This window comes from Abrus precatorius, unplaced genomic scaffold (assembly GCF_003935025.1).
Source record: "Abrus precatorius isolate BTA unplaced genomic scaffold, Abrus_2018 Scaffold2, whole genome shotgun sequence".
Lineage (NCBI taxonomy): Eukaryota > Viridiplantae > Streptophyta > Magnoliopsida > Fabales > Fabaceae > Abrus > Abrus precatorius.
The window spans coordinates 20114980-20170791 of record NW_020874362.1 but is presented as its reverse complement, the minus strand read 5'-3'; the positions used below and the strand labels follow the sequence as shown (position 1 = coordinate 20170791).

The 55812-nt window shown below is 30.8% G+C and overlaps 2 protein-coding genes across 2 annotated transcripts; one reads left to right on the top strand and one right to left on the bottom strand.

Moving 5' to 3' along the window:
• Nucleotides 1–20995: 20995 nt before the first annotated feature.
• LOC113860239 (alpha-glucan water dikinase, chloroplastic) lies at nt 20996–38010 on the top strand. Its single transcript, XM_027492941.1, has 34 exons — nt 20996–21153; nt 21307–21565; nt 22387–22428; nt 22531–22640; nt 22775–22853; nt 22990–23081; nt 23182–23335; nt 24428–24649; nt 24773–25111; nt 25220–25330; nt 25438–25536; nt 25630–25767; nt 25861–25949; nt 27077–27211; nt 27394–27556; nt 27652–27741; nt 27823–28008; nt 28630–28692; nt 28792–28854; nt 28945–29004; nt 29200–29352; nt 29501–29584; nt 30150–30326; nt 30405–30511; nt 30643–30856; nt 31548–31651; nt 31800–31938; nt 32102–32227; nt 34173–34283; nt 34596–34694; nt 35400–35573; nt 35693–35785; nt 36008–36123; nt 37528–38010. The coding sequence occupies exons 2-34, from the start codon at nt 21329–21331 to the stop codon at nt 37730–37732; spliced, it is 4374 nt and encodes a 1457-aa protein (XP_027348742.1). The 5' UTR covers nt 20996–21153; nt 21307–21328; the 3' UTR covers nt 37733–38010.
• A 1742-nt stretch (nt 38011–39752) lies between these two features.
• On the bottom strand, nt 39753–40971 carry LOC113860198 (heme-binding protein 2-like). Its single transcript, XM_027492877.1, has 2 exons — nt 40751–40971; nt 39753–40170 (listed from the first exon to the last, which is right to left on the bottom strand). Exons 1-2 carry the CDS (start codon nt 40969–40971, stop codon nt 39753–39755), a joined length of 639 nt encoding a protein of 212 aa, XP_027348678.1.
• Nucleotides 40972–55812: the final 14841 nt, after the last annotated feature.

The window sequence follows — 55812 nt, the reverse complement described above, 5'->3', positions numbered from 1 at the left end:
AAGGGTGAGCTTATATAAATAAAAATCATAATTGCAGAATATGAGTACATCAAAATCATCAGTACAATTCATATAATTCACAACAATCAACATAACAACTTCAATCACTTTATACAGCATGTTTAGTCCATTCCCAGCCTATCTAATGCAAATGCAGCGATTCAATTTTTATTTGGTTTCACAGCCTAATTAATCTAGAAGAACTATTTCGGTTAAGGAGTGACTCATCCCGGTATCTGGATCCAGATAAGCACAGCTCAGTGATTTATGCAGCTATGAAATGATGAAAATGAATGTGGTGCAACACAGCTAAATCAATATGATACAGCAGAATCAAATCTAATTTCAGTTTCAACAATACAACAATGTATTCATTTTCATCCAGCATTGACAGCACACCCATACATATATTATCACAGCAAAACTAAACATTTCGAGATACAGCACACAATAAAATTAAGCATTTTGCAGTATTATTTAAGCATTCCAACACTTATTGCATAATAAAATTAAGTCACTAAAAATATTATTTAAGTATCTTTGCGTATTTAACATCCTCGGCATGGACAACACAACATTACAACAAATCATGTTCTATCACAACTTTCTAAATCATTATCATACAACAGAGAAATATACTTAACCATACATATTTTGGGTTTTATCCTTAAACTTGTTTATGAAATTATCTATCTCAAGAACCAAAATAGTTTAGATAAGCAACTGAGAAATCTACTCAGTTATACTACTCTGGATTTTAATGTAGAATCTGACCATTCAGCAACTTATTCTTGGCAATAACAAGACTAACTTATCAATTAACTCCGTAATTATTAAATGAATAAATCAGCTTAGATAAGCTCCCCTTACCTGGAGCAAGTTCCAAGATATTGTTTCTCGTGAGTTTCCAAAGAGATAGATCACGAGTTTGAGTACGAGATACAGCTCGAACGATTCAGATCTACTCAGAATGACATGTATAAGTTTCTTGAGAAAGAGAAAGCAAGAAACAAGAGTAAAGACAGAGAACTAAGCTCTATAAACTCACCTAAATCTTGCTGAGATAAAAGATCTCACTTCACTCAGGAAGAAATTCGGCTTCGAGAAGATTTTCTCTAAGAAGTGAAAGTGAGAGAACAAAGAAAAATGGAAGAGAGAAGTTATCTGGTGAGAAAAATGAACGTTTCTAGTGCTGAGGCCCTTTAAATACCCCTACAGATTCGCGCGCACTCGCATGAGCGAGATAATTCTTGCTTGAGCGTGTTTCTCTCTTGCCTAGGCGAGAAAATCAGACAGTGGAACCTCTCAGATTTTTGCAATTCTCACTTGAGCGAGCTCCATCTCTCTTGAGCGACCAACACTCTCGCTTGAGCGAGATCGGGTCCAAAGAGCCACGCAGTTTCCTGCTACTCATCGCCTGAGCCAGATCCCTTCTCGCTTTAGCGAGGGGATGGTTGGAGTGATCCTATCTTGTCTCGCTTGAGCGAGAAAACTCTAGAATATTCCATTCTGCACAACTCAATCTCGCTTGAGCAAGACACTCAGCATCCCAAACTCTCAATTCTTTCTAAAATGAAACAACACAAGTACTTAGCTATAATTCTTAATTTATCACACATACAATATGCTTAAAACTCAATTCCTAACCCGCACTACCAACCACTTTCAACAACACCATCATACATCATTGCAAATACATTGTTACCCATCCAGCAATTATACAGCTTTCTCATAATCTATGCATATACAGCACCATTTAACAATAATGCTTGTGTAAAATGTTTAATATCTAATCAAAACTTAGTCTTACTTAACGATTTACCATACAGCTCTACAACTCACAACTTCCCTCTAGTAACTAAACAACTTATCCATCTACAATTCAGCATATGGAATTACATATTGTCCAAATACATGTATCATGAATTAATAGGAATAATTCATTTATAAATATGCTAGCCTGACATTCATGATCCGAGAAGACCTTTCTATTCCCTGGTATAGATAAAAGCAGAGAGTTTGATGAATTTGACCATCAGTTGAGAAATTAAAAGGAATTGCATAATTATAAACTACTTCTAAGGTATACTCTTGATTTTCTTCAAAATATACCCTAAAATATACATATATTACACGTCTATATTCACTAAATATATAATTTAATCTACTACTAGCAAAAACATCTACGACATCAATCTGCACGGGATGGGTTGTCATCTTTACTACCTGCAGGTTGGTGTAAGGGTGAGCATCTATCCAATTTACGATACAATGCAAAGATATCATCACATTATCACACAACATATATACATATCTCATTCATCATACACATTTATGTAACCTCATTCCAAATTTGCACTTTTGGGTGTATTATAATCATTGTCGTTCAATATCTTCAGCAGTTCTTGAGGTCTTGCTCAATCATATAAATAATTACCGGTTAGCTCCCACGATACAACATATCGTATGTGATCACGAGCCTCTTAGCAAAGGCATAGTCAGGAGTCTAGTCGGAAAACAAGTGTGAGACCACGTAACTCAATTGCATTCAACAATAATATGTGCATAATTGCAACTATCGCTCACAACCCTACATTTCTCCGAGATTTCTTTATCGTCTCCAAACTCTATACTCCTAGTGTATCTCTGTAACTATTTACACTATACAATTCAACTTTATTAATCAATTCTCAATTCCACCATCAAATTATGCTTAATAACACTTCCAAATCTCCTCCTCATTGCTCATTACTTATTCAGGATCTCAACAATCACAATTCTCAACAAATTATCGATATTATATTCATCAATAGGCTCATATCACATTAAGTATATTCATCAAATATCATTAAAACTAGTCTATTCATCACCTCATGATTTCTAATCTTATACTTCAAATTTACACCATGAAATCAATCAACCAAACCATCAAACATATGCATATTGACTCATTCAAACTCATTACTCATAACTCATCAAAATTTATACTCAAACATGCTTTCATGAACTACATATATAACTCACATCATACAATGATAGAATAGAGCTCCATTTACCTTATAATAAAGATCTAAACAAACTTTGATGGTGAAAAACGTCCCTAAATAGCTCTTTTACCTATATAACATGAATTTTATGTCTTAAGGACGAGATTCAAAGAAAATAGACGGTAAAAAACACTATTAAACTCAGAGAAACTTATTTAGAATCGTGTAGAATGAACGTGGAGAAATATAATCAGTATTTAGAGAGGTTTTATCTAGAAAAATGTCGAATAAAGTTCAGAGAAATGAAAGAGGGACGTGAGAGAAAGTGAGAAATGAACTTCCCATGCATGAAAGTCCTTATATACCCTCAGAATCGCGATATTCTTGCTACAGTGACCCATTCTCGCTATAGCAAGAGATTACTCGTAACTCTTCTTGCTATAGCGAGTCGCTCCTCATTACAACGAGATATTGTCTCTACAGGGAGACTATCTCTCGCTACAGCAAAAATATCAGACAAAATTGCATCATACTTTCTGCACTTTTTGCTACAACGAGACTACTCTCACTACAGTAAGACATCCTCGCTATAGCAAGAATGCTCTAGAATATTCCATTTTCATCGCCTCTCTCTCGCTACAACGAGAACCTTACAGTTCAATCACTTCAAAAACTCTCCCTAATACACCTTTACATGCATAATTATCAAATAATGAAACTTTTAATTAATACAAAAATAGGAATGTTACATCATAATTCCTACATTTTATGTTTTAATCCCATCAAACATCACTTGTAATAGGTTAATCATAAAGTTGAAGGTTATGTATACAACAAATCATGTGAAAGGATGTGAGAGATCTAAATGAAATTTGTCCCTTATATATAACATGAGTAATATCTATAAGGTCTCTTAATTGAGTCAGACTATGAAATACATGATCATGCTTAGTAACATAAATATAAGATATTTATTTAGAAATGTCTACTCAAGTATAAAGAAAATAAAATTGTACTTTATAAGGTGACACATCTTATGCCTTGTATCAATTAAATATGATGATAAATGGACTAATCGTATAATTTATATATTATAACATAAATAGGCTATCTCAATTTAGTGACATTCTTAGCATTCAAAAATAATGATGTATTGCTTGATATTTCTCATTATTCACAATATTAAATATAGGTAATTTATATTTAAATATGATAAACCAAATATTAAAAGAACCTATAAGGTAACACACAAAAATTAGCTCTCTAAAGAAGTAAAATTCTAGTTAGACTAAATTATTTTCTAATTGAGTCAAACACATAATCAATGAACCTAGGAATTGAATCACGCTAATTAGAGATTTTCTTCTATAAGAAAGCATTGGATACATAACCCTAATATGCATGGCTATACTTGTATACGTAAGCAACATAGAACTTTAATAGTTTTATTCGTGAAAATACTTAAGGCTTTGTTTGAAAGTTTGGAAGGAGAGAGAGGGAAAATGTTTGAAGGGGAAGGGAAAGGAGGGGAAAAGAGGGGAAACCCCTCTCTTGTGTAGATGTTTAGTATTGAGAGGGGGGTGATAGAGGGTTTAATTATATAAATGATATTATATTGTATTTTTTATTTTTATTTTTATTTTTATTTTTACAAAGAAAATAAATATTTTCCTTTTCTAAAAATGAATAATTTTAAAATTAATATTTTTTTTTATAAAATTTGTAAACAAATCATCACTTAAAAATAATATTTTTTTAAAAAAAATATTAGAATTCTATTTATGAAAGAGTATGAGAAAGTGGGAGAGAGAAAACTCTCACAATGGAGGAATTGAAAAATCCACTGTGAGGAAGGTTTTTGAGGGTTTAAAAAAACTCCCAAAACCTTTTCCTCCTAATTAAACAATTCCCAAACAAAGGTTAACCCCTCTTAATCCTTCCCTTCCTCTCCCCTTTCCTCCCCTCCTCAACATAACTACCAAACATAGCCTAAAGAGAAAGAGATCCATGTTATGGCATTTTTATACTATTTAATATTTTCAACCAATGGAAAAGTATACCTATAAATTCAAATAAAAAAAGTATTTTAAACTCTTCATGTATCTTTCCCACAGAGATTATATCCACAATCACCTATTACTAATACTCACTAAATATTAAGTGATTCAAACATTGAAAGATTTTAGTTTCAAAGTATTAAAAATTTAAATATATGATAAGGATACAAGAAGTAGAAAAATCATGAAGTAAAATTTATATGAATAAATGCATGGGTCTTTGGTTTCCTCTGATGGCACCATCATGTAACCTAACTTAAATTCAATCTATTACATTAGTATATCATTCATCCAATCAACTATTATCACTACCTAATAATCATAGAAAAAAGTGATAGTCATCTTATCTAATTGTTGAGATTTATTAGATCTGATAAATCTAAATAATGGATTGAGATTAGGTAATAGATTGATCTTCTTGGTCCCTAATCTCAAATTATTCCATAAATTTTTTAACTTATTAAAGGTTTACATGTTAATTGATTAATTAAGATTCTAACCCGTGAGTAGTCATTCCAAGAATTATAGAAGAAACAAAGGAATAATTTTTGTAAACATCCAATACTAATATCATAAACTTAAATTGAGGTTCAAAAAGGTTACACCTCAAGTATTCACCTTAGTCCCATTGTGAGGGATGTTTACCTACAAATGATCAAAACATAGAGAGTAAAGTAAATTAAACCAAAATAAAATTCATAATCCTAATCAAAGGAAAATTAAACCAAAATAAAATTCATAATCCTAATCAAAGGAAAAGAAGAACTCTCGTGATTGATATGCTTTGAAAGGAAAACTACTCTATGACAAAAAAATACTATGTCTTAGAGATCCCACTCAAGTGGAGAAGAGGGATGACGTTGATGTTGTAACAAAAAGAATTTTCAAACTAGTGATTTGATAGTTCAATGCAAATTTTCCAAAAAATGTACCTTCTGTAAATCCTAAAGCTCTCTTTTATATGGCATCGAGCACTTATGTGCTCTTAAGCACACCCTGAATGGAGGGTCTTTTTAATTTAAGCATGGGATGTGTTTCACTAAGCACAGACATGCCTAACTTCATAATGTTGATTTTGGCTAGAGGTCCAATAATTTTTTTTTTGTTACAATGTTTTCGAGTGATTTTAATATAATTGCTAGTGAGCACAACATAGATCAAGTAAATATTTCTCTAAAATTATTAATGAATTTCTTATGATTTATTACTAGTGTATCACTTTCTTTACTTACTCGAAGCTAGTGAGATAAAAGTTTTGTTTATATAAATTTAGCTGAAAATTTACATCTTATAACTTATAGAATAGTTATAAGTTAATTAAAAGCTTATGATGAATTGATTTAAATTAGAACTATTTAGTAAGACTAATTAAATGTATTAAATGACTAAAAAACATATTAAAGTTATTTTGTGTGAATATTAATTGATTAAAAATTTAAAAACAAAATAAAAGTTATATATATGCAAGCTAACTTTTAATCAATTAAATATTATTTAAGTATTTTTTAAAGTTAACTTTTAATAGATGATTTTTTTTATTTAACAAGTCTATTACTTCATTAATAAAAATAAATAAATTTTAAACTGTTAAATAAGTTATAAACTTGTATTATGAAACAGGCTAGGGCTGTGCAGAATCGAAGTATTCGTTTCGCTCCGAATAAATCTGACTAATCCACCTAACTAAAATCGGATAATAATGAATAGTGGATAAATATTATATTTTTTTGGATAAAAATGGATAAATTAGGTCGGTAACGGGTAAAAAATTAAAAAATTGTCAGTACCCGAAACCGACCGAATATACATCTATACGTGAATCTGTTATTGAATTTATTAAATATACATTAATTTGAGCCAGCCCAATTTCATTATTGGGTCAAATTAATACTACAATATCTTTCCCCGTTTTTTTTATCTGCACTGTCTTCCTTTCTTGGCTATTTTGGAGGCGTGAATCCGTTGTTTTAATTTACTAAATATACATTAATTTGGGCCCAGCCCAGTTTTGTTATTAGGTCAAATTGTTACAGCAACATCTTTCCCTCATTTCTTTCATCTGTGTGGCGTTGTGTTCGGTGTTCCTTTCTTGGCTATTTTGAAGCTCTGCTAGGGTTTTTGTTACCACGGATTACGCTTTCTTTCTTCTATTTTATTTGTCTTACTCTTAAGTTTCAACCAGTCAACTCCACTTTCCTCTTTACTAAGGTAAGTATTTTTTTGGTTTTTTTATTTCTTTGGGGTTAGGGTTATGGTTTTTATTCTTTATTTTTTGTTAATATTGTTATGTGTTGTTGTTATTTGGTTTAATGGACTTTTGATTTTGTGTTGTTGTGGGTGAGGGGTTCACTGATTCTTTTTCTTTTTTTTCTCTGTGTACGTTATGTTTTATTATAATGTCGTTTCTTAATCTATTGTTGTTATTTGGTTACCACGGATTACGCTGTGTTCGATGTTCCTTTCTTGGCTATTTTGAAGCTCTGTTAGGGTTTTTGTTACTACAGATTATGCTTTCTTTCTTCTATTTTATTTGTCTTACTCTTAAGTTTCAACCAGTCAACTCCACTTTCCTCTTTACTAAGGTAAGTATTTTTTTGGTTTTTTATTTCTTTGGGTTTAGGGTTATGGTTTTTATTCTTTATTTTTTTGTTAATATTATTATGTGTTGTTGTTATTTGGTTTAATGGACTTCTGATTTTGTGTTGTTGTGGGTGAGGGGTTCACTAATTCTTTTTTTTTTTTTTCTGTGTACGTTATGTTTTATTATAATGTCGTTTCTTAATCTATTGTTGTTATTTGGTTACCACGGATTACGCTATGTTTGGTGTTCCTTTCTTGGCTATTTTGAAGCTCTGCTAGGGTTTTTGTTACTACAGATTATGCTTTCTTTCTTCTATTTTATTTGTCTTACTCTTAAGTTTCAACCAGTCAACTCCACTTTCCTCTTTACTAAGGTAAGTATTGTTTTGGTTTTTTATTTCTTTGGGGTTAAGGTTATGGTTTTTATTCTTTATTTTTTGTTAATATTGTTATGTGTTGTTGTTATTTGGTTTAATGGACTTCTGATTTTGTGTTGTTGTGGGTGAGGGGTTCACTAATTCCTTTTTTTTTTTTCCTGTGTACGTTATGTTTTATTATAATGTCGTTTCTTAATCTATTGTTGTTATTTGGTTACCACGGATTACGCTGTGTTTGGTGTTCCTTTCTTGGCTATTTTGAAGCTCTGCTAAGGTTTTTGTTACTACAGATTATGCTTTCTTTCTTCTATTTTATTTGTCTTACTCTTAAGTTTCAACCAGTCAACTCCACTTTCCTCTTTACTAAGGTAAGTATTTTTTTTTGGTTTTTTATTTCTTTGGGGTTAGGGTTATGGTTTTTATTCTTTATTTTTTGTTAATATTGTTATGTGTTGTTGTTATTTGGTTTAATGGACTTCTGATTTTGTGTTGTTGTGGGTGAGGGGTTCACTGATTCTTTTTTTTTTTTTTTTGTACGTTATGTTTTATTATAATGTCGTTTCTTAATCTATTGTTGCCTTTTTCTCTATTTTAGGTTTTCCTTTTTTTCCATTCACTAATATATCATCGAAAAAATATCAAGATGCACTTTCAGAGAAAATCTCAGAAAACCAAATTCATCAACGATTGAAATGTGGCCGGGGCATTGGTAAGCCCTTAGGAGTGTCAAGGACCTGCCGATAACAGTTAGGATGGCACGTAAATCAGAGGGTGTAGACTCTGGAAGAGAAGACAGAGGGTCGGATTCCAAGTCAAGTGCAAAATATGTCAATGTATAAGCTTCAGCAATCGCACCTGTGTCCTGGAACTGTTGGATGTTATGTTGTCATTGCTTCTCCTTGCAAAGGTAAACGCTTTAGAAGTTCTGTTTTTGTTAATATTATTTTGTGTTTTTATTATTTGTTTTAATGGATAACTAAGTTTGTGTTGTTGTGGGTAAAGAGGGGTTTACTCATTTGTGTTTTTTTTTTGTCTGTGTACGTTATTTTGTTAATGTGCCATCATCACGATACATAGATTACTCAAAACTGGTTAAAATCAGGGTTGAATCCATCTTTAGAGTTGAATGTCAGTGAAAAGCTTGAGATTACTAGCAAAATTGTGGAAGGTATTCTTACTTTCTTTCTTAAATTGTACAAATTTACTTGTTTATTGTATATTGTTATTTGCTTAACCTTTCTATTATTTATTTGATTGTTGTTGAGATATGAAAGAGGGAAATAAGGGTAAGAATAAGCATCCTGGATCAGCATCTGTTGCTGTTGTTGCAGCAACATCTGGACAGCCATAGGCTGTACTAGCTAATATCTTATTCCAACACATTTAGGATCTAATTTTGTTGATATTAATTGTTTGTATTTATTGTCTTCTGTGCAGTGTTGTGTGTCAAATGCAATTTTTTGGCAATGTCACTTTGATGACATGTAATAGGTGCATTGTGCATTGTTGTTTTGGCTTTGGAAAAATGACTGTATATTGCTGCTACTCCTAATAGGCTAAGAATATTTTGTATAGATAATTATTGTTTATATAAATAAATTACCTTTGCTACCACTTGTTCTTTAATTATTTTTTCTTTTTATGTTTTAGAATTTGTAAATTTAACTAGAAGTGTTTGCTGACTACTGCTGTCATGCTTTTTTTATGGGCAAAGAACATTTTGTGCAAGTAATTAGTTATTTACATAAATAATTTGCTTTTTTTACTATTTTATTTTTTAATTATTTTTTATTTTTTTATGTTTTAGAATTTGCAAATTAAATTGGTAGTATTTGCTGCAATGTGTCTAATACCAAATGTAAATTTCAGGTGACTTCTACTTTATTTATTTTTCTGTTATTTAAATTTAACAGTATTGATTATGAATCTTAATTTAAATTATATATCATGATTCTGATGTTACTGATTATGAATCTAATAGTAGTGCACTAGCATTGCATAGTATGCACTCATTTGGAATTTTGGTAATATACTCACTCTGTTTTTGTTTTGTTTTATAATTCCTATCAAATATTGTTATGCTTTGGTTATATTAAAACTAACTATATTTTCTTATGATAAGAAAACAGGTTGCATATATGGATACTATCAAAATATAATTTGTGAATGTTATTTTGGATAATGCAGTCAATATAGTGGATATGTGGATACTACCAAAATATAATTTGTGGATATTATTTCAAGATAATTTGATCAATATAATAGATATGGCTATTGCTTTATATTTCATTAATAAGTGTATTTTAATTTAAGTTTTGTGGCATATGTGAGTGATGCTATCAGAATTTTTTGTGAATGTTATTGTTGTATAATTTGATTATATACAATGGATAAGTAAGACTGTTCTATATTTTGTTAATTAAATTTTTTTTGATAACTTGCTATTAGTCTATTGATTTCAAAAAAAAATTAACAGTTTAATTTTATTGTACTAAGATATGTTAATGATACATATTTTGAACTATTTTTATCTTAATTTAGATATTGACATGTATCTAATTTTTTCTACTACAACGTTTATTTTCAGTTTTATTTTATTTATTAGGTAAAAAATCATATAAAATGATAATTTAAAATCAACCTACGATTAGTTATATATTTTTTATCTTAAAAAAGTTATTATAAATATTTTTTTAACAAAATAATTTTCTGTTTTTAAATTTTTAATAAAATCCAATATAGAACGTAAGGAAAGAAATAGTATTTTAATAATAATTTTTATTAAAATTTTTTAAAGCTCGGCATAAGGTTTAACCGACCAATTTAGTGAGTTATCTAATATACTGAATCTGAATTAACTAATAAAAATTTAGATAAAATTAAATATTTTTTTAAACAATTCAGTTAAATATAATTAACTACTTTTAGATCCGAACCCACCCAAGATCGACCCATGATGAACGGGGATCCACAGTCTGACACCTTTTGGAAACATTGTCCTAACAGAATTTTAAAACTAGTGTGAGCCGTTCAAACACACCTTATTAGAATTCTTTTACTGTGCATTCTCATTCTATATTCCCGTGTGTCTGGCTCCATTTAAAGTGGCAGACCCATTTACTTACCACCAACTATAATATAGGCACGTTTGAGGAACACATTATGCATTAGGTAGTTACTAAGTGAGAACAACCAAACATTTGAAAAATACAAGAGAAACCCTCCAAATAAATATTTTCTTCAAATTTAACGAAATATATCATATTTAACAAAATAAATAAATCGTTAACATATTAAAGTTATACTAATATATCATTTTATGACTTCTATTTAAAAATATATATATATATATATATATATATAATTACAGAATATTAATTAAAAAAATTAATCTTTCCCTCCCTTTCTTTTTAAAACTTATCTTCCAAACGTATCCTAAGTCAAATTTTACTCTATAACCATGCTGCTCTTAACAAAGTTTGTTTCGTCGATGATTACAATTTTACATATAGTATTATTTTCTTTCTATATATTTTTTTTTCACCGTATGTAATCATATAACAACCATTGTGTGGTCAGAGACATTATAAGGTGGATCAGTATTAAACATAAGTATATAAACTAAATTGCATAAGAGCAGAGGAATTAATATTAATGAGATATTTACACATAAATGATTAAGTTTAAATTTACTTTAAAACTATTAGTAATCGTTCATGTAAAATTAATTGATTAACTTTCTTCATATTTTCGCACTCGGGCCATATACTTAAAATATATTATTAAGTTTAAATATGTATCTTTACTACAAATATAAATAAATTTAACTCTTGTCCCCTAAATTTTTATATTTTTCATCATAAATTTTGACCTTTTTAAAAATAATCCCCATTAATCACTTCATAGTGTCATAACAGGCATTTGAACATATCATATATTAGCAACCGTTCTTTGACATATCATTTCTAAATTCATATCACATCATTAATAAATAATAATAAAAATTTTCTGTTGGATACCCATTGGCACAACCACGTAACATAAATCAACGGTTAAAAATATGTCTGCACCCTTTTCAATGCACAATGAACGGTAGTGAATATTTTCCACCTCCTGCATAATTGATTCTCACTTATTCACACACGGGCCATAAATCAAATTTTGGTATGTTTACAGAGTTAAAAAATATATTTTACCCGTATTATTTCCTCTCTACGCTGCTAAGTAGGTAAAATTGATCAATCAGAAATAAATTACGTAAGGAAGGCAAAAATAACGCAATGCTGGAAATTATCATAATACTCACAAGCTTGCATGCTGTAATGCTGGCTTTTATTGTAGACACGCTCGCAAAGTGAGTCTTCTATGCAATTTTATATAATATCAGTTCCAAGAGTCTATATTCAATCAGTTAAGCATTGAACCATTAAATTTGCCTGTCAATATTTGCGCTACATAACTTTCATACAAGTCATCAAAGAAATATACTTGTAGGAAAAAACGTGTTCATAACACATATAGCCGAATAAAAATATCTGTTTTGTATTTAAACTATATTAAATTAAGATTAATCAGTAAAAGTGTATATGATGTTTCAACTCTCCAAGCATAATTTTTTTTTAATATTGTGAAGATTCTACGTGTACTCACCCCGGGACCAATTTCTATTATCAGCTATTTTGATATGCGGAACAAAGTTAGAAATAACTCTTGAAATTGTTAGTACTTGTATAATGGGAGGGAAGAGGAAGAGAAAGTGATAACTATATGTTTCAAACGTGTAACCCAAGGCTAATTTTATAGCACACTGAAGAAACTAATTTTTCCAAAATATAAAATAAACTAAAATCAGAAGCCACTAGCACACAATCTATATTTTGAGTTGTTTGCACGTAACAAAATTTGAAACAATATTGACCAAGTCCAAGTGATGGACTTGTTTCTTTAGACTAACTTCTAACCTGAAGTTAATTTAATTTAATTTGTCATTAAATATTAAATAATTTCTTTAATAAAGATTAGAACTCTTTATAGTATGACTCCGTAAGTTTATTACTAAACCCTAATAACATATTAATTAAATTGATATATTAATTAAAGTAGACATCTAATAATACTCTTCACCTTCTGCATAATATATATATATATATATATATATATATATATATATTACTTTCAACAATAAATATAAAATAATATAACATTTTCTTTTATCTTTATCGCTCTAAATTAATTTAGAGTATGATATAGTTGTCAAACTTAGACAAGTTAACTTATTATGAATGACATGACTTAAGAAAACTTATTTCTTTCTTTATTAAATTGTCATGCCTAAAGTCTTATTTTTTATTATAGAGCTCAAACTTATTACTTAAAATTGATTGATCTCTTCTTGAATTATCATTAATCTTATAAGTATTTAATTATATCTAATGTCCATTCAATTAGTGCTCTAAATTAATAGGTATTTAGAATTAAAATATAATAAATGACTTGTTAATTATTATGATAAAACGAAGTCAAAAAAAATCTTATATTTCTTCTCAAGAATTCTTTAATAACAATATAATTAGGTAATATTCAAAATTTTATACTGTTAATATGTATTTTGAACTTTATGATAAGTAACTTTGATGTAAATACTATTAATGAATAATTATGTATATTTATATTCAAAATTTTATTACGAGGTCTTGTTTTATTATTAAATAGTGGGCTTTCACGTTTCATTAATTTTTCATCCTTTAAAGTGCAAAAATTTTATATTGTAATGAATTATTTAGTGCGTCATAGATCCTATTTAAAAAACGGTCATGACATTCCCTATGTAGTTGTCTTATACTAGAATTCTCTTTTGCAATTTAGGCAGCTTTAGAAGTAGAAAAAAACTTCTTCAAAAGCAACCTTTTAAAGTTATCCCAACTAATAATGGAGCCTCGAAGAAGATAATAAAGCTAGCCCATGATAGCATCTATCAAAGAGAAATGAAAGAGTTTCAACTAGACATATTCTTCAAGTAGTCTTTAGTAGAATGCTTAAAATTAGATTGATAAGAATAAGAAAAATCAGAAGTAAAATTACTAAAGTTAGTAATAGAATGAACAAAATTAATAAAAAAAATTCTACCTTTATGATAAAATGAATTATTATGAAATTTAAGATTTCTATGAAATGTTTTATTAATCTCTAGTCAAATGAAAATTGATCAAGGATGAACTTAGTCATACAAAAAAAAAACTTATAAGCAACAAAATAGCAAACTGATTAATAGTACACTTACGAACAATTCCTATGAAATGATCACATATGGATGGGATAAAGGTATGAAATTATAACTAATTCATGTTATTCAACCACAAAAAATTTCAAAGCAAAACTCTATCTCTAACTAATTTTAACCTTCGGAAAATGAGCCTTCTGAAAATGTGGAGAGGGGAGTCCAAATAGTAAGAGATGAATTGAATTTGTCAGACCCGTTTGGATTAGATGCATTGATTTGAAAAAATCCAGAAACACAGGATATGAAGACAATTGGGACAACGCAAGTCGATCCCGTTCAATCCAAAAATGAGAAAGAGAGGGTCAATGTGCGTGAATCCCTTCGGAAGGCACGTTCTGTGAAAGGTAGTCGAGGTAATGAAGGAGGGAAGAGACATAAGAGCGCAGTTTTCATAGAACCTTCTCGAAAAAACCCTAAGAATCATAATAAAGAAGCGTCAATGCCATCGCAACTTAGAGGACAGGTATCGCTAACTGATGAAATCTCAGCTAATGCTTCCAAGAGCTCCGACAACTCGCATCCTTCCAATCCTTCAGTGGAGGTGGGGGAGCGAATGGTTGCTACAGATTGTGATGATGAGGTAATGGCATCGAAGTTACTAGACATTGGCAAGAAGGTTGGTTTGATTGTACATGGGAATGATGAGCAGGTTTGAGAGAAATTGATTGAGATGAAGGTACGTGATAGAACGATTGCGAAAGAATATGAGGTTCACTTTGATACTAAATGAAGATTGGCTCATTTAATTGTAGAGGGATGGGGAGTGCGGTAAAGCAAAAGTAGGTGTGTGAGATTGTTCGCTCTGAAGGTCTGGAGTTCTTGGCGATTCAGGAAATAAAACTTGAAATATGTAATAGTAATTTATGTACGCGTTTGTGGGGTTCTGTGAATTTTGATTGGTGTGCCTTGCCTTCCATTGGCAGAAGTGGGGGTATGCTTTCACTTTGGGATACTTCCAAATGTAAAATACTTTTCTCCTTTTCTGGTACTGGATTCCTGGGTGTTTGCTTGCAGGTATTGGCTACTGAAAACCTATGTGTTGTGGTGAATGTCTATGCATCGTGTAGACTAAGTGAGAAGAGAAAGTTATGGGATGATTTACTCATGACAAGAAGGGGTCTTGGCAAATTTATGTGGTGTATATTGGATGACTTCAATGTTGAGACAAGTGACAGAGAGGAAGGGTTGTCAGGCAGACTATGGTATCTCTGAAATGGAGGGCTTCAATTCTTTCATTCAGGAAATGGAACTTGTGGATCTTCCACTTGTGGGTAAAAAATTTACATGGATAAAAGGGGATGCTTCTATGATGAGCAGGCTGGATAGAGTCCTTGTTTCTAGTTCCTGGCTTGATTACTGGGGAGATGGTTTTATTCAGGTTCTGAGCAGAGATGTGTCTGATCATTGTCCCATTATTCTTAAGCACAAAGTGGTTAACTGGGGTCCGAAGCCGTTTTGATTTAATAATTGTTGGCTGACTCATAAAGAAGTTGTGGAGGTGGTGGAGGAAGCGTGGAAAAGAGATATTACCCTCCCATGGGCTGCCCAGAGAGCTAGCCAGAGGTTAAGGAATGTTAAGATTGCATTGAAAAAATGGAATATTGAGGTATTTGGAAATGTTGATAAGGTGATCTCTGATTTGACAACTGAGTTGAGCTTGATTGATGATAAAAATTTTGTGATAGAACTTTCCGATGTGGAGAAGAAGCGTCAATAAATGTTGGTGGGTGATATTTGGAAGGCTAGGAAGAATAGAGAGAGTCTCATAGCCCAAAAAGCTCGGGTGAGATGGGGGAAAGAGGGTGATTTAAATAGAAAGTTCTTTCATTTATGTGTTAATGGGAGGTGGCGACGAAATAATATACATGCGCTCCAAATTGGAGAGAGATGTGTCGAAGAGGTTAATGAGATTAAAACAGGTGTGGTGTCCTATTTTGCGGCTCATTTTAGTAGTAGAAGTTGGCTTCGACCTACTATTGATATTAATAATTTACCAAGAGTCTCTGTTCTACAAAATGAGGAGCTTGTTAATGCTTTTTCGGAGGAGGAAGTGGGAAAGATGATTTTGGAGTGTGAGGGTGATAAAAGTCCGAGGCCTGATGGTTTCAATTTTGTGTTCCTTAAGAGGTTTTGGGGAGTGATCAAGGAAGAAGTGATGGGTATGCTTACTGAATTTTGTAGAAATGGGAAGCTACCTAAGTCTTTATTATCTTATTTTGTAGCACTTGTGCCAAAAGTGTCTTGCCCACAACAGATATCTGATTTTCGGCCTATCTCATTATTAGGTTGTCTTTATAAGATTATTTCCAAGCTTTTGGCAAATAGGTTGAAAAGAGTTTTGGATTCAATAATTTTAGAAGAACAATCAGCCTTTATCCCGGGAAGGAACATGTTAGATAGTGTACTTGTGGCTAATGAAGCAGTTGATTATGTGCGGAGGTATAATAAGAGGTGTTTTGTGTTAAAGCTTGATTATGAGAAGGCATATGATTCGATAGAGTGGGGATATCTTTTGTTTATGTTACGTAGCTTTGGATTTTCAGACAAATGGGTCAGTTGGATGGAAGCTTGTGTGTGTGGGGGAAGCCTATCAGCTTTGATTAATGGTTGTCCTACATTGGAGGTTCATATTGAGCGGGGCCTAAAACAGGGGGATCCTCTTGCCCCTTTTCTTTTTCTTGTGGCAGCGGAAGGGTTAGGAGTTCTTATGCGAAAGGCAGTGACTTGTGGGTTGTTCTCTGGTGTGACGATTGGGGAAGGGGGACCAGATATTTCTTTGCTGCAGTTTGCGGATGACACATTGATTATGGGAGAGGCTTCGGTGCAGAATTTGTGGACTTTGAAAGCAGTATTGCGTAGCTTTGAATTAATGTCAGGTATGAAAATTAACTTCCATAAATCTTTTGTATTGGGGATTAACACTAGTGATGACTTTGAAAACTTGGCTGCGGAGTTCTTACATTGTAAGATTGGTAGTTTTCCATTAAAGTATCTCGGGTTACAGTTAGGTGTTAACCCGAGAAAGCCTAGTGCATGGAAGGGTGTGTTAGAGGCTCTTAAAAAGCGGTTAGCGTCATGGAGGCATAGGTATTTATCGATTGGAGGTAGGGTGACTTTGATTAATGCCGTTCTTAATTCTATGTCATTGCACTCGTTATCCTTTTTTAAGGTGCCGAAGTCGGTAATAAAGGAAATTGTCACTATCCAACGGAATTTTTTATGGAAGAGTGTTAAGGATGGATCTAAAATCCCCTGGGTGAAATGGAAAACTGTATGTAGACCGCGGAAGAATGGTGGCTTAGGCATTAAGAATGTGCAATGGTTTAATTGGGCGCTCCTTGGTAAATGGTTGTGGCGAGGTGTTAACTGTTCTAGTTCATTGTGGGTGCGGGTGTTGGAATCTAGATATGGAAGATTAGCTTCTTCTCTTCAGCGTTCATCAGTTCACAACAGATGTTCTTTGTGGTGGCGTGATTTACTGGAGGTTATTCATCAAGGGAATTCATGGCTGGATGAGAAGTTTGATAGAAGTGTGGGTGCAGGTTTACACACTCTTTTTTGGAGAGATAAGTGGGTAGGAGGGGTGCGATTGTGTGAAGCATTTCCGCGATTATTTGCAGTGGTGAGAAATGCTGAATCACGTGTATTAGAGAATGGTTTTCATGATGGCACTAGATGGGTTTGGAATGTTAGTTGGCGAAGAGGACTCTTTCAACATGAGATCTCAAGCTTTAATCTTTTGTTGGAGCTTGTGGATGGAGTTTCTATTAAGTTACTACAAGAAGATAAATGGGTATGGAGGGCGGATTCTTCAGGTTGTTATTCAATGCAATCTGCGTATTCATGGCTATTTGAACTTTTTGGTGGTCCTAATAGTGTAGATCAGTGTATGGTAGATGCCTTGCAAAGGCTATGGAGAGGGAAGGTCCATCTTAAGTGTCTGGTTTTTTCTTGACAATTGTTGTTGAATGCACTTCCTTGTAAAGGTTTACTGATTGATCGTGGTGTTCAAATTGATGATATAACTTGTTGTTTCTGTCATGGTTTGGAGGAACTTCCAACTCATTTATTTTTAACGTGCTCAGTTTTATCTCAAATCTGGTACTTTACTGCGCGTTGGCTTGGATTCTCACTGGTTTTGCCTTCAGATTTATTGACTCACTTGCTTTCTTAGGTTGGTGTTAGCTGTACTAAAAGAGAAGGAATATGCTTATTAATTATTTAGGTAAGTACAGTGTGGTCTTTGTGGTTGCATAGAAATAGAATTATATTTTCCAATGGTGTTTTGGATGAGAGGGAAGTCCTAGATTCTATTATTCTGAGATCCTAGAAATGGTTATCACTTGTTAGTAAGGGAGAAGCTATTATGTTAGCTGATTGGTATTTGAACCCACGAAATTGCATCTGTCTTAATTTTGCATAAGTATATTTTTGTTTTTTATTTCTCTGAGTAAGTAATTTTTTGTGTATATGGGTTTTGAGTTTCCCTTGAACTCTTTTTAATAAGATTTGTTTTGCCTATAAAAAAAAAAACTAATTTTAATCTTAAATAAAAAATTGCAAAAATTGACACAATAAAACCTTTTTTTTTTTTTAAACAACATTATTGTTTTGCAATTTTCAGAATCCAAATTGGACTTTACTATATTTTACTAGTTAGATCTTTTTGAGCTATCCTAAAAGTTGAGGTCAGAAGTTCAATTATGAGTTTTTTTAACTAAAGTTATGGCTATTTAAAGTTTTCTTTTTTTTAATTTTCATCTTACAGGTTAATTTTTTCTCTTATTTTTGACCAAATTGAATGAAATATGTATATTTTCTATAAAATATTATTAAATAATTTTAACCTATAAAATCTTGTATAATCTTAATCTACTTTATGATAATTTAAAATTAAAATATTAAATTAGTAAAATTTATTTTAATAAAAAGTTGTTGAAAGTATCATTTTTATTCAGTATGATTTATTTCTTTAACAACTTTTCTTTTTATGGAGCAAGATTTTCTGTCGTTTTAGTGTGAATTACACCTTTGCTTTTATTTAAGCGTCGCTAAAAATAACAGTGAAAAATACACTTTTTTATATGTATATAATACAAGATAATCTTCATACTCTTGTTTCTTGTTTGGACGCAAATGTTTTTCAAAGGAATCAATCATACTATTAATATCACTCAGTGGAAAGATCTAGACGTATATTATATCTCTGGTGACCTAGCGAGCAGAGGGTGACCCATTGGATGTGGTTCGCCGCGAAAGCGTGCAAATCTGCCTACAGCATGCCTCGACAAATATAAAGCAAATGAAAGTGTTAAAGGCTTTGCTTGTGTGGCTGGGCAAGTATCTCCCGCTCTGATATTTATCTCCCGCTCAACTTATTATTATTTATTTCTTTTTGTTTTTTCTGTTCCCGTCAAAATCGCTTTGTTTTATAGCTCCTCGCTCGTGAAAGTTGTGCATTTTCAACCCCTTTACTCTACTCATCCATAGGATTAAATCTAGTTGCTTGTGAATTTTGCCCGTGACAGTCACATATAAGTAATTTTGTCGAGTTTACTTTTAAGATCCGTCCATGTAGTTTTGTTTATTGGTTTTCCAAATAAAAAAATAGTTTAATCGATTATCTATTATGATTGTTTATATTATTGATTAATATAAAAACAAGAAATAAAAGAAAATATTAAAAATATCAGTGAATATCAAAGTAAAAATTCTGTATTAATAATGCATACAAGATAAAGCCATGCCGAAATAATGCATTGCGGGACAAGATATTTAAGGGCGGCCTTTATTCAAAACCGTAGATGGGTTAGTCATGTACAGAGTTATGAACAAAATAAATCGCATTTTATCAAATATCTCTCTACCAAGTGCATCTTGGATCCATCAAGTATTCAGAATCTAGAAAGGCGGTCCGTTGAATTTACCAAATTGGCTGGTCAAACGATCGAAACTACAAAAATGGCACGGGAGCTTAATGATAAACAAACAAAAGCAATACATTGCCGACAGATCCCATGCGACTCATTTATGAGCTATAATTACATTAATACTTACTGATCTCAAATCCCCGTTAAAATAAAAAAGTTATTTTATATTCATTAATAAATTATCATTTATTTTCTGTAAGAGTTTTTTTATGAAGTAAAATGTTATAATCATCGTCTCAAAAGCGTATAAAAACAATAAATTTAAGATATATTGAATTAAACAAATTTATTAAATAATATTTACATTTATTTAATTAATATTAAACATAATAAGATATTTATAAATCATTGTTAAAATATTTTTTTAAATTTCAAAATTTAAATATCTATATATGTACACTTTGTATCATTAAAATGATTATTTATTAATTAAAATTAATTATGTATAATATTTTTAAAATTTTATATCTTTTAATATATGCTCATGTATTGCATGAAATATTTATTAATTTTTGTATAATTATTTTTATGATTATGAAGTGTTAATTATCATAAAAAAAAATAGGGTATTGTTGAAATAAATGCAAAAGCATAGGGGCAATTAAGGAATAAAATGGTCCTAATATCATAACGAGAAAGTATCGGCTCTCACGGACCCCACGGGACTGTCCTCACACAAGCCACGTTTCCATGAGACACCGCACGTGACTGCCTATTACGCCCAAACCGTGTCCAATGGCATTGCGCCACGTAATCTTCTCCGTCGATATTAGCTTCGTAGTCTGGGTGAATCAACCGCTATCATACACAAACAGTTCGAAGCTCTCTCCTTCATCAACGTTGTATTTTCTCCATTCATATTCCTTTTCCCATTTTCACGCGATTTCGATCTCACGTACTCTTCTGAAACCTACTCTCACCTTTCACCGATTGAAGAAGAAGGTTTCTTTCCTCATTTTCTAACGATTTTACCAATTTAACTTTTCATTTTATTAATCATTTTTTTCGCATCGTGAATTTTTATGATTGTGAATTTGAGCTTGTGTCGTGATTGGTGACTGGCGCATGCTAATGCGGATGTTTGGATTTGTGTAGAAGAAGGAGTGGATCCACGAAGATGAGCCAAAGTGTCTTCCACCAGACATTGCTTTGTCAAACTCAAACGGTTGCGGAGCATCAAAGTAAGGTTACTTTGTTCCAATCAGTGAGTGTTAACAAAGAAAAGAAGTTTCTGCTTTCTACAAATTTTCGCGGGAACAGGTTGTGTGTGAGGAAACGTAAATTAACCATGGGAAGGCACCGCCATGCCGACGCTATTCCACGCGCTGTGCTAACCACCAATCCGGCTTCTGAGGTATGCGTCAATTACCCAAACATGTTGATCGTCGCTACGTCGTTTCAATGCGATTATTATTGTCGTCATCCGGTTATCGTTATCATCTTCATCATTGTCTTAACTATTACTATTATGATGATGACGATGATGATTTTTCTAACTCCAGCCTCGTAATAAGTTTTTATTAGAAATTACGGGATATTAGATAATTCAATCAATTAATACCATTAATTACTATGATATTTATTAAAATTATTATTTATTAACTTTTTATTGTACATCATTGGCCACGCATTAGGAAAATCATCGTTGTTATTATTATTATTATGCTAAAATGTGCCCTGACACAATGATTTGTGAATTAAAAATTACAAACATTTAAGAGAAAGTGTGCTATCCTGATTTTCAATGCATGTTTTTCGATGAAATTATTTTATTTATTGATTACCTTAGGATATTCGTTAGTAGAACCCTTCTTATTTTCATTTAATGCTATTGAGAAAATCTTATTCGGGCTCTAGTAATAAGGAAACAGTAATTTTAAAGTAAATGCTGAAAAGTGATTACTGTTCTTGAGAATGTTTCGAGCAGAAGAATTGGCCCTACTAAGTGACACTGGCGGGGAACCATAAAAATCATGTAGTGGTTAATTTGAATGTGTTACCTTATGGCCATGATATGCTCAAGGGCTTCACGACACAGATTATTGACAGCATGTAAATGGTCAAAAGCTAAGCACAAAAAAAATTTGACCAACGATTCATGTCTGCCTTTGCTTGTCTGTTTCTATTAACTTGAACTTGAGTGCTGTATTGACTGCATTTTTGACCGTGGAGCAGCTTTCAGGGAAGTTCAACCTTGATGGAAATATTGAGTTGCAGGTATTCTGCTGGCCGAAAATGTTGGATTGTATTTATGAATGATAAATATGAGATTGTAGTGATTTATTATTAGCTAATGGATGCTATTATACGATGGGGCAGGTTGGTGTTAGTTCTTCAGTACCAGGAGCTGCAACACACGTAGATATTCAGGTTTCAAATAATAATGGCTCTCTGCTTTTACATTGGGGAGTTGTGTGTGATAAGCAAGGGTATGTGTAGTACTGTTTTCTGTAAGTTATTTCAATATTCCTCTAGTGTTTTAGGTGTGTGAATCAGTTAATAATAGCCTGTAATCTATTTTATAATTTGAAGGATATTTTCCCCCCTTATTTTCTTTTTCCAGAAAGTGGGTACTTCCTTCGCGTCGACCTGATGGAACTAAAGTTTATAAAAACAGAGCTCTTAGAACTCCTTTTGTAAAAGTAAGTTTTCAACAGTAACTACCAAATATATATATAAAAAGAAAGGTCTCCATGAATATTAATAAACTGACTTTACTGATTTAGATAAATATTGGCTTATTGTTTGACGTTTTTTCTTTTGCTTTTTTCTTATTAGTCTGACGCAGGATCTTTCCTTAAAATAGAAATTGATGATCCTGCTGCTCGAGCCATTGAGTTCCTTATCCTTGATGAGGCTCAGAATAAGTGGTGTGCTTTTCATAATGTTTTTCCTTACTCCTGTATATTCCATTCATAGTTTGATGATAAATTTGAGCATAGTTATGTGGTCTTTTTTTCCTAATTACAGGTTTAAAAATAATGGTCAGAACTTTCATATCAAGTTACCAGTGAAAGATAAGCTAGTTCAGGAAGTTTCAGTTCCTGAAGACCTTGTAGAGATTCAAGCATATCTTAGGTGGGAACGAAAGGGTAAGCAGTTGTACACTCCTGAGCAACAGCAGGTCAGTAATCAAGTGATCTTCATGTCTTGCATTTGGCTGGAAATTTTGAAGTTTGCTTCCTACTTTGTTTCTTGCAGCTGATTCTTTTTGTGATTTCCCTGGTTTTCCATTTAGTTTGTTTCAGTCCCCTATTTCATTCTTACATTGCTTTTGTGCTTTCCCTTTGTAGAATATATCAAAAACTTGTTCTTCTGAATATATCCAGGGTACATGTCCTCAATTATGCTTTCCATAACAACCTCTGAATATGATTTGCAATCTCCTATTAATGCTATTTTTCTTTTAACATGTGTATTCACTAGCTTCATTGCTATTCCCAGTCCTGATCCTCATTTAATTTGGTTCTAGGATCCTTCACAATGGGTTTCATGACCCACTCTCTGGTTTTTTATAGCTTCTATGAAATGATATTCAGAAGAAAGAGTTGGCTTCCACTTGTTATTCTTCTCTAACATGATGTATGAATAAGAATATTATTTTCTTGTGCCTGTTAGATAGACACTTCTCTGTGAGTGCTTCTTGTGAGGACACGTTTGCAGATGAGTCTTTTTTTTTTTTTATAAATTATCCTTTGAGTATCCATTTTGTTAATGGTGGTTATTCAGTCATAAAGTGTGGTTATGAGGGCAAGTTAAAAGGAAAAATTCCCTTACAACAGGCAGTTAAAGTTACTTGTGAAAATTGATTATTATTTGATCGTCATTGTTTATATGAACTCACTGCTTTCCCTGCCTTTTCCCATTATTGTCTGGTTCAATAATTCTCAACGTGAAATTGCTAGAATTAGTAAAGTGAAGAGGAGTGGGAGGGGAGAGAAAGGTTTTACTGTATTTGATTCCTTTGTTTTCATAAAAATTTGATAATTGTGATTCCTTCCTTTGGTTTAAAAGTTTATGATGACGCACTATACCATAGTCCATGTGTAGAAAAGCCAATGTGATATGGGAAACAACTTTCATTAATGCATTCTGTCTTTCTCTTGTACTGTGGCTGGAATTGAACTTTAGCTTGATATATTTCAATGCATGTGTCAGAACTAATGCCCTTTGTCTTCCCACTTATGACCATATAAATTTTTATCAAATATGTTAGGAGGAATATGTAGCAGCCCGAGGTGAACTATTGGAGGAAGTAGCTAGGGGCACTTCTGTACAAGACCTCCGTGCAAGGTTAACTAACAAAACTAATGCTGCTGAAGTAAAGGTACCTTCTGTTTCTGAAACAAAGACCATCCCTGATCAACTTGTACAGATTCAAGCTTTTATACGCTGGGAAAAAGCTGGCAAGCCTAACTATTCTCAAGAACAACAACTTGTAACTTACATCATTCTTTTTAATTTTTCCTTTTTCTGTTGGGTATTAATCATATAGTTCTCAAAATTATAATGCTCATTTTATCTAACTAGACTTTTCTGCATCACTGTTTAATTGAATCAGATGGAATTTGAGGAAGCAAGAAAAGAATTGTTAGCAGAGCTTGAGAAGGGAGCTACTCTAGATGAGATACAGAAGAAGATCGACAAAGGAGAGATACAAACTAAAGTTGCCAAGCAATTGAAAACCAAAAAATACTTCCGTGTTGAAAGAATACAAAGGAAAAAGAGGGATTTGATGCAGCTTATCAACAGAAATGTTGCCCAAAATATAGCTAAACAATTTATAGAGGCTCCAAAAACCTTGACAATAATTGAACGTTATGCCAAGGAAAGGGAAGAATATGAAAGAGGTCTTGTTTTGGATAAGACAATACACAAGCTTGCTGATAATGATCTTTTGGTGAGACAATTTTGTCAAAGTGATATTTTCTGCATTTTTTATATCTTTCTGCTAGCGCGTCTTCTTTTGGTGATAATTGTAATTTTGATAGTCTTTCATATTTTTAAGGTCCTCGTTACCAAGGATGCTGGTAAGATTAAGGTTCACCTGGCTACAGACTCAAAAATACCTTTTACACTGCACTGGGCCTTATCCAAAACAGCATCTGGAGAGTGGCTGGTGAGTGTATACTGTCATTATAAACTTTGGCTGTTAAAATTGATGTATCTGTTTCATGTATGTCTCTATGTGCATTTTATTTACATGAAACTCAATGGGAATTTCAGGTACCACCTGCATATGCTCTGCCACCTGGATCTGTTACTATGAATGAGGCTGCTGAAACACCTTTTGAAGCTGGTTCTTCATCTCATCCTTCTTATGAGGTTTCTACAATATCAATCTGAAGTTGTATTCTTAATCTGTCAGGCCTTTGAGACCGAAATTTAAAAGAAAATATACATCAATACAAATTTCAGGTCCAGTCCTTGGATATTGAGGTTGATGATGATAGTTTTAAAGGAATGCCTTTTGTCATTCTGTCAGACGGAGAATGGATAAAAAACAATGGATCAAATTTTTACATTGAATTTGTTGGGAAGAAGCAGATACAAAAGGTTATATTTCCTGATATTTTAATTGTAATTTCTCTTATGTTGACCTATGTCACCATGTTATTATAATCAACAAATTTTTTTTTCCATTAAAAGGATTTTGGTGATGGCAAAGGTACAGCTAAGTTCTTGTTGGATAAAATAGCAGAAAAGGAAGGTGAGGCACAAAAGTCCTTCATGCATAGGTGAGTAATCCCTTTAAAACTATTTTTATTATATTATATTATTGTTATCTGTCATCAAATGCTAGAACAAGGTTTTGTACAAGATCTCTAGAAACCATAATTTGCTTTTGCTGCAAAGCATGGCTTAAGTACCTCAACATGTCAATTTTATCTGCTTTGAATATCATTGAACTAAATCCCACTATCAACTTGTACCCTTGCTAGTGTTAATTTAGGTTCTCACTAACTTCATTTGTTAAGGGAAAATCGGACAAAAGTAATAAATGCTTCATAGGAATTATAAAATGCCTTCTAAATGTTACTTCATAAAAATGACTAGAGGGAGTAGCATCATAAATTTGAAAATGTACCTCCTAATTTGATTATCAGCTCTTGTGTGTGGGTGTGTATACACAGGTTTTAAAAGATCAGTAGCTAATATCAAAGGGATGAATTAGTTAAAGGAAACCACTTATATTGATGATTTATTTTTGTTGATATTCTCAACAAATATCTAACTTCCACTTGTTTGAGGTTGATTTTATGTTCTACAAATTGGCACCTATCCCCTGACTACATCTGGGTTCATTCTCCCTCTCTTCCTCTAATCTCTCTTACCCCTCATACTCTTCTCTTCTTTTTCCCTCCAAACTCTTAAACAAAGCCCAAGTCTTTGTTGTTTTTGGTTTTAGCACGATTGCTCATTGAAAGTAGTAAACAATAACATAGAGAAACGTTAACAATATACTCATGGACACACAATATACTTATTTTATTGAGTGAAATTCATGTAAGTCCCACTAAGTAAGGAGTCAGACCCACATAAATTTCACTCAATATCAAGGTGTTGAATAGTGTGTTGCTGTTGCTACCTTTCTCTGTTTTTTTTTTTTTTTTTTTTTTTTGCCCTTTTCGACTGTAATATCAAGTGCCAGCCATGATGCATTTGGCTGAACAAAATGCCATATGCATGAGGATTTTTTGGCACATTATTATTTTTCTTCTATCGATCCTTGATTTGGTAATTGACCTTCATCAATATCTTATGTAGAATCATTGCTGATTCATGTGCTTGAAGAAATATTTATGAGGATCTGACTTTGTTCAGTTGGATCTGAGTTGGTCACTTGTACTTTGCTTTTTTTCAGATTTAACATTGCATCGGATTTAGTAGATGAAGCCAAAAATGCTGGTCAATTGGGTCTTGCTGGGATTTTGGTGTGGATGAGATTCATGGCTACAAGGCAGCTCGTATGGAACAAAAATTACAATGTGAAGCCACGGTAGGCTTCCTATCGTTTATTATCACTTGGTTTATGCACTTTTGGTCAATGAAGATTTTTAGCCCTTCTGAGAAATATAGAATATGAATCATCATAGTGTTAACATTCTACTTTAGATTTGGCTAGTTTATTGTCTTTTGTAAATAAGCTAATTCATCAGTATTGGTTACTGATTGGAACAGTGAGATAAGTAAAGCACAGGATAGACTTACAGACTTGCTCCAGGATGTATATGCAAGTTATCCACAGTATAGGGAACTTGTGAGGATGATCTTGTCTACTGTTGGTCGTGGAGGTGAAGGAGATGTTGGACAGCGGATTCGAGATGAAATTCTTGTCATCCAGGTAAATATGTTTTTCATTTTCTTTACATTCATATCCCTCCTGTTTGCATATGCATTGATCTTAAATTACATGCAAAATTTCTTTTTGACTTGCAGAGAAAGAATGATTGCAAGGGTGGAATGATGGAGGAATGGCACCAGAAGTTACACAATAATACTAGTCCTGATGACGTTGTAATCTGTCAGGTAATATAGTTGTTATTCTTTTGTAATCCTTATGGTTTTCCTCATCATCCTCACTTTTGATGTTTTGGTAAATCTGTGCAGGCACTAATTGATTATATAAATAATGACTTTGATATTGGTGTTTACTGGAAAACATTGAATGACAGTGGAATAACGAAAGAACGTCTATTGAGCTATGACCGTGCCATCCATTCTGAACCAAATTTTAGGAGAGATCAAAAGGAAGGTCTTTTGCAAGATCTGGGAAACTACATGAGGACTTTAAAGGTTGGATTCATATAGGTGACCTTAACTATGTGTTTTTATTCTTATTTGTTTTTTCTTTTTCATCTAGTGATTGCACATCAGTTGAAAATGCTCAAGTTCTGGCTTCTATTCAATATTTATCATTTTGCTATAATTCTTATGTTGTACTTATATGGGTGTACATTGGAATATTATCATCATAGGAATATTGCAGCTTTTACCTCTTCCTCTTCGTATGCCTGATAGCATAAGAAAGTAAACAAATTGAAGCTCAATTTATTCCAGATAAGGTTTGTTATTGCCAATGATAAGCTACAAGGGGAAAAGGGGAAGTTCATTGAGTTTCTACCTTACATTCTATAGGCGCCTACTACATTCTTCTTTGGTGGTCTTCTAAGAAAATTTTGGCCAATCTGTGTTTCCCACCCTAGTCCTCTTGACATATTTGGCTACTGTGGATTATATTTGTCATGTGATGATTTTGGTTTGATTACATCATATGCAGGTAGTTCATTTTGATGGTCTTTTAGGAAAATTTCATCCAATCTGTGTTGCCCATCCTACTACTCTCGAGTCATGACATATTTAGCTATTATGGATTATATTCATATGATGATTTTGGTTTGATTACATCATATGCAGGCAGTTCATTCTGGTGCAGATCTGGAATCTGCTATTTCAAATTGTATGGGCTACAAATCTGAGGTAACAAGACTGTAAAGTTCTATGTTGCTCAAGGCACCATTGTGTTTATATATTTTGAGAGATCTTCATGTTATTACTATAGACTTTACCGTTCTTCAGGGTCAGGGCTTCATGGTTGGGGTGCAGATAAATCCAGTGCCTGGTTTGCCTAGTGGTTTTCAAGTAATGTTAATTAACTCTTTATGAACTTGTTTGAAATGCTGTTATGTCTTCTGTGTTATAACAATTATTTGTTTGATCACCCTCAAGCAGGAATTACTTCAGTTTGTCATGGAACACATTGAAGATAAGGATGTTGAACCACTTCTTGAGGTTTATGCTGCTTTAATATTATCAATAGTTATTTTTGGTTTGTATTGAAATAATAGAATCTACATGTGGTAAAAAGGTAAAATAGGAAAGCTAATGAATGACATGAAATTGATATTGATTTGATGTGGTACAAAATACAAAGCACTAGCCCTTATTAATAGTAATATATATATATATATATTTTCTATGCAATAGGGGTTACTTGAAGCTCGTCAGGAACTCCAACCATCACTCGGGAAATCCCAAAGTCGTCTGAAAGATCTTATATTTTTAGATGTTGCCCTTGATTCTACAGTTAGAACAGCAGTGGAAAGAGGTTATGAGGCATTAAACAATGCTGGACCGGAGGTGATTTCCTGTTTTGATGGTCTAATTGTTTTCCATGTTGCTTACTGAGTTTATTTGTTTGGATATATATTATTTTAATCAATTTTTTAATAGATCTTAAAATGTGAAAAAGTATGAAGTCTGATATATTGATGTGTGGGTTATGCAGAAAATAATGTATTTTATCTGCTTGGTTCTTGAAAATCTTGCACTTTCATCGGACAACAATGAAGATCTTATCTACTGTTTGAAGGTATAGTGATATTCCCATTTTTATTCCATACTCACTAGTGAGGTTATTTTGAAATTCTGGCCCAGGCATATAAATTAAAGCCTATTTATGTGGTCTGTCATCTGAAAAAAATTCACTATAAGAGCAAAGACTTGGGTTGTGCGAGCTGTTAAAATGTTTTGTTTTAAATATGCAAGATGAATTTAGTATAAATTATACATTCATGTCATTACCTTTGTTATTATTTACAGCTGTACATTATTTGTTATTTTTATCTTGGTCAATTATACTTTTTAAATGATTTAAAGTAATATTGATAAACAATGTGAGAAGTTCTTTCAACAACGGCAGTTTACAAATTCTAATTCCTCATTAATTTGAGATTTTTTTGTGCAAAATTCAGAACCTCATCAAAACTGATTATGATTAATAAAAGATTCATAATAATAACAGAAGACCGCAGGTATTGTTTCAGTATTGGTGCTAAATAGAAGTAGTGTGCAGGGTCTTATAGATGTACATAGTCTGTTTGTCTAGACAGAGAAAAATATTCCCCATAATTTAATATTTCTGTGTTCTTTTAAAGGGATGGGATCTTGCCTTAAGCATGTACAAGAGTAAAGACACTCATTGGGCATTGTATGCAAAAGCAGTCCTTGACAGAACACGGCTTGCACTCGCAGACAAGGCACATTTATACCAGGAAATTCTGCAACCTTCCGCAGAATACCTTGGATCACTACTTGGTGTTGACAGATGGGCTGTATGTCTTTTCCTGTTTGTGTTGTTTTCCATAATTTTTTCTCTCCTTTGTTTCTCTCTTGAAAATCTCCTGTTTCAGGTGGAAATATTTACTGAAGAAATTATCCGTGCTGGATCAGCTGCTTCTTTGTCTACTCTTCTAAATCGACTGGATCCTGTACTCCGAAATACAGCTAATCTTGGAAGGTGGAATTGATCATGCTTGTTCAAGCCCTGATTTGATCTTTAATATAATATAGTTAGCATGTTTGACTGTCTAACATTATTTCATTGTTTAGATAATTATAATCTAATGCAATTATAGTTGCCTGAAACAGCTGGCAGGTTATTAGCCCAGTTGAAGCTGTTGGATATCTTGAAGTTGTCGATGAGTTGCTTGCTGTTCAAAACAAGTCATATGAGCGACCTACAATTTTGCTAGCCAAGAGTGTGAAAGGAGAGGAAGAAATTCCAGATGGTACAGTTGCCGTCCTGACACCTGATATGCCTGATGTTCTATCTCATGTTTCTGTGCGAGCAAGAAATAGCAAGGTATCATGCCATGGATAGCCAGGTTCTTTTTGTCTATTTAAGGATACTATATTATGATGGACCTGTGTTTTGCATATTTAATTTGACAGTTGATCAGTGTTCCGATAGGCAAATACCATGATCTCAGTTCTCAAGTATATTGGCATCTTATTGTATGCTCCAACAATAAATTAACACGCTTAATCAACTATCATATCTTAAAATAAATTCTTTACAGTTATTATGTTAAAAACAATTCAGCTTCGTTTCAGCTGATTCAGAATTTGGTTATCATTTAATTCAGCATTCAGTCAGTGAAATTCTTTGAATTGATATGATCAAATTTAGACTTCCAATTTATAATGTCGTAAGATTTGACGCCCTTGCATCATCTTCAATTAATAATGTTGTAAGACTTGACTCACTTGCATCATTAGCTAATCTGTTACTGAATGTGATGCCCTTTACCCAACAAATATATTATAAAATAGAGATAATATTTTATTTTGCATTAGAAAAACTGGATGAACGTAAGTATGTAACAAAGTAGGTGATATTTTATTCTGTACATGAAGATACATGCAATGATATATGGATAGTGTATTAATCAATATTAAAAATTTTTATGAGCATGATAAATCATAAGATATTTATTGCTGATAATATTTTCATATGCATTCACTGTCAAATACTAAAGTCTCGAGTTTTCCAGGTGTGTTTTGCAACATGCTTTGATCCTAATATCCTGGATAATCTCCAAGCAAATAAAGGAAAGCTTTTTCAGTTAAAGCCTACATCTGCTGATGTGGTTTATAGGTAACATTATTTCTGCTTCAGATTATGTCCTAAAGATGTTTAAATGCCTTTTTGCTAAAATATTCACTTCACCTCCTTCTGTGCTACCTGAATTGCTGTGTTTTACTTCCTTATACTATTTTTCTTTTTATTTTGGAATTTGTTACAGCGAGGTCAAGGAGGGTGAGTTTGTTGATGACAAATCAACTCACCTGAAAGAAGTTGGTTCTGTGTCACCCTTATCTTTGGTCAGAAAGAAGTTTAGTGGTAGATATGCTGTCTCATCTGAGGAATTCACCAGTGAAATGGTAAGTTTTTATTGTTCACTGTTAAGTTTAGGCACTTATAGGTTTTTTTACTTCTGTCTCCATCTTTCTACCCATCATTTAGCCAAACACAAGGTGTGTTAGTATACACTATTCTTATACTGTTTTCCTTCAGCATAACTAGCGTAAGGTTGTATTTTCCCAGGTTGGAGCTAAATCTCGCAATATCTCTTATTTAAAAGGGAAAGTTCCTTCTTGGATTGGAATTCCTACCTCAGTTGCCATACCTTTTGGAGTTTTTGAACATGTTCTTTCTGATAAATCAAATCAGGTTCTACATGTTATCCTTTTGCCATTATGTTTTTATGTTTCATAATGAACTGTGCAGCTCACATTCTGTGGTTACTTTTTATGTGGATATTTTATGCCAACTGGTTAAATTTTTTAATTATTATTTAAAAAAAAAAAAAAACTAATGAGAACATGATAGAAACCTGGTATCTCATTAGAAAGAATAAGGGAGTTCTCCCTTGAAAATAATGCCTAACTTGCAAATTCAAGAGTCTACACCTCCCAATGCTCAAAGGCCCCAATTCTCTAACAATGACAAAAAAGATAGATCTTTCTCAACCTTCCCTCTTATTTATAAATTATAAGTAATGTGCCACTGCCTTGTTTCTTCTAATTATCCCAACCCAGCTAACTACTTACTAAAAGTCCCAGCCTTACAAACAACAAACTACTAATATTGGGTCTCTCTGGCTGCTAAAATGAATTCTCACTGATGCTCCTACTGATTGAAGCACGATTACCTTGCCAATTTCATTCTGCAGCCAAAAAACAGCTTCTACTCCCCCGAGTCGAACACAAACATGTGAATACCCCCATGCTCCTTTGGTTCTTTGTTTTCTGTGGTACTTTAGGCTATGGAACATCAGAGACTCTAATTATACTGAGATCCCATGGCTCCCTCGCAAACAAAACTAGGCATATGGTTGTAGTTGATGATATCAAGATCCTCCAGGGTTGATTGTACTACCCAAACTTCTATTGTTACTGTTGAAGTCCCAAATCAACTACAAATATGATCAAATAAAACTTTATAGAAGTTAAGACAATACTCACTCTACAAACTAGTTGTTGGGGTTGAGTTAGACATAAACTCAAATTTTAGATGGTGTTAGGAAACCAGCAATTAATATGGTCTATATTAGGAAATGGAAGAAGAGGAGTTGAGTGATTGATGTAATAGATTGCATGCACAGAAATCAAGGAGGATTGAGTGATTTATATAAGGAAATAATTGAGTGATTTAATTAAGCCATTAAAAGGGGTTTATGGGTGAAAGTTGACTTGGATAGCTATAAGAAAGCAGTTAGGAAGAAGAAAAAGGAGGAAAAAAAGGGTAGAAGTCTGTAAGGCAGAATGCAGGGTCTGGGTCTCTCAACCTTTTTCTCTTATTACAGGCAACATTCCTTATTTTTTCTAATTATCCTCCCTCACTAACAGTCCCAGCTCAACAAACTAGCAAACCTTGTATTTGATCCAGGGAAGTTGTCGATTTGTATACAAAAGTTTAATAAATCGTAATTGGAGCATAGATTTGGATATGAATGTTTAGGTGCTAAATCCAATGTTTATATCAAATACTGTGATAAGTTCATAGGACGGTATTATTGATGTAATCAAAGATCTGCCTGAGCTCTTACAAAGGAAAACTCAAAGCCAAGGCTCCTCATAGAATTAGTATTTTCTGTCCAACAACAACCAATAAGCAATTCCCCCCCCCCTCTCTCTCTCTCTCTCTCTCTCTTAAGCTTACTGTATGGTGTCCAATTAGCCAGCTAAGCAACATGTAACTATTCTCATCCCCAACACATTTCATTTCCTTATGTATATAGACTTTTCCATATTTTGGGCTTCCCATGATTGAGCCCACCAGCTGATCCATGTCTTGTACTGCTTCATGATCCACATTACTCATATTTGGTACTCTATCATAAGTGAACCTTTCTTAATATATTTCAAGTTCCCTACACTATTTTAAAATGAGGTTTCCCCACTTTCTTTTCAAAGTTCCTGGTTGAATGTTATAAGCTAGGACTAGGAGTATTAAGATGAGGTTATTGCAGAGGCAAGCTCTTATTCTATAGCATAGTTATCCGTAGGATTCAAACTGTATTTGTGGCATCCATGACTTTATCTTTCTTCTCATTTACTTTGTGCAAGTCTTTCCTGTAGTCTAATGAAATTTTGTACTGTATATTAATCAACAGGCAGTGGCTGAGAGGGTCAATATTTTGAAAATGAAGTTGATTGAGGGAGACTTCAGTGCTCTCAAGGAGATTCGTGACACAGTTTTACAGCTTAATGCACCTTCCCAGTTGGTATGTGCTTTAGTACTAGGCTAAACATTGACTTGATACAAGCAAACACCTATCTTTCTTTTGATTCTTGCAGTTGCATTTGAAATTTAAGTATCCCTTCTCTCCCCTTCAAATATTTCTTTTCAAATCCCTCCTTTGTTTATAATTGGTTAAAGAAGCTGTCTTTGTTTCTTGCATGACACATTTTAGCGCAATAGCAAAATTTGATATCTAGTCTAAAGTAGTTCTGCTCTTTTGGTTAAGTTTGTAAACAACACCATGTAAAATGATGTAGAGTCTGACAGATGAAGCCAATGAATTAATTATGTTCAGGTGGAGGAGTTGAAAACTAAAATGAAGAGTTCTGGAATGCCTTGGCCAGGTGATGAAGGTGTACAACGCTGGGAACAAGCTTGGACGGCTATAAAAAAGGTTTAAGACTTCTCTTCATGTACTGTATGTTGCATGATTGGGTTTGACGTCTGTTTCGTTTAAGTTTATATCTTACACAACAAAAAATGTTTTCTTTTCTTGTATATTTGGTCACAGTTCACTGCCCTATATTTTTTAAATGTGGTCAATATAAATTTGAAACATTTTTCATGAGATGTTATTGGCGGCCAATATTAAAGTTCTATTTTCTTTCATTTTCATCATATCAAATACTTTTTGCACAAATATGTATTCTGGAAGTCCAATGTTCTTATGTAATTTCTCTGAATCATTCTTTAACATAATTCTTCTTGGGTTTCTTTCCTTTTTTTTCAGTTATGAATTTATTGGCTCCCATATAACGTTCAAGATGTAACAATCCTTAATATGACACATGGAATGGGTTAAAATCCTTGAAGTTTAAATTAATTTAAGTTTGTAATATTTATTTTCTTTTCTCATGCAAGTTTAAACACAATCCACTATCCACTGATTTTCCTTGTTTCATTTTATTAAAATTTCTGTAGTTGTTGCACCAGGACATGCTTGCAATATACAATCAAAACAAACATGTCTTGCAAAATATCCATGCTTGATGTGTAGTTTATATTTATCGTCAAATTCTAGTATAAAATCCTTGCACTTGTGTACAATCTTATTTTAGAGCTCATGAGTCAATATCTTTTTTTGTTTGATTCACAAAAGGTATGGGGCTCAAAGTGGAATGAGAGAGCATATTTCAGCACAAAAAAAGTGAAACTCGACCACGATTATCTTTCAATGGCTGTCCTTGTTCAGGAAGTGATAAATGCTGACTATGCTTTTGTCATCCACACAACTAATCCATCTTCTGGAGATTCTTCAGAAATATATGCTGAGGTATAATTGATGTTTTCTTGTTTTAATCCCTATCTTCCACCTATTTAAGGAAACATACTCGCCATTGAAGAAAGAAAAGAAAGAAGCAAAAATTTGAGTGTGATACTCTTTCGATATAGGTGGTAAAGGGCCTTGGAGAAACACTGGTTGGAGCTTATCCTGGTCGTGCTTTGAGTTTTATATCCAAAAAACATGATTTGAACTCCCCTCTGGTAATTTTGTTATATCATTTTTTTGTTTTTGTTTCTGTAGTATTTTGTTTTTTTGTGTTTGGTTTGGTAGTGTTTTGTATGCTTAGTGCCATAGTTATCATTCTTTTTATGATTATATCAAATGTAAGAATATCTTAGTGGACATACGAAATTACAGTTAGTAGTACTGCATCTGGTATATGAATTTTCCCGTATTTTGCTAATTGTTTTGGGCTTCTTTAGGTCTTGGGTTATCCTAGCAAACCTGTTGGCCTATTTATAAGACAGTCAATTATTTTTCGATCTGATTCCAATGGTGAAGATCTAGAAGGTTATGCTGGTGCTGGCCTTTATGACAGGTAGACTTTGGCATCTCTTCTTCAATGAGCATCTTTCATAGAGCTAATGGAATGAAGAAGGAATGAACTGTACTCACATGTTTTATTTTATCATAATGAAATTACTATTATTTAACTGTTTTCCCCTTATAATCAATATGAAACTGAGGCAAAGTATATATATATATATATATATATATCAAAGAACATAAGTGATAAGAACCTTGGGAGAACCACTCCACAAAAGTTAGCTGTTGTAGTTGGAGAGTCCAAGGCCTTATAAACTCCACACTAGAATTCCATCCTTCCAATGTGAGACTCAAGTCCTATATGTTGCAAATGGATCCTAACAAATCATTTCCAAACAAATTGAACATTAAATTTGTGTAGCATAACATGTCTAGAATAACAATGATATGTGTAAGGATGAGTATAGTTCTTGTATCTCCATGCATATTACATTGAGTAAAGAACTGTATCTCAACTTTTGGTATCTGTTTTCATACCTTCATTACCAAATATCGCTTGTTTTGAATTTATTTTCTTTCTTATCTCCCCTCCACTTTTTTAAGCATTTTTTTTCACTTTTTGGTGAGAACAAAAGTTGGAGTGCATAAGGATTGAACCATAAAGGCTTGTTACTTTTGATACATTTTTAATTATTGTTCTTTCTCATTCCTTCTGCTGATCGTTTTTATGAGCTCAGCTTAATTGAAGTACTATTTGTGCTTCTAAGAAACTAGATTATTGAAAATCTAACTTTATGACTATTATAATTTTGAGACATGCTTTTTCATAGTAAGTTGCAAATTCAAGTTTTGTTATTTTCTCATGTTTTTCCTGTGCTTTGAATTTGTACTGCTACTAGGGTGCACCTTAAGGGATGTTGGTGTGTGTGTTTGAAAATACTGTAGAATGTTCGTAAATGTAGACCCAACGCAAAAACTATAACTAATAGTGTTGAAGTAAACATGGATCCACCTGTATGCTAACGTGAAACCAAACATGCTAGTAGAATTTAAGTGTGAATGTAAATGGAATAAATGAAGGAAATATAATTAGTAGTATAAATTTTACGCTAGGATCACAGGCCGTAAAGTCCAGTTGTGGTACTTAACGTCAATGAAGAATTATCAATGAATTTGATCCCAAGACTTTTGAGATCCAACAGTTGAAGAAACCCTCATTGGCTTTGACAATTCATTTCATTCTGTTTTAGTCTCACTATTATAACTGCATGCTACTGATGATAGCTCAGCTTTACTAGCAATCAAAGCCTATTAATGTTGCTAGCAGTTGTTAGTTGCTGTATGAACTCAGTTTGTCTGTAGTATGTGCATTGAGAAATACCTCCTTGAATTAATTATTTTGCAGTTCAACTTCACGCTTTCTGACATTGGTTAATTGAGTTTTCTATCTGAACAGTGTCCCAATGGATGAGGCGGAGAAAGTGGTGCTTGATTATTCATCAGACCAACTGATCCAGGATGGTAGTTTTCGCCAGTCAATCTTGTCAAGCATTGCCCGTGCAGGAAATGCAATTGAAGAGTTGTATGGCTCTCCTCAGGACATTGAAGGTGTCATCAAGGATGGAAAAGTCTATGTTGTCCAGACCAGACCACAAATGTAGGCCACTAGATCCATATCATATGAGCCGCCTACCTCAACCATTCATTATCGTGCAACATGGCGTTTCAAACATGCCTGAGGTAGCTTGTGAGTTTGAGAGTAAACCTGCGGATTACCAAATTTAGCTTATAGATTTATTGTAAGCGATACATTAAGGAATAATTTATCAGTAAATAAACCATAGAAGTAAATTAAGAAAAAAAATTAAATGGTCCAATTCTTTTTTCCTACTATCTATTTACATCTAAATTTGCTTCTTCCTAATCAAGATTGCTTTTTTACTTGAGGTCTATGGTCCACGGTTAGCTTCGATAATATGGTATTGAACTCAATATTATTATTCAGAGTACTATTTTAAATTTTACGTTACTTAAAATCATTAGCCTAACGCTGCATTCGATGGTTTCATTAACTTTGATTTTAGCACTCATGATTAACGTTTTAGTAATAGTGGAGGTCTAAGACAAACTCCAGCAAATGGTAAAGACTAAAGAGTAAGAAAGTGGGAACATATTTGAGCTACAAAGTCAACAGTCGTATAGAGTTAAAATTATTCACTGTATTGTCATTTAATGTTTTGTCTTTTCATTTCAATATTGAGTGGGAACAAAGAAAGAAACAACGATGGGAAATTAAGAAACTCTGCAAGGAGAAGCTCAATTAAAACAGTGATGAACTACAGTAGATGGAGAAAGGGCTTCACTAACTAAAAACTCAAGAAAGGAAGATGGAGAACATGAAATACAGTAAGATGTGCTGAATCGTTTTTTCAAATGCGGCATCCAATCTGCAGATGCTGTGTGTATCTGTGGTTAACAAATTCTGCTAACGATGATCAGGCGAGTTCTAAGGCTTACCTCTCAAACGTTAGGATTTTTTACTCCATGATAACCATTCCGTTAAGAGCTTTAGTTGATATAGTATGGTGATCTGTAGTAGGATAGCATGGTGGTCTGCAGTTCGTACTGAAACGTTGTAGAACATTCTTATCAAATGTTCTTTAGGAACTGAAACTGACACTTCAAATTCTCTATTTAGTTTGGACGAAATTCTTTTAATCTTTTGTACTTTTTAAAGGTTTCAGTTTTTTCACATTCGTTTGGCTATTCATCAGAAGGTATATTGAAATGAGTGTACTTTGACACCATAACTCACTGCAAAGTAAAATGAAATTTTATCAGGGTACAAGTTGTATTCAACATTTTAAAATAGAACTGATGCTCAGTTAGTTATTCAATTATGGTTGATACATGGTAGCATCCTTTAGTTCAGTTAGCTGTTTCACTCCAATCATGCATGCACTCACAAACTTTGCTTACACAATTAAATGAACATACTTACAAGGGGTTTAACAGCAACAACTAAACCTCATTCCATTAGGTGAAGTTGGCTGGTAAATGTTTCAACAAATTTTATATTACTGTCGATGGCAAAATACAACCCTCCTCCTTTACTTGGAATTGGATATGGGATCATAAGTATTATAGTAACAAGGGGTTACATTGAAATAATCTATTATTGAAAATTTATATCAAATAAGTTTGTTACATAAAGTTGATATATTGAGAAGTATTACTGTAACCACTTCTTATGAAAAGTATGTGACTTTTTCATTTTGCATAAAAGATCAAATCAATAAATTTTAAATATATAAGAATTATATATTCTCTTTGCAAGTAACGTACGGCTGATAAAAAAAGGTCACAACAGTTTAAATCAGAAGATAGAAAAAAAATATATCATTAGCAAATGTTGCGTGTGACTAATGCACCATCTTTTGAATGGTGGACTAGCAAAAGACCGTAAATTAATGGTTAGTTTGGTTTCTGTTTTGAAAAGGTAATTGCCAAATCATAGTTTGTCAAGTTTCTTCCATGCATATTTCGAGGGGAAGCATTATTTACATTGAACTAACAATGACACTGAACTAAGACACTTCAAAGTTCAAACACAATGTCACTGAAAAGGACACCCCAAAAGCACAATGATACTGACACAAGATACTGTACTATTAAGGTTACTCAGCAGTCGGTCCTGAGTCCTGACACTCTTATCCACACTTCATTTAAGCGATCAGTAGTATTATGATAGGAAGCATTGTATTGGGCAATGGTATAGGAGCTTGTATATTGTATAGTTGCTGAGCTTCCATTGAAATGCTTGCTTAGGCTGGTTATAAGAGCTTCAATTTCTTTGTTAATGTTGTCATCCTTGGCATATCCACCGAACTTCCTAACTGCAGTGCACTGAGTTTTCCATTTCTCCATCTGCAACTTCAGTTCAGCATTGGGCAGCGGAGGTTTCCCTTGAAAATGAGCTGATACATACCCTCTTACAATATAGTCATCAGTGGGTGATGAGGGGACACTCGTTAGGACTGGAGCAGTAAAGGCAATCTTTGAAGAATTCGAATTGCCACCATGAATATATTGATACAACCTGGTCCATGATTAAGAATTAAGATATAAACGAAAGGAGTATACTAAATAAAATATTAAACTATCATAATTTGCGGAAGTGGAAAAGGTATTTCTGAAATTAAAATACAAAGACGACTTGATACTGCATTACATACATATTTACTGTCTCATATAAATATTCATTCCATGGTTGAGGAGGAAAAGGGAACAATGTCATGAACCAACTAAGCAAAAGCTTAAATTAGGTGAAGAAACATAGTTTTAATTTATATATCTCTAACAAGCCCGTAGATAATGCAGAATGAGGCTCAAATAACTTATGCTGAAATTCAACATTTTATCAGAAAAATAAGGGGTGCCTAGAGTTATACTTCAGCCTACTTGATCCATAAAGAAATAAGAATTGTTTAATATTACATCTTTAATAAACAGAAGAGCAGTTCTTTTCAGCATTATTTGTTGTATATGTATTATAATTTATACCACTACATAATTTATTAAAAATCTTGTAATACCTCATATGTATTGACACAAGAAAATACTTGAATATTAAATTAATTATAACAAGCAGCTAGCATTATGCAGTGGTAAAGTAAAACCTGTGAAATCCACTTTTGTAGGACTGTTCGAAAGAAGTTCCTGAAACACTGGCTGACATCCAAGAGGACTCATTGTAGAGTCTGATCTGAAAATCTGATTCAGACAGTATCATTGTGTACTTTGGTAATTCAATGGCTTGCACTATGTTGCCACAGCACTGACAGCAACAACACATTGCTATGGACAAATAGTAAAGAAAGCACACTTGTGTTGTTTCCATCTCCTCCTTGCTTTGTCTTTCTAAACTATGAGCGCTAAATTTCACCTCAACTATGATGATCTGCGCCATCGCTTAAAATAGGTAGAGCCAACACTGATACTAAGTGGAGTTTTCGTCACTAACCACATTTGGTACAATGTCTTAAAAAAAACTACTTTTATAATATACTAAACCTAGCTCAAACGCAAGTTATGGAGTTATCGCGTCAATTTATTTTATTGTTTATTTTAATTCATATAGTTAATATTTTGATTTTTATAACTTTAACCTTTAGAGTAAAATTTAAACATTTAATAATAACAAAAATTATTAAAAAAAATAAAGCACTTTATTATACTTTTGTATCTCCAATTTAATAATGCTTTGATTTTTAATAAAATTTTATTACTTTTAGATACTTAGATTAAAACCATTAATTTTTAACTATTTCAAACTTCCCAATTTATTGACTTTTTCAACTCTCTAGAAGGAAAATTTAGTCTACTTCAATATATCATTTGTTTGATTTAAAATTGAATAAAACTCACCTTGAACTGTAAAATATAATTAAAATAGATAAATGAATTAATTTAAATCATATATTTTTATTAGAATGTGTATTTTACACTAACAAACACACAGATCAACTAGCACAAGATTGTTTCAATTTAAAGTATAATATTAACTTCGAGTCCAAAATAAACAAGTTCATAGTTTCATTTCTAAATATTCTTTGCAAATCAACCAGGAACATCTTAAGGATATAGTTTGGCAACTAAATTCTTTGTCACAGAACAAAAGAATGTCTCTTTAAAATATACAGTAAAAATTTAACATCTTAGCACTTTTCATTATCTTATTCGAGCATGTAGTTATATTTTAATGAATACTATTTAGCATATATTTAAATACATGTTATAGATATGTCTTATTAACACACGTTTAAACTTCAACTGCAACTTTGTGTATATGATAAAATTTTGAAGTCCCAGATAAAATAAAAAAGCAAAACGAAACACGCTGCTAAAAAATTACCATGGTTATTCATTTAATTGTTTGCCACAGAGGAAGCAACCATTTATCTCAGAGAAAAAAGATTTCAACTCAATCTATAATAGCATACTAGATAATACTTTCTAATTAAAAGAAACTCTGTGCTGTATGTGCAATTGCTTAATGTGTGTAACAGAAGATAACATTTTTTTTTCCTGAATGATATACATTTAAACAATGACATGCTCATAGTGGGTTTCCAGATTCAATTAGATAGTTGTTTTGAATCAAATAAAATGGCGCTAATTCTTTCTGCTTACATCAACAAGATCAACCAATAAAGCTTAGCACCAATATTGGGTCGAGGGCCATTGGAGGCCAACCTTGGCAGGACCTGCTTTACTCAATGCCCCCAGACACTTATCTAATGCATGCCTAATATGTTCATCAGTTAGAGGGACACCGCATATTGCGAGATTACCTCATCGACATGAAGTAAACATACTATTTTATACGAGTAACATTCGTTGAAACATTGTTAGATCACATGTTCAAATTACGTAAAAATTACTATTATTATTATTATTATTATTATTATTATTATTATTATTATTATATATATATATATATATATATATATATTACATTGATTAACTTTGTATTTTATAAAAATTTATTAAAAGATGTGAGTGTCCAAATTTGTCATGTTAAAAAGATGCTAACTCATACTTTTTATGTACCTTAATCTTTGTATTTCAAATATAACTGCGCATTAAAGTACCCTTACAGATATCGTCACCTTTACCATAATTTTGGACCAGCACATGCAACAATCTTCAGGTAGATTGAGTCGCTTGACAGAAAAAAAAATGTAGATTGAGTGGGACTTAACTATTCTTGTAGATCCAGTTTGATCAATAATGTTATGCTATGCATTAAGAATATAGTTTACTCTTACATTTAAAAGGTATTATATATTCCAATGTTAATTTTAATAGGAAATAACACGCTTACTAAGAAAGAAACTGCTAAAGGATGTAAAATCTCTACAAAATTAGTACTACCCTATATTAAATAAATTTAATATTTTATTGCTTCTACAAATATTGTTTCAATGTGAAGTTCATAGGGAACTTGTTATATCTAACCTGTACAGTCTAAAGAAATAATATCTATAACTAACATATATCAAGTAAGGGAAAAGAATATATGTTCCCAAACATACTTTTTACATATTCATCCTCGGATCTATATATATATATATATATCTAATAAACCTTTATGGTTTGAACCTAGAATATTTAATTATTATCACTTATTCAATTGAGATAGAACAAACACTATTTATCATTTGACTTAATTATTTTTAAAGTATTGAAGTGTTAGTGCTTATATAATAACTGACTAGGGTAGAAAATAAATCGTGATCAGTAAGTCAAATGAATGCCAATTTTACCATTTTATTTTATTTTTTGAGGTAGCTAGCATAGCATAGAATATAACTAGGAGGAAGATGTACGTAAAAATTAGTTTCTTTTGGCACGGTAAACAGAAAAAAATCATCTACAAGATGCTAGTGTAAAGTGCTGCAATTGGTTGGTTTTGTAAAACGAGCCAATTCTGGGTCCTATGCATAAACTGTTGAACATAGGTTTGGGATTGGGATTAGGACTTTCAGGATTTAATATTCATCATAAGTGATTCTATTCCTTCACAGTTTGATTTTGTTGTCTCCCACTTCTTTAAAGTGACACATTATAAATGCTTTCTCCATTGAACGATCATCAAAATAAATCAAAGTTAGCAACTCCATTAGCATTCATCTTACCAACAAAAACATATCTCAAGTGGGGCAATACCTCTGATTTACAGGTTTAGATCGATCATACTGGCTACGGTCCAAGCAATCATGGGTCACTTTGAGTTTTCTTCATTATCTTTCCTGGCTAAAGACAAAAGAGTTTTGACATGTCAAAGATCCAATAAATACGAACCCCAATGCTAGGGAATTAATTAATGAGATCAAATTCTCAAGTGGTTTGGTATTTTGTAAACTATACAGCTTGGACTGGTGCACAACATCCAGATTCTGTTGGGTGGGGGCAAGCTTTAAGATGTGAAGTCATGAGAATATTTGAAATAATAACAAAAATAACATGGAAACAAACCAAAGAAAAATAAATAAAGGACTTGAAGGCATTGCATGCGGCATGCGGGATAGATTCTTGTGTACCTTAATATCATTATAATTGTGTGGGACAGTATAATTTCAGTAGTGTAGATTGCCTTAGTATGTACAGAATTTGTATACAGTTGGATATACAAAGTCTCTTTCCACGTAAAAGAAAAGTAAAAGTGAGATAAATGAGAAGCATGACTTACGTGTGGCTCGATTACTTGATTAAAAGTCATGTAGAAAGATACACTTAGATATGGGTTTGAGAATTATATACGTCTGTGGAAGGGATTAAATCACTAAACTATACTTACACTTATATTATTAATAACTTAATATATAAAATAATTTTCAACATTATCTAAGTTATTTGTATCAGGCTTTATCTAAATTAAATATCTATAATATTATTATAAAAGGATCTTTATTTTCATAATATTATTATAAGAATAAATGTAATTTACACTAGTGTAATTTGAGTCATTCTGGTATAAATAGGTGTATATTTATGTTTAATCTATCCTTTGTATTTTATCTTGCAATTTTATATATTTTATTATTTGTTTTAAGATTATTCCTAGCCAATGAACTTTAAGCACTGAATCAGATTATTTTATGTTTTTTCTTCATTCATCCTTCTAGTTCTTCCGCTTCTTTTTTTCTGTACATATATAAGAATCTTGTTTCTAGGTTTCTTTCTTTCTTTTTTGTTTTTGAAAGTTAAGATTCTTCTTTTTATTTTCCGCTTTTAATATTTATATTTAGTTTTTTCATGCTTTTTTAATGTTTCTCTTTTAAAGTTTATTTAAAAATTAGAAGAATTATTTTCTTGTCATTATTTTGCATGTATCTATGTATAAATCTTTTAAAGTTTCAAGTAACACATCTTTGATTTTATTAGAAAATCACAATTAATATATGTCATGTATTTATTTATTATCATTTTAGTTGTTTTGCATAAAATAAATAGTTAATTTAATATTTATATAAATAATTTAGTATTAGAATGTGAAATAATTTAATTAAAATATTAAATAACTAAAAGTATTTTTTACAGTAAGACACGTTAACTTTATATATACATACACAAAAAATAATGTTGGTCAATATTACTAACTAACTGTTAAGGGATTTTGAGCTTCTGGTTGCTCTGACAATCTCAAGAATGCGGTAAGGGTATAAGATCATAAAATAGTGTACTTGGATCAAAGAGTTCTTTTTATATATAAGTGTTATTAGTTGAGGTAAACTTGTCATCATATGCTCCTCGCACTATAACTGTTTAAGTATTGAAATGCATTCAGCGCTTATACAGTATGCATGGCATATGCTAACTTATCACCGTCGTTTAGGATTGCAACCAAATCCCAAAAAACTAGGACATTGGCATATTCGAAGTACATAGGTGGTTCGGTAACTAGTGTAGGTTTTATGACCAAAATCAGTGGTGGCCTCGATGCGCATTCCCTTTCGCAACAGATTTAGACAAAATGGTGATGGTAAAATGGTTTGGCCTATTAAGTACTTAATTATGAATTAAGGTGAAGGCTACGGTGAGTTACCAAAATAAAGTGATTCATATATGAGTTAGCAAAATGACCTGCTATAATAAGTTTTAAAAATTTGAATGTTTAAAATTTAATTATTATTAAATTTTGTAAACAAAAGATCTTAGTGTTGAAAATAAGTATGTATGTTCAAGACTCAAAGTTATCACGTACTTCATATTAGTTATAATAATAAAATATATTTTTTTTATCTTATATACACTATTTTAACATAATATTTTATTTGATTAAATTCTTTGATTAAATCAATATGTATGTGATAATATTCATTGGATGAATATTAATATATTTGATTTATTAATTTATATATATAAATGACGCATATACAGATGTAGTTATTAAATTAACTCAAATTGAGAAATTTTTTTTATGGTTAATATTACTTTATATTATCAATAGAAAATTTTCTAGAAAAATATGAAATTTCCTATGACCTGATATTATCATAGTAATTAACAAGTCCTTTGTTATATTTTAATTTTAGATACTTATTACTTCAGAGAGCATTAGCTGAATAGATATTAGCTATAATTAAATACTTGTAGGATTAATGATAATTCAAGAAGGGATTCATCAACTCTAGGTAATGAGTTTGAGCTCTATTAAAATTAAGACCTTAGTTAGAGTAATTGAATAAAAGAAAAAATGAGTTTTCTTAAGTATAAATTAAGAAAAAATGACAAATTATACCATATTCTAAAGTTAATTTAAAGTTGTAAGAATAGAAGGAAATGTTATATTATTTCTAATAGTTATTGAAAGTAAAATATATTACTTCATGCTATCCGGACATTGAGAAGTATTGCTAGACGCCAACCTTGATTATTACAGGTTTAGTATCGAACCTACAGGTCACACGTTAACGAGTATTCTAATCCTTACAAAAAAAGAATTTTATTATTTGATAATTAAGATTGTGGAATCTATTTTATCAAATAAATAATATTCCCTTTTAAGTGAAATATTATTATATTCTTTGCTAGAACCAAGAATATTAATAATAAGACAGCAACATAACATAGTTTGTTTATTATTTGATAACAGATTAAAAATTTAATTGTTAAAAGTACATCTGTGAGTTTAAGCAATTGACTTAGTTAATAAGTTGTTGACAAGACAAGGAAATACAAGGATGGTTATGAGATAGTGGAGCAAATATATCAGGGTTGGTAAAAACTATCGCCAAGGGTTGGTAAAATTGTTAAAAATATATTACTATATATTTTAAGTAAAGTGTTATTCTTTAAACAGTTAGTAAGTAAAAAGGATGAATTTCTTTTCCTCTCTCTCATATTCTATTGGTGATTGTTTCACAATCATGGAATTGACGTAAAAGGATTAGTTTCAGTGTGGAGACACGTGGAGTCTTCACTCTATTGATGAAATTTTTACAATTCAAGAAATCATCAACAGGTGCACAATTTAAATTTTTTCATTTGATCTTGTATATTTTGGTACAAAATAAATCTTATTTTTCCGCTATCGGTGTTATGAACACAAATTTTACACTTCACTTAATCTCTTAAATATTTAAAATAGGTTATTCTTTAAAATAATTCTTTTTAAGGTTAAGAAAAAACATAATTATTTATTTATGTGAAATCATATTATATTCTTACAAACTCACTCCTACTTTGTCTTTAAAGACATTCAAGATTTTGTTTAATGTCTCCAATGTAAAGTTCAATGATAAATTGAGTAGTTGTGATTGAAATTTACTTGATAAAAGTTTGAAAAGAAAAACATAAGGCAAGAGATCTAATGAAATCATGTAATCTTCTTTTGAAATATTATTGTAGAAGTTTTCTTCAATCTTTCTTTCTTTCTATTTCAATTCCTTCTTATTTCTCCTTCTTAATAGTATGTAAACCAATTTCTTACATCTATCCTAAACCCTAAACCTACATAACTATTTTTTCTTTGGATTATTGTACTTTCAAATGTAAAGGTTTCCTATTTGAAAACATCATATATGAATCCCAATTATCTTAAAAATCATTATTTTTGTTTGATTAGAATAGGGGTAATGACTAAAGATATTTTATTGAACTAGATAAAACACAGAGAATTTACTTCATTGTAATTTTCACTTAAGCTAGAGTTATCCGCTTAGATAGAGATAAATCTAAATTTTTCGTCAAATTTGCTTAGACAAAAGTTTTGTATTGATATATTATTCAATATTTTTTTAGATCTTTTGCATGTTATCCTTGTATAATAGTCGTTTTTCTTTTGCACAAACTCTGCAACATTCGCTTAAGCCAAGTTTTTTTGCTTAAGCAAAATCGAAAAAAAAATTAAGCAAATTTGACGAAAAATTTAAATTCATCTCTATCTAAATTTAGCTCTAGCAGATAACTCTAACTTAAGTGAAAATTACAACAAGTGAATTCTTTGTATTTTTTTTTTCAATAAAATATCTTTAGTCATTACTCTTATTTTGATCAAACCAAACTAATGATTTTTAAGATAATTAAGAGAAGTATATGATGTTTTCAAATAGGAAACCCTTATCTTTGAAAGTATAATAATTCAAAGGAAAATTGATTATGTAGATTTAGAGTTTAAGGTAGATGTGAGAAACGAGTTTGCATAATATTAAGGAGAAGAAGTAAGAAAGAATTGAAATAGAAGAAAGAGAAATTGAGCAAAACTTCTATGACAATATTCAAAAGAGGATTACGTGACTTCGTTAGATCTCCTGACTTAAATCTTTCTTTTCAAACTTTTATCAAATAAATTTTAACTGCAGTCACTTAATTTATCGTTGAACTTTACATTGTAAATATAAAACAAATTCTTGAATGTCTTTAAAAATAAAGATGTGAGTTTGAGATAATATAATATAATTTTACATGAATAAACAATTATTTTCTTTTTTAATCTTAAAGAGAATTATGTTAAAGAATTAACTTTTTTAAATATTTAAGATAATGATATCTTTTATCTACAAAATTTAGTTACGATTAAATTTTAAATATTTAAATTTTAAAAACATGTTATAACAAGTAATTTTGCTAACTTATTCATGAGTCACTTACTTTACTAACTCACCGTAACCTTCACCTATTACATATAAGCTCAATACTTTCATTAAGTTAAAAGATAATTTTGAATTTTATAAATACATGCTACAAAAAATTTTTATCAAGGTAAAATTTTTAAAATAATTATTGTTTTAATACTTTTTTCTAAATAATACATGTTATTAAATAATAATTTTATAATTTTTATTCAAGAAATTTTTTGGATATTTTAATTTTTCATTGAATTATATATGTATATTTTCTTCTTTATTTTTAAATATTTTATTATATTTTAGTGTTTCTAAAATTTATCACACAATTCTACAAAACTTAGTAAAAAAATTTCATACATGTGTTTATTAAATTATTTTAAATAAATATTATAAAATAAAAAAATTCGTGCACCATTTGAGTACCTTTCTAGTCGATAATAAAGACAAAAAAGTGAAATATCTGTTAGAGTATATCAAAACTGATATACAAACTTCTATCATTTGACTATGTAAACAAATTCTATAGTTCTTTTTATTTTGTTGATTGACTTTTTAGCTTCTTTTTTTTTTTTTCACAACTCTTAACCGTATATATAAATATAAACTATGTAAACAAATAAAAAAATGTTCTATCCTTAAAATTTTGAAAAACAAATCTCGTGCTTTCAATAATTAATTTAAAATAAATTTGTTTATTTAGTTATTACCAAATTTCACTTGCAAACTTCAATTACATTTTTGGAGTAAAGAGATATCATGTTATTAGCAACGATGTTTAATATTATTGAAATACAAAGAATAATATATTATATATTAGAGATTCAAAATACCTCTTCTTGATTTGATAAGTAAAAAACTTGTAAGATATATATTAATTTAGATTATATATATTGAAAAGCTCGTGCAATTGAATAAATTATTCTTTCACACTGTATCAAGTCAAAATCTTTGACTAGTTATCAATATTTTGTTAATTTATTTATTTATTTGTATTTTTGTCTTATTTTTACACTTCTTCAACCTCGATTCTCACACTTTCAATTTTACTAATCTTCTCATTTTTTTTAATTGAGTAAATATGCTTCATTGATTAACTTTTCATCCCATTTTAATCAAAGTTAACTTGTAAGTTTATTAATATTATTGAAAATTTGGCCCGAGGAATAATATTAACAATATACTTTTTAACGTACTCTTTGTAACACATGTTCTACTATTAGCTAAAATTTATTGAAAACTATCAAAATCATACGAGTCTCACCCTTTCTCACTCTTAAGTAGGGATGGAAATAGGTCAAGTCAGATTAAGCTTTACTTTAAACAGGCTCGACCTGTAACATAATTATTAAGTCTGAGTCTGACCTGTAATCTATTAAAGACTTTATTTTTAGTTTAACCTAACCTATTTAAGTGGTCTAACCTAACCTAACCTAACCTAACCTAACCTGAAGCTTGTTAAAAAAGTCAGCTATAAAAAATATTTTAATATTAATGTAAAATATAATTATTTTATTATCAAATTAGTTTATATATTTTTCTAATTTTTATCTGTGTTATTAATAATTATTAAATAATTATAATAATTTTTATATAATTTTATAAATAATTTTTAAAATATTATTTGAGCTTTAATTATAAATATTTCATATTAAAAAAATTATATTTTTATTTTTCTTGATTTATTTTTAAAAAATTAATAAAGTATTAAAGATTTTAAATTTTTTTTAGGATCATATTTTATTTATTTAAAGACATCTTATATTAAATTAATAAAGTCATAATGAACACATAAATATTTAATTTTATTTATTTCATTAATTTATTATTTTAAATTAATAAATATAAGTAAAATTAATTAAACTATAATATTAATATTATATAAAAAATATTACTGATACAATACATTAAAACATATATTTATATATTATATATAAATTGATAAATTAATTAATAATTTAATTTTTTTATTTATACTTTTTTTTGTTTATGTCAATATTTGTTAATTATTGAATTTCAAATGTATATTAACAATTATATATTTTAAGAAAAAATCTATCTACTTTTATGTCAAATTCATTAAAAATAATTATTTAAAATTTTATATATTTATATTTAGGTGTGTGACTGTATGTTGTAGACCTGGTATCTAAAAAGTTTTTTTTATAGATATTTTACTCAAAAAATTTATATCAATAAAAATAAAACATGTAGCAAGATACAAAAAGTATATTTATTATATATAATTTATTTAAAATTATATTGTTTATATTATTTATTATATAGTCCTATAATATATATATATATATATATATATTTATATTGTATATTGAATTTTTTATTTTATTTTTCTATTATTTTTTTATAAAATTTTAGTTTCGAATAAAATATAATTCATATTTAAATAATTTTTATTTATTATAAATAAAAATAATTAAACAAAATATAATAATATAATAATTAAATAAATAAATATTAATAATAATAAAATTAAGAATATAAAAAATATATTAATATAATATTATTATTTTATTTTTAAATTTTATTTTGTTTAGTTTTAATTGCGTCTTGTTCCTGTTCAAAGACTCAACCACTCTTTAACTTGTTTAAATGTAACAAAATATGATAATTTATTATTAAATAAATTTATTATTTAAAATGTATAGTCGTGTATAAATATTTTTAATTTTGAATAGAATATATTTTTTATTTATTATAATTATAAATAAAAAGAATCATAACATAATATATTAATTTAATAATAATAGAATTAAGGATATAAAAAATATATTATTAAATAAATTTATTGTTTAAACATGTTTTGACAGCTCTATTTTTAAATTTTATATATATATATACATGGCAGCTTAATAGGCTTTGTAAATAACTTAGCTTGACTTATTTACTTAAAGAGGCTTTAAAAAAAGTCTAAACCTTATTTATTTATTAAAAAATTAGGACAAGTTAGGCCTAAACCAAGTCAGGTCGTAGGCTCCTATCAGGCAGTCTGACATGTTTCTATCCCTTTTCTTAAGTTAATGTTTTTGATAATATATATATATATATATATAACACCTTAATATGAGAGTCTTCAGACTAATAATAGATGAGATATATCAAAACCTACATAATATAGATAAAATTTAGGTCCTAATTTTATATTGTATATCATCACATAATTTTATAACATAATATTATATTAGCTTCTAGTTTTATAATAATTGATACCATATATTATTGGAGATATTTTTTCAAATATGATTATAATTCATCAAAGTACATGTATAAATTAAACTTGTGTTAGTAAGTGATTATTAAATTAAATTAAAAATATATAAATTAAATTAGTCTTATATCAAAATTGGATGTATGTATTTTTTGAAATTAAATACATACATTTAGGATACTATGAGATCTTATTATTTTTAAGAATGTGATAGTATTTCTCAACTTACACAAGTTTATAATGTTCATTAAAAATCATAAAAGTAAAATATTGTTTTAACAGAGTGTGGGTTCAAGCTTAATTTCAATAGGTAGCAAATTTTCTTTTGTATTTTTAAAAGAAATAATCATTCTCGTCTCTTTACTTTGATAAATTTATATTAATTTTAATGTATCCCTTTAATAGTAGTTTCGAAGAAAAAATAGATAATATGCATTATAACATTCATTTGCTTTTTATTAATAGGTATAACACAACTTTGTAAAGAATTTGATCAAATATTTTTTTTTGCTTCTTTTTTTTTTTGATAGGCAAAACAAATCTTATTAAAAAGAGTTCAAGGGGAACTCAAAACCCATATACACAAAAAATTACTAACTCAGAGAAATAAAAAGCAAAAATATACTTATGCAAAATTAAGACAGATGCAATTTCGTGGGTTCAAATACCAATCAGCTAACATAATAGCTTCTCCCTTACTAACAAGTGATAACCATTTCCAGGATCTCAGAATAATAGAATCTAGGACTTCCCTCTCATCCAAAACACCATTGAAAAATATAATTCTATTTCTATGCAACCACAAAGACCACACTGTACTTACCCAAATAATTAATAAGCATATTCTTTCTCTTTTACTACAGCCAACACCAACCCAAGAAAGCAAGTGAGTCGATAAATCTGAAGGCAAAACCAGTGAGAATCCAAGCCAACGCGCAGTAAAGTACCAGATTTGAGATGAAACTGAGCACGTTAAAAATAAATGAGTTGGAAGTTCCTCCAAACCATGACAGAAACAACAAGTTATATCATCAATTTGAACACCACGGTCAATCAATAAACCTTTACAAGGAAGTGCATTCAACAACAATTGCCAAGAAAAAACCAGACACTTAAGAGAGACCTTCCCTCTCCATAGCCTTTGCAAGGCATCTGCCGTACACTGATCTACACTATTAGGACCACCAAAAAGTTCAAATAGCCATGAATACGCAGATTGCACTGAATAACAACCTGAAGAATCTGCCCTCCATACCCATTTATCTTCTTGTAGTAACTTAATAGAAACTCCATCTACAAGCTCCAACAAAAGATTAAAGCTCGAGATCTCATGTTGAAAGAGTCCTCTTCGCCAACTAACATTCCAAACCCATCTAGTGCCATCATGAAAACCATTCTCCAATACACGTGATTCAGCATTTCTCGCCACTACAAATAATCGCGGAAATGCTTCACACAATCGCACCCCTCCTACCCACTTATCTCTCCAAAAAAGAGTGTGTAAACCTGCACCCACACTTCTATCAAACTTCTCATCCAGCCATGAATTCCCTTGATGAATAACCTCCAGCAAATCACGCCACCACAAAGAACATCTGTTGTGAACTGATGAACGCTGAAGAGAAGAAGCTAATCTTCCATATCTAGATTCCAACACCCGCATCCACAATGAACTAGAACAGTTAACACCTCGCCACAACCATTTACCAAGAAGCGCCCAATTAAACCACTGCACATTCCTAATGCCCAAGCCACCATTCTTCCGCGGTCTACATACAGTTTTCCATTTCACCCAGGGGATTTTAGATCCATCCTTAAAACCCTTCCATAAAAAATTCCGTTGGATAGTGACAATTTCCTTTATTACCGACTTCGGCACCTTAAAAAAGGATAACGAGTGCAATGGCATAGAATTAAGAACGGCATTAATCAAAGTCACCCAGGGGATTTTTTTTTGCTTCTAAATACCTATATACTCCTTTTAATCTAAACTATTTATTGTATTGTATATAATTAAGAGTATATACATTACTTTAGAAAATAAATACGAATAATTTAAGACTATCAACAATAAGAATAACTATTTTTTTTAACTTTGAAGTTTTTTAAAGCACAACTTAAACTTAATTTTATTCTTATTTAGGTGAATCACATATAATTTAGTACATACACAATATAACCAAATTATATTATTATGTTACAAACAACTTATTTAAACACTAACTTAACATTAAGATAAAGCATAAGGTGTCTCATATCATGTTATATCTTATCTTTCAATATTAAATGTGTCACATACCATATTATATAAGGTGAATGTTAAATCCTTCACTAATATCATATCAAATTAGTACAATTTAACATTAGAGAATCATGCAATAACATATTTTACACAATTTATCCAACCTCTAGGTTTCTATGTGAGAGTTAAAATTCTTTTTGAATGACCATGGTCATATCGACATGACTATGTTTTTAAACATAGCATTCCTATTAATGAAATCTTGCTATAATACTTGTGCCCCTAAATATACCATTAAGCATTGATATAATATAAGACAAAAGATGAGTAAAACTTTTCATGTGACTTTTCATACTCTCATAAAATAGGTAGAGTTTGAAAGAAAAATAATAATACAAGTAGAACTAGAAATTTGTTTATAACTTGGAAATTTATAAATCAACCATATTCAATACTCTTGAGTTTCTTTCTCTATTCTCTCATTTCCTTTCTCAAAGAAACTTCTCCTAAATTACAAACTACTTTTGAATTTAAGCCTGGACTTTCTTTCCTCTTGATTCTAAATAAGTTCTTTGGAACTCAATTCTTCAATCTCATTTCTATATTTTTCTGTTTTCTCTTTTCTCAAAAGTGCTCTACCTTGTAATATATATAAAGAACTTGGTCTTTCAACGATATCTTCTGTAAAAACTCTTCATAAATCATCTCATTGAGGTAAGGAGAGTTTTATCTCATCTTTGGAATCTTGAATACCTATTGTTCATGTGTACATCTATGTACTCTTTTTCATTTAGAAATATGAGATGAGAAATGATTACTTTGAGTAGTTAAGACTATGGTTATTTTTTTTAATAATGAGTTGATGTATACTTGATCATTTTTTATTGATATAAAATACATGTTGTATTGAGAATAAATAAATAAATATATATATATATATATATATATATATATATGATTTGGATTGTCGAGAGGTATTTGACCCCTAGCAAATTTGTTGAATAATTAATTATATATATGAATTACATGTTATTGTGATCATAGATCTTTGTTTGAAAGTTGGAATATGTTTGAGCTTATATTCTTCTAATGTTCTCTCTCAAATTATATGTGAATCTATGCGGAAATAGTAGAACCACTTGTGACAAATAACAAAAGGCTTGGAATGATTATCTATATTATAATAGTGAAATTGTATTACGTTTGAAAAAGGTGAAAGAATTAGTGTAAATAGTTACAGAGATACATTGGAGGTATAAAATAGGGAGCCGAGTGTAGAAATTTAGGGAAAATATAGGATGGTGAATGACATTCACTTATGTATATACAGTCTATTGAGTTCAAATGTATCACATGTTCTCATGCTCATTTCCTAACTATATCTTTGCAAAATGGCCCTATATTATATACGTTGTATCTGTGTGTAAGGGCTAACCAACAACTATTCACCTATCTATGTAAGATCTTATGAAATGCTGGAGGCAACTAATAACTGTTATCACATTGTACGAGTAAGTGCTTAAACGAGAGAGAGAGAGAGAGAGAGAAATGTATTGATTATGTAATAAAAACATATGTATGGTGACATTTTGATGTGTTTATTACTATTATATCTGATACTATGTAAAAATGAAATTGATT

Coding starts and splice junctions, on each gene's coding strand:
- LOC113860198 (XM_027492877.1), bottom strand. CDS start 40,971: ATGGAAACAACACAAGTGTGCTTTCTTTACTATTTGTCCATAGCAATG. Junction 40,171..40,750: donor TACAAAAGTGGATTTCACAG/GTTTTACTTTAC, acceptor ATCATGGACCAG/GTTGTATCAATATATTCATG.
- LOC113860239 (XM_027492941.1), top strand. CDS start 21,329: ATGAGCCAAAGTGTCTTCCACCAGACATTGCTTTGTCAAACTCAAACG. Junction 29,005..29,199: donor ATGTTGAACCACTTCTTGAG/GTTTATGCTGCT, acceptor TCTATGCAATAG/GGGTTACTTGAAGCTCGTCA. Junction 30,327..30,404: donor TTGGTGTTGACAGATGGGCT/GTATGTCTTTTC, acceptor CTCCTGTTTCAG/GTGGAAATATTTACTGAAGA.